The sequence below is a fragment of the Lygodium microphyllum genome, chromosome 25, assembly GCF_053477565.2.
Source record: "Lygodium microphyllum isolate KBCC chromosome 25, Lygodium_microphyllum_v1.1.10, whole genome shotgun sequence".
NCBI lineage: Eukaryota > Viridiplantae > Streptophyta > Polypodiopsida > Schizaeales > Lygodiaceae > Lygodium > Lygodium microphyllum.
In genome coordinates this window covers 39,635,437-39,707,525 of record NC_141159.1, presented here as the reverse complement: position 1 = coordinate 39,707,525, position 72,089 = coordinate 39,635,437, and the positions used below count along the sequence as shown (strand labels likewise).

Genomic DNA, 72,089 nt, shown 5'->3' with positions numbered 1-72,089 from the left:
CAGTACCCTACGAAACCAAGTTCTTAAGAATAGCATGAAACTAGCTTAGATGAGCTGATATGGTCACAATCTCTTTCATGCGGAGATCCATAAGCTATTTCAGTTAATACATTTGACTTGCAGGACTTTGCTTGTCATAGAGGTTCTTGATCTTATCCCAAAGCTGCCAAGCACTCTGTGCCTCCTCAACAACATTGTAATGCACATGTTCAGTGACAGACAAGATGAGATTGGACTTGCATAACTCATCAAGCTCCATCCATTCATCATTAGTCATAGTTTCAGACTACTCTCAACTCAACCTTAGTGGCTTTATCTGCGATTTCTGCACCAATACCTGTCAAACATGGCTCTTCCAATAGGCATAATTCATACCATCAGGCTTAGTGATGTTGAAGATAGCATTGTTAGTGGAAGAAGATGCCATACTGCAAGACAGTTCAAAAGTGCTTGTTGTAAACTGCAGAATATAAAACCCACCAAAACCAAGGCAAAATGGCGAGAAACGAGTATTTAATGATGTTGTCCACCAAGTACCATCAAAAGTACATCAAAAACATGAAAAATACATGACAGTCTAGAGATATATGCTTGCTATAATTTATGGCAACAATGTGCAATGAGAGCTAACACTAGGCAAAACACAATTTTCAAAGTCGATCATTGATTATCAATGCAAAACCAGGATCAGGCGGGCATAAACAAGCATGTAATAGTCAAATTGACATGATCCAACACCCAAGCATGTCAGACAAAGTCCATTAGTAAAGTCAGTACACCCCCCAATCAACAAGGCAAAATGTACATACCACTACCAAGACCAAATACAAGTTAGTGTCTACTCACTGAATACAAAGCTAAATCACCCCAAGTACATCTACAAAGACCAAGGCATATAAACCATACATCATCCACAAGGAGATCCCAGTCTCAAGTATCCAAAAGCTCAAGTATATAACCCACGTGCTCAATATCTATCAAATGACAATGTACATAAACCCTCCCACTGGCACAAAAGCCATAACAGTCAAGCATCCAAGCTCAAACAAGGCATGTAAGAGCAACGGTGATGGAGTATCCAAGGTCATACATCAAGAAGACATCTGAAGCATATGAGCAGTCAAGGATCCAATGATAGCATCCAATGTCATGAAGACAATCCCAAATCAATCTCTGATGAGCTAAAGCAAGACCAAAAAATAAGCTCCAGAGTATCCAAAGTCAAGCCCAAACAAAAATCCATTAGCATTCAAGTCCAAACAGTGTAGCTAGCATGTGTAGGTGACATAAGCATCAATCATGTCAAAGGCAGTCAAGCATAGACCAATACATGCCAAAGTACATCCAAACCTAGATCCAAAATGCTAACCAAGATGGAGCTCAAGCTCAACAATACATCTAGGAGCAATGTCAAGCTAGCATCAATACATCATGTAAAGCTTCCAAGACATAATCCGATTGCAATAGGTATAAGAAACCTCTAACAAAACCACTTCAACTTTGAAGTTTTCAGCATACATTCATTGCATAAAATTGAGTATTTTTTAGCTCAAGATCAGCCCAAAATGATGGCAAATTAGTAGGCATACATTCCCCAAACATGCGGCATCAACCATAGGCATTCGGGCATAAAAAAGCTAATGCTATCCAAGCATAAACATAAAGTGTTGATGTAACACTATTTGTGGCTTCTTTTGGACTATGGAAAACAGTCCTGGATTGAGGTCAGTCAGTCTACAAATCAATGCCAATGATAAACCACCAATATCGAGCATCAAGGGGGTGTTCCCAAGTGCTAAATGAAGTGTTTTCAAGCTTCCAATAAGTGCCAAGGGAGGGCTAAAGTAAAAAACTAATTTTTTTGCAGGTCTTCAAGCTGGTACAAACAGGGCTAATGTTGCTGGTATGATGCTGGTCCACGTTGTATTAATGGGGTGGAAGGGGGGGACTCAAGTAGGGCCTAAAGAAGGCCTACACAAAGCCTTGTCAAGCCTAATCAGGGCAAGAGCCAAAATATGAAATGGAAAAGCTCCAATGGTTGGAGCTATGGCTGCCCCTTCTTATTCTAAACACTCAAAAGAATGCTTCAATGCCTCTAAAGGAATGCCTTGAGGGTGCTCAAATGGGCCAGAAGCTGGGGAGTGACGAAGCTCGAAGGAGTTGGATATGGCTGCCGAGAGAATGCACCAATGGTGTAGGGATTCAATGAATACTAAAGGAGTCATGGACCAAGCTCGAATAATGAAGAAACCATGTTCTGATACCAGTTGAAAGGTGAGAAGGATCGAAGCTTGCACGGGAGAGCTATGGCGGGAGAGCAAGAGCAAGAGAAAGAGAGACTCACAATGTGGGAACTCCAACAGTCACAATGTTTGTCTAGCCTTCCCTTTATTCATCTGTCACTAAAAGAATAAATAAAAAAGTGACAGTGACGAGTGTGTGCCGCCTGCAGTTTGCAGATGCGGGTACTATCAATGTAGTAATACACAGGTGGCTAGGCGAAGGTGCCTTTACCCCCAATACGAGCATCAATACCAAGCCCCAAAAGCGTCAAATAACAAAAGGCATATGCTTTTTCTAGATAAATGCCATTCAGTTCTATTATTACAAAAATGAAAACTTTGAGAAAAATGAGCCCGATGTGTAGGGCCCAAAAGCATAACCATACCATCGAACACCAAAATAGCATCCTCGAATTATCAAACATACATGATAAAATTTATGTTTTTTGTCTAAGCCAAAATTGTTTTATTCTATGTAATAGAGAACATAAAAGTACATAGAATCAACCCTATGAGTGCCTAGATCTGTAGATTTTATTGCACTCTGCATTTCTAACTATAGAATACCTAAATCTGATACCATATACAAAAGTTATGGCCAAAATATGATAGTGTTGTCAAGTTGCCATAGCTATCCACGACTTCTATAGCATGCTCTATATCCACTCAAAAATGGATAAAATGGCTACTCATAAGCTCAATAATCACTCAACAAGGCTACCTAACCCTTGGAAAGCTCCTCCATAAGTGTAGAGCAAGCTAGAAGAAGGAAAGAATCAATGCATACCTTGAGAGAAAGAAACAGTGGTTGCCAAGAAACCTTGAAGCAAAGGATGAAGAAGATCCTTGAATGGTTGGCTCTAATACTAGTTGAAGGGAGTGAGCTCAAAGTGGAAGCAAGAGCTATGGTGGAGAGAGAGAGAGAGAGAGATGTAGGAACTCCAACAATCACAATGTGTGACCAGCCTTTACTTTATTCAAACGTCACAGAAAGAATAAAGAATGAAGTGACAATGATAGGCACTCACCACTTGCAGTATACAAGTGTGTGGGCATTGTCAGTGTGTAGTAATATACAAGCGGCTAGGCATAGGCTTCTTTACCCCCAATAATAAGAAAAACCAACAAGAAAATGTTTTGACCTCCATCTCTCTTATTGTGTTCTTGATTGAGTTGTCTTGTATACATTGTGTGTGTTTGGTGTAATAGCTCAAGCAAGTCTCCCCACCACACGATTTTGATATGTATCAAAGTGGTGTATTGAGAGAGGTTGGTTTTGAAGGCTAAAGTAAGGGATTCAAGTAATCGATAAGAAGCTCTTCGATTCTCTCTCTTTTTCTTATTTAGTGCATGTGGAGGCACCGAAAGCATAGTAGAGATAAAATCCCATATTGCTGTGGGATTTTATGTGCAAACCATTTGAGGCCATTTTAGGCAACTTCATAGGGTTGTAAACAACAATCTCAAGGCATATTGTAATTTTTACTATGTCAACTATACTATGATGCACATGTTACATATTGTGGGAGCTTTCGCTCAACTGCCAAGACCCACGGACTGCTTATTGTTTCAAGCATTCCAAGCGAGCTCTAATGGCTATCTCTCACCTAGCCGACGCGCCGTCGACCCTACGAGTGTTGTGAGCTTACCTTGATGCCCGATCGAGTATCCTTCTCTCTCTTGCCCTCCGGTAGCTCCACGATTCTTGATGCTAGCTCAAGCATCCTCAAGCCTCCTCCATCTCCAAGATCCATCCTCCATAGCCGCGCGCACAAGAGAAGAGAAGATAAGAGAAGGGAAGAAGAGAAGAGGAGATGGTGAAGAGCTTCACCCTCTTGATCCCTCACTCTCACACACTCACTCCCTCACACTCTCACACTCCCTCTCTCAAGAGCACACACAAGCAAGAAGGAGAGAAGAAGAGAGGAAGAAGAAGACTCTTTTTGCCACACACCAAAGAATGAGCTTCTCATTCTCTTTTCAACTTTATATACAAAGCCCTAAATCCTTTTTGGGCAGTCATTCCTCTTTTACATGGCCGGCTGTAGCCTAGGCCCTTTTTCCCATTTCCCACCATTCTAATTTATCCTATTCCCAACTAATGCCTACACTTTGCATAGGAGCGAGCCTGGCACTCTTTTACACAAATTCGGGGGTGCTTCTGCATTTTAATGGTGCGCATTTTTCCTCTTTTGTTGCCTTGGCCCGACACCGAAGCTTCTTGCGGGTCGTGTCTGAACATTTGAATTTTTCAGGGATTGGTTGCCGGTCAAGGCGCCTTTTTCTGCTTTTATCCTGCGCCTCTTTTGCTATTTTCCCTTCTTTCCATTTTCCGCTCCTTTGTGCTGCGGAAACACGGTCGGAAACACGGTAACATTATCCCCCTCCTAGCCAAGTGCCAGTCCCATGGCACTGCGGCGGGACATAGTGGCAAGTTAGGTCGGCTGTTAGGCGGAACAGGTTGGTGGGTGGTTAGGGATGATGACCAGGAGAGATTCCGGCGTGCTTTAGGCTCGATGAAGATACTTGACGTCTGTCACATGGTTGTGGCACTGGTTATGTAGTCGGTTGTCTTTTGAGTATAAGAAACGCTTGAAGCAATAAGCAATCCCTTAGGATGATGGTATTGGAGGGATTTATTCTAGAGAAACCCCTCGAACGTTGTTTGGCTTGAAAACCCGTGGCTTCAATTAAAGATCCTTGTCTTTGATTTGAAGGTCTTCAGTTTTGAGTTGAAGGTCTTCAGGCCGGTGGAATCAATAAGCGATCCGTAGATCTTGGGGCATTGGGCATGGATCATTGGACGATGAGGGTCCAAGATCTATGCCAATGGCAGCTCTACCTTGACTTGATTCAATCAGGGTGGCCATCAGCAGGCAGATGGCCAGATGCCGGTATAGGAAAAGAAGTGTTGATCATTAAGGGAAGCCATGGGCGATCCTCTTCCTCGGGTAGACATGTCTTGAAGTGCGAACATAACCTGCAAGAAAAGTTGTGCACTCCCTAAGGGGTGTGTTTGTCTCACTGTGTAGTGTGTGTGGTGCTTGTGGCAGTGGAACTGGGAGATGGGTCTGACCTTGGGAAAGCCCTTGGTAACGTCCTACACTTGAGGACCCAGTTCGTGCTTCATTGGAGGTGCAGTGCAAGTCTTAGGGTGACAGGTCTGAAAGTCCTGCCCTTGATGTGCCCTAAGTGTGAAGTGGGGGCGGAGGGGGGGGCTAGGGAGAATCCTAGGTGCGGTGATTGTGGTGCGTCTTTCTTCTTCTTCTTCTTCTTCTCCTTCTTCTTCTTTTCTTTTCTTTTCTTCTTTTTTTTTAAAAAAATATAATAGCATAAGGAGGCATATACATGGAGACAAGTGATACAAGGGCATGACAGGAGTTTACTCCTCATCATCGGAATGGCGGGTAGGGGATGGCGGAGGGCGGGGTCCTTGTTAAGGAATCTTCGACTCAACAAGTAGCTTTTGAGGTTGAGGCGGGTTTTGAGGGTGGTGGTAGAAAGGAAGGGGTGGTTGCACTGGGTGAATTTGCTGTCGCTCATATCTTCGAGTAGTGCAACACAGAAAGATGGCAAAAGAGAAGCACGTATCATGAGGTGATTCATGGTGCTGCTGTCTATGGCGTTGGGGTCAAAATAGAGGGGTGGGAGGTGGCGTTCTTGGGGTGCGGGCTCTTGGTGGACTAGGATCCTAATTAGCCTAAGATAATTACAAGTGGTGATGAATGCGGGGTCGGGACAGGAGGTGAACTCGCTAAGAAATCTATCTATAGAGCTATACAAATTGGGAAGGGTGAAGAGAAGGGCGTCCCTATGGGAGGTGCTATTGGTATTATAGATAATGGGGAAGTCGAACTTGCCGTGGATGGACGGATTGAAGTCTACCCCTACCCTTTGAGGATACGGCATAAAAGTAGGGTCGTTTCTCTCTGAAGGGAGGGTGTTGCAAAATGCCATCCACGTGTCAAGGTTGACGTCAAAAATGTGTCTCCTCCAGGTGGGTTGGCAATTATAGCCTTCCTCTGATCTAGGCACCTGGAGGACTTTATCTTGCCAAAATTCGCGGTCCTCGGCTCCCCAAGCAGTTGGGTGAGCCTCACGCTCCGCTAACCACTTGGCTTTGAGCCTTGCACCCATAGCGATGACGTCCTCTACAAGTTGAATGGGTAGTGCCCTATTCAAGGTAGTGGGGAACTCAAAGCGCAAGTCGAAGGGGTCGTGGTTATACTCCTGCTGTTCCCAAATAATCAATTCGGCACGGAATTCAGCAGGGATCTTGAGTGCGCGGTAAGAGAGGGGCAGGCTGTCTTGGAACGGGTCTGGTATTCAACTTTCTCCTTGCCTTCTCCACTATCTCTTTCCTGCGGTTGGTTTGGGCCGCTCTTCTCTCGGTAGATGTATCAGAGGGCTGCACTTCCGTTTGTTGTGGCTGAGGGGGTGGTGGGACGTATTCCTCCTCCTGAGGTCCCAGATCGAACCCCGGTTCACCCCCTTCTACTTGCTCGTCTTCTTGTGCTTTTGCCTCTGTGAAACCGAAGTCATCTATTTCCTGTGCCGTCAGGCCTACCTGTGCAAGATATCTTCTCTGCTCCTCTAGGCTCTACGGCGGGCCTCCTAGCTGCCGTGTAAGTCTGCTGTGAGCGCTCTGCGTGTAATGATTAGTTTCCTTTGCAGCTGATCATTGGCTTCATCTCCTTCCAGTCTGGTGGAGTGGAGCAGTGTATTGAGGAAGGTGTGCTGCTGGGCTATCATGGAGAGTTGGGCCGCCTCTGCCTGATTCTCAGCCAACACCCTGTCTCCTTCAGCCTTGACTAGCCGGCGTGCTAAGTCCCATATTCTCTGCTCATTGTGATCGGCCCATTCTTTTGCTCTTTTTTCCATATCTTCCAGGCTCTCCCCCTGATGGAGGGTCATTTCCGTGAGCTGTTGCTGCTGGGCCTCGAGCTCGCGGTGCAGGTGGACTACTCCTGGCGTTCATCTGCGATCTATGCATTGAGATGGTCTAGCTTTACCTACATCCTTCGCACCTGTTCTACCCTTAACTGGCCTAGCTCTGCAGCCTCCTGTCTGATCTTGTCAAGATGGCTTTGTGCTTCCAGGTTGACTGCAGATAGCTGATCATTCTTGCGTCGAAGGTGGGCATTTATTTCCCTCTCCCTGTTGAGACGCTCCATCAAGATTTTTCTCCTTCCTTCCCAGGCAGCGTCATGTTCCTTTAGGGCTTCTAATTCCTCTGCCTCCTTAGTGCTGGCTTCCTCCCTGAGCACAACGATTTCCCTTTGATATTCTGTTATCTGCTTTGTTCTCTCCAGCTGGAGAGCGGCTTGTGATTCTCGTTCTGCTGCCAACTCCTCCACGGCCGTCCTCCTTTCTTCCCTGGCCCTTTTCAAGTGCGAGAGTAGCTCCTTAACATATTCGTCATATTGGCCTGCTGGAGGTGGGGGTGGGGCATGGTCGTAGTGGTGACAACATCTTCTATTTTCTACCTTTTCAGCTCCGGTCTTGGCTCCAGTTCAGCCGTGGCTGCCCTTTTGGCTCTTGATGCTGGGGTGGTCACGGCCGCTTCCCTTGCCAGCTCCCGTTCCACCAAAAATTGTAGCCAAGTGACCATGTTGCTCTCGTCGACTTTTGGGGTGGAACCTTGGGTGGCGGTGGTAAGGGGTGTCGTCATGATAGGAGTGGCTGGCATGGACGGTATGCAGAGAGGAAGAGTTGGCATCATCGGATCATTTCCTCTTCCTTCTGCAGGGGGCAGGGGTGCGATTTCCGGCATGCTGGTACTGGGACTGGGTGCCTCCATTTGGTGCGGGCCCTCTGCGCCTTCCTCGTCTCTTCTGTGCTGCTCCTCGATGGAGCGATGGATTGCCAGCTCTATTTCTTCCTCTTTCTTCCTTCTCAGCTCCTCCTCGGTCTTCTTTTTTCTTTCCTCCTCATCCTTGACCGACTCCCTTCAAGCCCTTTTCAGATCTTCCTTCTCTTTCTTCTTTCGCTCCTCTTCTCTTTTTCCATGCAAGGCTTTGGTTTGTTGTTCTGCATGCCTTTGTGGTGTAGCCTGGGATTCTCCCTCTTCGTCTGCGTCCGTCTCTGTTTCATTAGACGACCTCTGCTGCTCTTCTATGTGAGGCGCGGTCTGTGACGGTGACTCGCCACTTTCTTCGTCGCCTCCCTCTTTGTCTTCTTCTGCTTGTCCCTGCCCTAGCGCTTCTTGGATGATTGCCGTAAGGACACTTCCAAACCCTATGGTGGAGGCCTTGGAGGATGATGCCTTGCGGGTCGATCGGGACGACGGGGACTCCCCTCCCACGACTCTTCCTCCTGTTGCCAGGGCCTTCGCCAAGGCCGCAATTGTCTTTCTCACAAACCCATTAAGGTTCACCTCATCCAGCGATTGCGCCGCAACGCTGTCGAGCAGAGGTACATTGATTCGGGTCATTATGCTGTTGTACCTCTGGCTTGAGAACAAGGCGTTCACCATCTTTGCCTGCAGTTGAATTTCTTGGTTGGGGATGTCCGCCAGGCTAATTCTGTCATTGGTGTGAACCTTCACTTTATCCATCCCCAACATGGCGTAGATGTCTCTTTTCGGCTTCCTTTCCACCTTATTCAGCAGCCCTAGTGCCCTTTCCACCAACTCGGGGGTCAGCTCGATCTGCACCTGTCTGGTAGCTTCATTGTCATGCACCATGACGGTGCCCCTGTTCTTGTTGAAGGTGCGCAAGAAATCAATGCACTGGGTGTAATCTACCCTCCGGCCCACTGCGTCCAGGTACTTCTGCAAGTGGCACTGCTCTATGATTTGGCGTACCGCCGGCTCTTCGATGGCTACGTCTTCAAGGTTGAAGATGTGGTGGAACTTTAACTTGTTTGCCATGGTTGCCACCTGCACGTTTAGCCATTTTCATTTTTAGTACTTTTGGCAACTAATTTGCTGGAAGAATAAAAGCATAGCAGATTTTATTGAACATAGCCTTAACTTTGCCTTTCAGACTTTTACCACCACTACCTTTTACCTTTGCATTTCAAATTTAAGCGTTTCACACTTGATTTACTTTTTAGATTCTATTTCGTTTATTTTTTACATTCCTCCACATTCCACCTTACTACCCCTTCCCCCTTTGGAAAAGAAGAATCCGTCCCAGGATTGGAGGTTGCGAGGCCAAGGCTTTCATCTCTATTTATGTAGGAGCCAAGCGTAGAAGTTGGGGTTATATTCCAGTTGAGCAACGCGATCTAGATCAAAGGGTCGAATCCCTACATGTGTGATGTACGTGACATCTGTGAGGAAGTCACCGGAGTCGACCCGACTTGCAATGTGAAGCTCTTCCTCTGTTAAGAGGCGGTCAAGATAGGGATGCCCTATGATATGCTCGTCCATGGGTCGACCCCGAAGAGTGGTTAACACTCTATACAAGGTAGGCGCGACGTAGATGGGATCATACTCTGCCGTTTTGATGGCCATTTGATCCTTACGAATCGGGACTTTTGTCCATTGGCACTCGTCACAATGCTTGACGAATTGCTTAGCGTCGTGAAAAAGTATGGGCCACCATAGCTGGGACTGCAGCACCTTCCGTGCTATCGTGTCTCCGCTAAAGTGTCCTCCTGCAATGCCGTTGTGTGCCTCTGAGAGCACATCATGCATCTCATGCTCACATACACACCTACACAGCAATCCATCTTGCCCCAGCCTATAGAGTTGGCCTGCAATCAGCTGGTAGGGCTGGATCTTTAGGATCAAGCACCTAAGTCGTGCCTTTTCTATTGGTCGCTTTGGTAGTCCGTGCTCGAGCACTTGGACCATGTCGTTGTTGAGATATCGAGCTCCACTCGTGATATGCCAGGGTGACCCTTGTGCATTTATGTCACCGACATGTCAGTTGCAGATGCGGTTGGTACACCACCCATGAATAATAGCTACATGACAGCTATCCTTATCTACTCTAGTTCGTGGCTCAGTTAGTATGCCACCTTAGTTAGTTGAGTTTGGTTTGAGACCCATATATAGGGTTCTTCTACTTCTTTGTACTAGAGTTCTTTTGGCTTACACAACTAAGAAGAGGAAAACTGTTTTCAGCCTCCACCTCTGTGTGTATTCCCCCATTGTGCAAGCAAGAAAGCTACAAGTGAGACTCCTTCCTTCTCTCCCACAATCTTGACATGGTATCAGAGCCTTGTTCGTGGTAAGAGGAGTAGTGTTGCTTTCATTTTCTGTTTTAGGAGCAGATCTCTGCAGGTAGCACAGCCGGAAATTGCAAGAGTGCATTGTCTCAGGTTGAGACGCCCTTCGCGGTGAAGCAAGAGGGCAATATATGCTGCGGGTAAGGGCTTTCGCCCTTGGCGACCTTGTTTTTTTGATTTAAGGCCATTTCGGGCCCTATTTTGGAGGCGGAAGTTTTCTACACGCACTCAGGAAAACGCCCAGTTTTATGCTGTGCGACCACTGTTCTACAGGTCGGTGAAAAGTTACCATAGAAATTGCATCGTATGCTTGTGTGCAGAGACATTGGGAGTTACAGAATCATCCTTGGTTCCTGTTTATGCAAAATCGTCACTAGAAAGTGACTGTGTGGTCAAATACCACTTTCGCCAGTTTTGCAGATTTGCCCTTGTGAGGGTGAAGCTGTGTTTTTTGCAGTGACAGAATTTTTTGCAATGTTCTGTAGTGGCGTCTGATTCTCTTTCACAGATTGTAACTGAAAAGCTTGACAAGAACAACTTCCAAGCATGGAAGTTTAGAACGATGAATTTCCTTATGGGAAAAGGATATTGAAAATTTGTTGCAGGAAATGAAGAAGAACCAGTTCTTCCTGATGTTCCCAATCAACAGCAAATGCAGGCATTTAAAGCATGGCATGAGAGAGCCACGAAAGTTATGTACTGGCTGTCTATCAGCATTTCAGACTCTATGATTGTGCATATTCAAGATGCAAGTACGCCAAAGGAGGCATGGGATACTTTGTCAAAAATGTATAGCACAAATACGCAAGCCAGGAAAATGCAACTCAAGCAAGAGTTGCATAATGTGCAAAGAGAAAATATGAGCATCAATGACTATCACATGAAGGTGAAGAAGATCGCAGATGCACTTGCTTCCATTGGGTCGCTAGTGGAAGATGATGATTTAGTTTCTGTGACCTTGAATGGTCTAGAAAAGGATTATGCACAGTTTTGGACATCCATTTCAGTTCGTGAAAGATTTTCTGATTTTGAGGAGTTAATTGCTCTTCTAATTTCTGAGGAGCAGAGAAATGGTGGTGCATCTTCTTCAGGAGGAACTTCAAAAGAAACTGTCTTCTACTCAAATGCTGGAAGAGGTAGAGGCAGAGGTAGAGGAGGCCGATTTGGAGGCCGTGGTAGAAATCAGAATATGCAGCAAACTTAAGAAAACCAGTCCTATGGAGGAGGACGTGGTAACTCTAGAGGCAGGGGGAGCCAAAGAGATCGTGGTGGATAGCAAAGAGGCCAAAATGCAAACAACAATGTTGAATGCTACTACTGTGGTAAAATGGGTCATATGGCTAAAGATTGCTATAAAAAGCAAAATGACATCATGAATGGAAAACTGCAACAAGGGAATTATACATCTTCTAGTAGACAGGGTGATGACAGAAATGAGCATTTGTTTATGGTGCAGCACATGAACAATTCTGTGACAAGTGCAGAAGAAAGCAACGATGTATGGTATGTTGACTCAGGCGCATCAAACCACATGACAGGTCATGCAGAATGGATGGAGGATGCAAGGAAAATGGAAAAACCAGGATTTGTGGAGACTGGTGATGATACTGCACATCCTATTGTGCAAATTGGAAAAATTCCTTTGTCTATGCAGGATGGGAAAAAGAAATACCTGTCAGATGTATTTCATGTCCCGAATATCACCAAGAATCTCGTTTCTGTTGGTCAAATGGTTGAGCAAGGCTTGCAGGTCAGATTTAATCCTCATGGATGCTTTGTTGAGGATATGAAAAATAAAGGTCGCTTGATAGCAAAAGGAAATAAGAAGGGCAGAATGTTTACATTGGATGCAGACATGCCTGAATTGAGTGCAGCAATGTTTGCACATGGGACCGGTGTAGTTGCAGATATGGATATCTGGCATAAACGCATTGGTCATGTTAATGTACAACGACTTAAATCAATGCAGGCCCAAAATATTGTTGCAGGATTGCCTAAATTCAAGGTTGCAAAAATGCATAAGATATGTGAAGCCTGTCAGTTTAGAAAACAGGCAAGGAAACCATTTCCTAGACATGTTCAAGAGAGTAAGAAGCCATTGGAATTAATCCACTCTGATGTGTGGACTACTAAAGCTGCATCTCTTGGAGGCTGTCATTATTTTGTCACTTTTATTGATGACTATAGCAGAAAAGTTTGGGTGTATTTTATGAAAAAGAAAAGTGAAGTGTTTGGGCATTTCAAAACTCTTAAAGCTATGGTTGAAAAATAAACAGGCCTACAAATAAAATGCCTAAGGTCAGATGGAGGGGGAGAGTACCTCTCAAATGAGTTTGCAAGGCTCCTGCAAGAGCATGGCATAAAGCAGCAATATTCATGTAGTCATACCCCACAACAAAATGGAATTGCAGAAAGAAAAAACAGGCATATTGGAGAGGTATCTCGTGCCATGCTCAATGAAAAAGACCCGCCAGATTTTTATTGGGCTGAGGCAGTTGCTACAGCAGTCTACATAATGAACAGGACTCCCACTGCAGCAATACATGGGATGACTCCAGAGGAGAGGTATACTGGTAGGAAACCAGATATTTCTCATTTAAAAATTTTTGGTTGCATTGCCTATGTACATGTGCCAGATGAGTTGAGATCCAAGTTGGATCCAAAAGCTGAGAAGTGCATCTTTATTAGTTACTCTCTGCAGCAAAAAGGGTATAGATGCTATAACCCTTCTACTCGTAAGTTTACAGTGAGCAGAGATGTTGTTTTTGATGAGATGAGTAGCTGGTATAAACCAGTAAATGTGATTGATGATGTAGATGCACAAAATGGTAATGCTGCACAGAATTCACAACAGCAGTCACAAAATATTAGTGGACCTGGAGCGTCCTCTAGCAGTGGTTCACATTCTTCGCCATGGACAGGCAGATTGAGATCAGGAGAATCTTCTCAAAGCAATGCAGATAGTGGTATGCAGGTATCACGAAAAGGAAAAGAGAAGGTAGATCAACCCATGTTTGATGTGAATGCAGGTCACTCTTATGTGGATGGTGAATCCAGTGGCTCAGAACAGAGCATTGATGATGAGTTGGGTATTCCTTCTATTGTTACACCTGGAGTAAGGAAGACCAGGGATGTTTTGAGAGCACCTGGGAGTGAACCTACTTTGCGCAGGTCTACGAGAGCTAGGTATCCTGTGGATAGGCTGAAATATGATGGATTTACAGCCTTCACTATGCATATATGGTCAAAGTAATACAGGAACCAGAACTCACTTCTTTTGAGCAAGCCATGGGAAAAGAAAAATGGAGAAAGCCATGGATGAAGAAATGGATGCCTTGGAAGCAAATGCTACATGGGAATTGGTACCTTTGCCTAAAGGTAAGAATGCAATTGGCTGTAAGTGGGTTTATAAGGTGAAGCACAATGCAGATGGTTCTGTGAACAGATACAAGGCAAGATTAGTAGTCAAGGGGTATGCACAAACATATGGCATTGACTATGAAGAAACATTCAGTCCAGTTGCAAGGATGGCAATCGTAAGAGCAGTCATTGCTATGGCTGCATCAAAGGGATGGTCTTTACATCAGATGGATGTAAAGAATGCCTTCTTGCATGGTGATTTGCAAGAAGAGGTCTATATGGAGCAGCCACCAGGTTATGTGCATGCTGTTCATCCTGAGTTTGTTTGCAGGTTGAAGAAAGCTTTGTATGGCTTGAAGCAAGCACCTAGAGCATGGTCTGACAAGATAGGATAGTATCTTGTCACTATTGGCTTTCAGATTTCCAATATAGATTTCTCACTTTATGTGAGAAAAACAGAGAAAGGTATTATGCTACTTGTCATTTATGTTGATGATTTGATTATGACAGGGGATAGTGATGAAGATATCCTTCATGTGAAAATGCTATTGAAGCAGAAGTTTGAGATGAAGGATTTGGGGGAGCTGTGTTATTTCTTGGGCATTGAGGTGATTAGATCACCAAGTGGGATACAGCTCTTGCAGAGGCAGTATGGATTGGACATGCTGTCCAAATATGGGATGACAGGCTATAAGCCTATTTCAGTTCCTTTGGAGCAGAATATGAAGCTGAGCGCAGATGTAGGTGAGCTTCTGGAAGACCCTACTATGTACAGATGCATAGTAGGAAGCTTGATTTATATGACTATTACCAGGCCAGATTTGAGCTATGCTGTTGGATTCGTAAGTCAGTTTATGCAGGCTCCAAGGAAACCGCATTTGGATGCGGCTAGATGCATACTCAGGTATGTGAAGTCCACATTGCAGTATGGACTACTTTATGAGACTGGGGTTCAGATACAGTTGCATGGATACACTGATGCTGATTGGGCTGGTAGTATTTCTGATAGACGATCTACCAATGGATATGTATTCTCTTTTGGGAGTGCTGCAGTCACTTGGAGCAGCAAGAAACAGCCTACAGTTGCCTTGTCAAGCACAGAGGCTGAGTACAGGGGCGTAGCAATGGCTGCATGTGAGGTAGCTTGGTTGCATAAGCTACTTTATGATATGCATCAGCCTACAGATGGGCCAGTTGTCATTTATTGTGACAACATGAGTAGTATACACTTGGCAAATAACCCAGTCTATCATGCTAGAACAAAGCACATTGAGGTGCATTATCACTATGTGCAGGAGAGGGTCTTACTAGGTCTTATTGATCTAGTTTATGTCAGCACAGAGGATCATGTAGCTAACATATTTACGAAGGCATTGGGCGCAGAGAAGCTGCGCAAGTTCAGAGACCTGTTTGGTGTGCAGGAATTGGGATTGAGCTCGAGGGGGAGTGTTGAGATATCGAGCTCCACTCGTGATATGCCAGGGTGACCCTTGTGCATTTATGTCACCGACGTGTCAGTTCCAGATGCGGTTGGTACACCGCCCATGAATAATAGCTAATAGCTACATGACAGCTATCCTTATCTACTCTAGTTCGTGGCTTAGTTAGTATGCCACCTTAGTTAGTTGAGTTTGGTTTGATACCCATATATAGGGTTCTTCTATTTCTTTGTACTAGAGTTCTTTTGGCTTACACAACTAAGAAGAGGAAAACTGTTTTCAGCCTCCACCTCTATGTGTATTCCCCCATTGTGCAAGCAAGAAAGCTACAAGTGAGACTCCTTCCTTCTCTCCCACAATCTTGACAGTCGTCTACCCAGTATGGTGTCAAATCAGCCCCTAAATAGGTCTCTTTCGCTGGACAGGTGGAATAAGTGGGCGTCAGGTAACTCGTCAATGATGCCCTGTCCCGCGGCTTCTCCTGTGGATATACAGGACATGTGATCAGCCATGTAATGATGTTTTCCCTTTCGTACCACCACGGAGAAATCAAACTCTAGGAGCAGGAGGAGCCATCGAGCTATACGTCCTGTAGCACAAGGTTTGTTCACTAAATAGAGCAGGTCTTGATGGTCCATGAAGAAGATGAAAGGGGTGGCCAATAGATAATGCCGGAACTTCTTCACGGCACTCACTGGGTAATCTAGGTTATGCTCACTAGGTTGGCACAACACTGCCCCCACGGCAAACTTAGAAGCATCAATGTGTATGTGGAAGGTAATGGTCCAGTCTGGGGCTCGTAGAATCGGTGCCATTGTTAGAGCCTTTTTCAATTCTTCGTATGCCCATTGGCATGCCTCGGTCCACTCGAAGACAATTAGCAGCTTGTACAATGGCCTGGCGATCAGTGCGTAATTCAATACAAATCGCCGATAGTATCCTATGTGACCTGAGAAGCATTGAACTCCCTTGTAATTAATTAGGGGTGGAAGGTCAACGATAACCCTAACCTTTGAGAAGTCAGTGGCAATGCCGTTCTTCGACACCACGTGTCCTAAGATGCATCCGTGCTTCACCCAAAACTGACATTTCATGGGGTTCAGGGAGAGACGATATAAGCGACACCGTTCAAAGACTGCGCGGAGTTTGTCTAGGTGTTCGATCCAGGTCGAATGGACACACAGATCGTCAACAAAGACCTCTAACTCCTTGAGAAGCATGTCTTTGAAGATGGTGCACATGAGGCGTTGGAAGGTGGCAGGGGCATTGGTCAACCCGAAGGGCATGACTATGTATGCAAAGACGCCCCACTCAGTGGCAAAGGCGGTCTTGTGCCTGTCTGCAGGATGCACTTGCACCTGGTTGTACCCTGAGAAGCCATCCAGAAAACTGTAGGATTCCTTGCCTGCCACCCTCTCAAGCATGTGCTCGGTGTACGGCAAGGGATAGTTGTCTCTCTTTGTAGCAACGTTCACCTTCTTGTAATTGACGTACACTCGAATTTTGTCGTTCTTCTTCATCACAATGACTATGGGTGATACCCAGTATGTGTGCTCAATTTTGTAAATGAATCCAGCTCTCATTAGCTTGTCAATTTCCTCTTTGACAACATGAGCGTGTTTTGGATTCATGGGGTACGGTCGCTGCTTGACCGGCGTTGCGTCCGACGTCATGGGTATGTTGTGAGTCACAACACTCAGATCTACCCCCCGTAGCTCTTCTAAGGACCAGGCAAATACGTCTATGTACTCCCGCAAGAGGGCGACAAGACTCAACTCTTCTTTACCAGTCAAGTCATCGGCAATGAACACTAGTGGGGGTATCTCCCCTTGCAGGGCTAGATTTACCTCCTTGACCTTGGCTGGTCCTTCGACTGGTTCGCTCGTCTGCCCTTGATGCTTGGCACCTAGTAGGACCACTACCCTATCCCCTTTTTTGAATTTAGTGAAGCGTTTAGGGAGGTCCTGTGGCTTTTGCTGCTCTTCTGATCGTGCATCTTTGGGGTGCTTTGCCCTATCCTGCTTTGACCATCTGCGTCTCATGTGGACGGGTAAGTCCCCCTTGGTGCGTCTGGTCATGGGTGGCCTCGGGATCTCTGGGTCACTATCCGAAGTAACTTCCGATTTAGAGTCAAACCCTCCATCTTCGCTAGAAGAGGTGGTCTCCCCTGGTGGCCGCAATTCGGATGGCGATTCGGTTCTAAGTATTGATGTCATTCCTGATTGGGCTAGGCCAGCTTGCTCAGGGTCTATGGCCCCCATACATTCCAACCACGCACGATCATATTTCATGCGCATGACTCCTTGCTCCAGTCTAAGGGCATGCCTTTTCTGCGCCTTAGCATCTACTCGTATCTGCTCAATTTCTCATCCATCAGTGTCGTACTCTATGGTATCCACTTCACCCTCGCTCTCATCACTGAAGGATTGGCAGTCTTCATATTCATCGCAGGAATCCTTGTCATTCGACTGCCCATCGTCTCCTAGGGCTTGGTATGCCCCGTGTCATTGGTCTGGAATCAGGGCCCAGTTATACATGAGGTTCAGCCCATGCACCCTGGTCCATTGCCACTTAGGATCCTCTAAGAGATCCTGGAGTGGTTTGAAGTTGGCACCCGGGTTGCCCACTAGCTGGTCTGCTAGGTATTCCAGTACCCCCTAGAGTTCCCTTTTGTTGGATGGCACTTGGAAGGTAACAGGCTTAGGCCTTCCATGGACGCTTGCTACCATCATGTAGACTGGTGTAGAGAATGCTTCGTTTGTCTTGCCGATTGTTTTGATAGCCTACTCATACGCCTCATGGTCTGAGAATGGCAGGTCAATTGTAGCGAGAACGTGCATCTAATCCCGCTCAACCTCTGGGCATGGGATATACTTAGTCAAGGGCCCATAGGGTTCCCTGACCTGAGTGTTCCCTTTGAGCATAGCAGAGATGGCGTCTAGATCGACTGGTGAGATCTTCCAAGTGTCTATCTCTATTCTTACGGTGTCAGTTCTATTGCCAAGGAAGATCAAGCCGTTACCCCAATCTTCGATGACTCTAGCGTTGTGCATCCAAGGTCGGCCTAATAGGATATCATAGTCCACTCCCTTCATGACTATAAAGTTGACAGAGAACTGTACACCTGCGATCTTCACTGGCCAATTCTTCAAGACCCCGAATGGCTTCACTCTCATACCGTTTGCTAGCGTGACATTAAACCGAGCAGCTTCGATAGGCGGGTTTCCCCAAGTCTGCAGCACTGCGTGGCTAAGCACACTAACCCCGGCTCCCGTGTCTACAATTCCCTTCCTTGTTGTGTCACCTAGGGCTAGGACTGGCAAGACTGCGTGCATCTCAGAGCCCTCCCAAAAGGAGTTGATGTCCAAGGATTTAGACACGGAGTGCAACGTCAGACTTGGCAATTGTGTTTCTGCATCCTGGTCTTGAGGGTCTGCCGTGGCCTGCTCTTGCGATCCCTCGACCCACTGCTTAAGGTCTTGCCATAGGGCAGGGTGCTGCTTAAGCAGATCCCCCAAGCTAAGTGTTACAGGCGTGGTCACTAGCATAGTTAAGAGATCATCAGATACTCGTCCTTCTCTTAGCCTAGACTGTCCAGGCCAATGGCCGCGGCTGATCTGTGGCTCTGTTGCATCTAGCCTTGGTCTCAGCGGCACTGCTTGTGGCGCAGTGGCTTCGGTCGACTTAGGTTGGGGTGGTGACATTGGCGTGCTCATGCTGGAGAGATCATCGATCTCGCCCTCTATGATGGGTTCAGCATCTTTGAGATGCTGTTGAGCCTCCCTCACCCATTCCTTCACCTTTTCTATGGCCTCTAATTGTCGATTTGGATGCGAGTATTCCCCTATCTTAGCGCTTCCCTTTTCGGCTCTCTTAGGGGCTGAAGTCTTTGCCTCTGCGTCTGAGACTTTCTTCCCATTAGGTAAGGTCGTAGCACTCTCGGTCTTTAATGCGACCTTATCTTCCGATCTCTTCTTTTTCCGCCTGCGGCTTTTCTTTCCTACTGAGTTTGCGTCAAGATTGCTAGGTCCTGGCAGAGAGATGCCGGCCTACTTCGTTTGGGCTCGGGTCATAACTCGCAAAGGAATAGGTGTGGCCTCCCCATTGGGGTTTTCAACACCAAACAGCCCCAATGGGATGGATGGCAAATTAGCTGAGCCGGAGGATGACTTCCGCTTTGGGCAGCCTATGAAAAGATGGGTGATTCCGCACTCTGCGCACCTTTGGTCAGCTTTGTTCCTGTTTTGCTGCTCTCTTTCAGGGCAGCGTGATGAGACATGACCGGGGTGTCCGCAAGTCCAACAAGTGACCGGATCCTGTGGCTGCCCTCCTAGGCCTCTACCCCATCCTCGTCCTAATGCCATCACCGGCATGGGTCGATAATCCATGAGGACCATATTGCCCTCGTCATCATGCGAGACGTAAGGGTATATGTAGGTCTCTTTGTCATTAGGCTCCTCTACGTAGTGTACTGGAGCGTCGCTCGGTGGGTGGGTCACATAAGGACCAGGTGGTCTAGGAATGCCGGTAGGATTTATGTCCATTCTAGGGACAACTGGTTTCATATCGTTAGGCGCGGGTAGAGCCAATGGGGCTCCCCTTCTGAAGAATGGCTGTGGCCTATTAGCTAGATAAGGCTGGCCGTAGGGTTGTGAGTATGGAAGTCTTCGTGGTAGTCTGCAATGTGTGACATCGTGGCCGAACCTACCGCAGTTAGCACAAGGTCTTGACCTAGGGTCTTGACACTCGGCCGGCAAGTGGTTTCCGCCACAGTACACGCACTGGATGTGCGGGCACATTGGTCGTCTCAACATGTCTTGTATCTTGGCTAATTCCATCCTGACCTCAGCCAAGCCTTGGTCTATCTCAGTGGCCTTCCCCTTATCTTGGGATGATGGGCTTGACCGCTCACTAGAGGCTGACGTTCTCTCTAAGCTTCGTGGGTTAGTCTCTTTCAGAGTTGAGCTCCTAGAGCTTTGCTCTTTCAGCTGGTCATCGACTCTGATGGCTTCCTCAAAAACTCTAGCCACCATGTCCCGTTGCAAGCTTGAATTGCCTGCCAATGCCTTATATAACTCCTCATCTCTAATTCCACTGATGAATACAGTTGAAACTGCTCTGTCAGTCAGTCGCTCGCCTAGAGGGATTCTCTTAAAGAGACTTCTCACATGGGTCACGTAGTCGCGGATGTCCTCCTTCTCTTTCTGCTTGACATTCATCAAGCATACTAGCAGGTTATTGGAGTATCCGGGCTCGGCGAACCTCTTGACGAAGAGATCCTTGAGATTATTGAAGTTGGCTCGTTCCACGGCATCCAGGCTTGTATACCACGTCCTACCCTTATCGCCTAAGCAAAGCCCGAATGCTTGCGAACGTTGAGTTTGGTCGTTGAGGCCGTTGGCTTCGCAGACTTGCTCAAACTGCTCAACGAAGCTATATGGATCGTCATGCGGTTAGTACTTGTCGAGTTGCTTGGCAACAATCGGTATTTTGGCCTAGCTCTTTGAGCCCTGGTTTGCCCCTAATCCTGCAAGCAAAGACGTCGCTAGTGCAGTGGCACTCTGCTCTACTGTGATGTTATGGAGCAGTCGTTTCATGAGGAGCTCGCTCAGCGTCAGGTCTCCCTCTAGTGCTCTCTCATGGTCTGTTCAGTTCCGGCCAGCCAAGTTCAGCACTCGCTGCACCTCATGCAGATCCATGCTTTGCCTTTGGCTCCTAGCCTGTTGATCCCTATTATAATCAGCTATGCCTTGTGGGCTAGCCTTCTCTCCTCCTCTAGGTCTGCAATGATTGCATCTAGTCTGGGAATACACTCACATCGAGCTCCTCGATAGACCAATGGTCTGAGCTTTCTTCTGTCATGGTCAAATTCTTGTGCCTCGTTGCGCTGTCGATCAGGTTGACTAGTCATGACAGATCCTTGTCGTTGGCGCTCCTTGCTTGGTTCTACCCTGCGCTTCGCGTGTTTGTCTATTTCTTGGGTCCTCTCCTATTAATGGATTCCTTGAGCAATTTATCTGAGTGAGTTCCTTTGATTATTGACTCGGACCGGACCGGTGGTCCGATTGCTGACGTGTCCTAATTCGTCCGATTGGACAGGGTTGGTCCGAGTCCGAGCGTCCGAATCGGGGCGTCTGAGTGTCCGAGTATCCGAGTGTCTAAATCGGACGGGGTGGTCCGATCGGACGGTTGTCCGAGTGTCCGAATCGGATGGGGTGGTCCAATCGGACGGTTGTCCGAGTGTCCGATTCTGGGAATCGGACACTGAGTCGGGTGTCCGATTCCACCGGCCCGATGAACTTTCGAGCACGGATTCGTCCAAAATCTCCAGATATCTATTACTGTAGACCACAAAATTCACCAGTAATGATGTTGGAGTGGTGAGGGAGAGATCTATGTATCTGGGGATCGCCGAATGCAATGTCACTCCGTGCCCTGATCGATCGAACGGTCGCCCAAGCTCTCTCTCTCTCTCTCTCTCTCTCTCTCTCTCTCTCTCTCTCTCTCTCTCTCTCTCTCTCTCTCTCTCTCTCTCTCTCTCTCTCTCTCAGCTGGTTGCAATTGAGGATTCCCTTGCCCTTCCAGAACTTATACCCTGTTGGTCATTCCCTGGATGCTACAAATCACTCTCCTAGTGATTCCTACACATTCAAATGCACATTTCCTCCATTTTTCCCCTGTTTTCACCGATTTTCTCCATGTTTTACAGCAACAAACCCTCTACCTCTCGAGTGTGATTTCCTACTGTTAACCTACTCTAAACACAACATAAATCGAAAGCAAAACACTGAACTAATTTCTCCATGTTTTCCAATCATCAAACAACCAGAATATCCCAAAATACTTACATGTTTTGAAGATCGAAAACACCCAACCTCCTACCTATCCCAAGCTCCGTTTCGGGGATGAATACCCTACTTCGATGCTCGATATGAGGCGTGCAAGTGCTCAAGCTTGAATCCATTGGTCCCGGCAACGGAACCAAAATGTGGGAGCTTTCGCTCAACCACCAAGACCCACGGACCGCTTATTGTTTCAAGTGTTCCAAGCGAGCTCTAATGGCTATCTCTCACCTAGCCGACGCGCCATCGATCCTACGAGTGTTGTGAGCTTACCTTGATGCCTGATCAAGCACCCTTCTCTCTCTTGCCCTCCGGTAGCTCCACGATTCTTGATGCTAGCTCAAGCATCCTCAAGCCTCCTCCATCTCCAAAATCCATCCTCCATAGCCGCGCGCGCAAGAGAAGAGAAGAGAAGAGAAGGGAAGAAGAGAAGAGGAGATTGTGAAGAGCTTCACCCTCTTGATCCCTCACTCTCACACACTCACTCCCTCACACTCTCACACTCCCTCTCTCAAGAGCACACACAAGCAAGAAGGAGAGAAGAAGAGAGAAAGAAGAAGACTCTTTTTGCCACACACCAAAGAATGAGCTTCTCATTCTCTTTTCAACTTCATATACAAAGCCCTAAATCCTTTTTGGGCGGTCATTCCTCTTTTACATGGCCGGCCATAGCCTAGGCCCTTTTTCCCATTTCCCACCATTCTAATTTATCCTATTCCCAACTAATGCCTACACTTTGCATAGGAGCGAGCCTGGCACTCTTTTACACAAATTCGGGGGCACTTCCGCATTTTAATGGTGCGTCTTTTTCCTCTTTCGTTGCCTTGGCCCGACACCGAAGCTTCTTGCGGGTCGTGTCCGAACATTTGAATTTTTCAAGGATTGGTTTCCGGTCAAGGGGCCTTTTTCTGCTTTTATCTTTTTCTGCTTTTATCTTGCGCCTTTTTTGCTATTTTCCCTTCTTTCCATTTTCCGCTCCTTTGTGCTACGGAAACACGGTAACACATATTTTAAGTTTGTAAGTTTTGAGGTGTTTGTTAAGAAGTAAGCACAAGGTTTATCTACAAACAGATTGCATATTGTATATATGATTGAGTAGTCAGTGAAGGAAAAGCCATACTCTTTGCTCGTTGAACTGAAGGGGGAAGTAGCTAGAAGAGAACATGCAAAAACTTTATTTATGCATGCAAGGATTGATCCATGATCTCTTAGATAGTAGTAGACTATTCTAAATAGGCAAACAAGGTGTCTATACTATTGTTCATGTATACTAATCTACTTGGAATCTATGAGATATTATAGCACTTTGTTGTCCCGAATAGAGGGATTGTGTGGAATATTTTAGGGGTTTCCATATTCTACTATTGTAGTCAATTTAAATATATTCTACACTGGGTCCTATATATCTCTTGGATTTATGTTGCTTCTTGCCTTCTTATTTCACATATTTTCTTTTCTCCATGTTGTGATCTCTTCTTACCTGAGTCCTCGTGGATTTTGGCCATACATTACAAATATCACATCAAATTTGGAGAACTTGACATGAAAGGCAAAAGGAATATATTTTTAGTGCTATAGGTTTAGGTTCATTTACAGTTTCATTTGATGAAGTTAGGCAATTATTGCAAACCTTTACCATGTATTTGTAGCATCAATAGCAACAACAATTGCAATAGTATTATACAAAGCATGAGTCCGTTGTGATTAAAGAATTGTAAGCTGTTGATTGATAGCTAGGTTAAATTGTTTGATGGTTAGAATGTTTCCAATTACCCAAAAATGTATATAGAAAAGTTAGATTTCTTTGGGATACCTGATCATAGAATGAGTTAGTATTTTGTGTGACTTGCAATCCATGATCCATGAGTTGAAGCCATATGCATAAATGAGATCTATGCAAGAGGGGCTACATGGGATGAGTTTTAAAAATCTCTAAAGGAAGAGTACTTCATAGAAGATGCAGGATTGGTGACTCAAAAAACATGTATGGAGTGTGTTATAAAACCCAATAGAGGACTGCTACTATAGAGTTTTTGCAGGAGTTTGTAATCAAGAGCATTGAAGAGAGAAATTTGCAAAAATGAGAGAGTAAGAGAGAACATGAGAGAGAGACTAGAGAAAGAGAGAGAGGAAGCCATGAAAGCTAGAAAAGAAGGTGAAGAGACTTGATTATTCATAAACTGATGCCCTAACTGAGTCTCTCAACACCTTATATACCCATTAATGCGACTAGGTATTTTCCCTAAGCTAACTAACCCATCTATCCCACTCTACATTCCATCTCGACCCCTAAGGTTTTTTGCCCTCAAAAATAAAAAGAGAACTTATCAGTGTGGCTTAATAGTGGGCCTACAGAGTGGGTAGTATGTATGTGGGGAAGCTCAATTTCATGTTAAATTAGGGGTGTGTATATGATATTTACATTATGTAAGAGTTGGCAATGTATGAGTTTGGCTACCAATTCTTGAGATTTAGGGTCTTACAAATAGTGAACAACATGCTATCTTGAATAGGCCTATTGTAGAAAATGAGTCATAACTTTCTATGGGAAGCTTTGAATGAGATATGTGACATGTCAAAATGAAGTTCTTGAAGTGTACTTTCAAGACATATAAGTTACACTCAAGTGTTATCAATACAAGTTAAAAATTGTTCCAAAAGAGTGTGCTATTTGCAAGATTTCTGCATTCCAAACTGGGCCAAAATTAGCTAGTCTTTAGCCAAGATTGCATCTTTGAGGTAGGAAAACTCATCCAAAATAGTCATTTGTCTCCAAGAGGTTTTTTCCAAGGATAAAATCTACTATTTAATCATATATTCTTGGATTGTATGATTCTAAGCTTATTTTCCCTTTATCCAATGACTACCTCAAGAGTATACCAAATGATGCCCTCTTCGTCTATGGGTGGCAGCCCCTCCACATAGTCCTTGGGGATTCCAATAAAAGGTTTCACCTGATTCACATGAAAAACATCATGAATCTTAGTGGATGGAGAGATTTGAGCGATAAGGCAAGTCATCACTCTTTTGACTATCTTGTATGGCCCAAAACAGTAGTGTGTCAACTTGTTGCTAGAGCCATCCTTGTGTGGAGAGTATCAAGACTTGGGCACTTTCAAGCCAAAAATAGTGGTATGCCAACTTATTGCTAGAGCCATCCTTAAGTGTAGGGTATCCGGATTTAGGCACTTTTAGGAGGACCAACTCACCTTCTTAAAACTCAAGGGAGCACCTTTTCTCATCAAGATAGAGCTTAGGCCTTCTTGAGATTCAGGTTACATTGTTGAAGTAGGGCTTGTATACGATTCAATTCTTCTCTTCCATGAGGGTTCGACTTGTCACTGAACATGACTATAGAAAGGTGCACTCTGTAACCATACATGGCCTCAAATGGGAACACTCTAATGCTAACATGAGTGGAGTTATTGTAGACAAACTTAGCCAAATAGAGCCATGAATTCCACACATGTTGTACATAATGAGAAAAATGTCTCAAAAGTAGGTCTCATGCCACTTGTTGACCTTTTTATTATTTTAAACATCACTCTAGGGTGGTATGCTATAGATAGAATTAATTTAGTCCCCATGGAGCTAAAAACTATCTTCCAAATGTGGCTCATAAATTTAGTATCCTGATCAAACACAACATTGGTGAATTTGGAAATTTTTCAAAATTTTGGGATTCATGGTCATTTTTAAAAAAATCATAATTGAAATATATTAATCAAAATTTTGTTCTCAATAGCTTAATAGATACCATTTGCAAAGTGCTTTCTAGTGTTAGGTCATATAGAAGATATTTACGAACATGTTATCTGAACTCCACTTTCTTAACTATTTAGAAGTGCAAAATGAGATGTTTCCATGAATATCAAGTTATCATGCACAATGACATGTGGAAGCCCATGCAACTTAAAGATAGGCTCCATAAGATAACTGGCTACTTGAGATGTTGTATATTGCGCCTTCGTAGGGATAAAGTGGGCTACTTTGGTAAGCCAATCAACTACCACATAGATGCTATTCTAACTATTCTTGATCGTGGGAAAGCCAATGATGAATCCATCATAATGTGCCCATTTTCCCTCAAGGATAGGCAATAACTGCAACAAATGCCTTGGATTAAGAGTATTATCCTTGTTTTGTTGGCACGGCACACATCTAGATATCAATTTCTTGACATCCTTCCATAGGCCCTTCCAATGAAAACTCTTTGAAATTATATTATAGGTCTTGTAGACACCCAAATGACTAATAATAGGTGAAGAATGCATCTCTTCCATTATTTTCTGTGTAAAAGGAGAGGTATGAGGGATTATAATCTTGCCATGTGACCATATGAGGCCATTTTTGAGTTGATTGGGGATTCTCTTCCACAATACCTTGCTATAATTTTTGGAAGATGTTGTTGAAGTTATCATTGAGAAAATAAGCCTCTTGGAGCTCCTTTATCTAATTACTACCAAGTTCGGTGTAATAGATTAGATTCTACATGTCCACATATCAAAGAGTGAATCGGCCACAACATTATCCTTTCCTGTAGTATGAGTGAGTTAACCACAACATTATCCTCTCCCCTAGTATGAATGATCTCAAAATCATAATTTTGTAAGGTTGTCATCCACCTTTGTTTCTTAAGAGTCTAATTTGACTCCCTTAGAAAGTACTTGAGTACTCAATGGTTATCTTTTACTTTAAACCAATTGCCATAGAGATAATGGTGCCACTTCTTGATAGTATGAAGCATGGCCAACATTTCTTAGTCATAAACATGCATTTGCCTCTCTTGTCCATCAAGTTTGAGACTTCAAATGCAATGAAACCATGCTCTTGCAAGAAGGAATCACCTATGCCCCTTCCCTTGGCATCACAATAGTGGTGAGTTCGTTTTAGAAGTCTGGGAAGACAATTATGGGGGCTGAAGTAAGTAATTCCTTCAATTGGTTAAAGTTGCAATTAGCCATAACATCTCAAAAGAAAGCCTCCTTCTTTAGCTTGTTAGTCAAGGGTGCTGCAATTGTTGCATAATGGCGAATAAATCTTCAATGGAATGTAGAGAGACAAAGAAACCCATGTAGAGAAGTGGTATTGGATGGTGTTGGCCATTCCTTGACACATTGCACCTTTTTGGGATTAGCCTATATCCCATTTTCATTCATAGTGTGGCCCAAGTACTCTATCTTAGTACACATTAATATACATTTGCTCTCCTTTACAAACATTCTATACTCCCGTAATATGTCCATCTCCTCCTTATGTGTAGTAAGTGCTCTTTCATTGATTTTCTATAAATGAGAGTGTCATCAAAGAATACAAGCACAAACTCAAAAAGAAAGGGGTGTAAGATCTTATTCATGAGTCTTTGAAAAGTAGCAACAGTATGTGTCAACCCAAATGGCATTCCTAGGAAGTAATAAAGCCCTTGATCAATGTGAAATGTTGTTTGTATCTCATGACCCTCTGTCATGCATATCTAGTGGTAGCTAGATCTTAGATCAATCTTGGTGAAGCCCTTTGTCCCATTTAGCTCATCAGGCAATTCATCAATCTTAGGTATGGGATATTGGTTCTTACAAGTCTATATAGTCAATGCACATCTTGAAATATCCATCTTTCTTCTTGACTAATAGGACTAGGGATGCATAAAAAGAAGAACCCAGCTCAATAAACCCTTCGTGCTCACACTTTGAGAGAATGTAAGGTGGCTTTTTCATGGGCTTTGAATGGGGCTCCAAATCAATAAAGTGATCAATCTATCTTTTCGGTGGGAGGGTTGTAGACATTTGGGAAAAATCATTGTACTCTTCCAAAAGTGTTTTCGATGTTGAATTCTTAACTAAACATGTGGATTGATTGGTGACCTCTTTGTTTAAATGCAACATAAATATCCAAGAGTGTTTCTTGAATTTCCTTTTCAGTTGCTTGGATGTAACAAGCCGAAAATATGCATTATCTTAAACTCTCTCTAAGCATATGAGTTGTTTATGCATAACAAAATCCATGTAAAGTTGAGAGAAGTCCATGGCAATCTTATGTAAGCACTCTAGCCAATTACAACCCAGAACAGTATCAATGGGTCCCATATCAAGTGTAATCAAGTCCACAATTGACATATAATTTTCAACCAAGCATAAGGATACTTTAGAGTATATTTGAGTGATGATTTCTTCATCGCCATTTGCCACTTGCACTTTCAAGGGCTACTATATTTTAGTGGGAAAGCATATCAACCAATCTATGGCCGATTTTTTACAAAATTTTGAGTGCCACCACTATCCACTAGAATAAGAACATGTTTCCCATTTATGCTCCCTTGTATTCATAGGGTGCTTGGACTCCTAGAGCACATCCATGCATTTAGAGAAATAGAGCAAAGGAAAGTGGCAATGTGTGGGGGTATGGTAGAATCAGTTCCACCTAGATCATCAAGCAAACATTTGTTCAAGTCAAAGGGAAAGTCATTCGGGGGATCATAAAACTATTCTTGGCCCGTATCTTCATCATCATACTCATGACCAACATGTATCATAGCATCAAGATCTTCATCTTCATATTCCATATTTTCCAAGTCATACATATTGTTGAGATTAGCTCTCTTGTAAGCACATTTAGATGCATAATCTATAGTATATTTTTTCCCAGATAAAAACACAAGCCTTTCTCTTTACACTCTTTAAAGAGGTCCACTAGGATGAATTTTTGGCCCCCTTGGTTGCCTTGGGCTGAAGCATTCTTTGGTCTATTTTTAGCCTATTTTGTGCTACTTGTTGCCCTAAAGTATGGTTGCTATTTTGAAGCATTAAATGGTGGGTAAGTGGATAATTTCAAGCTCTTCTAAGATATGTTGCTTCCCTCATAAGCACATCCTTGAGGGCTTTAATCTAGCCATATCCCTTTGCTATCTAAAATGGTGTTGTAATCAAATATTCTTCTTATATTTACTGGCATACCTTTCGGCTAGCTCTATTGCTTGGAAAAGTGTAGTGAGTTTTTGTGATATTATATCAACCCACATACATATATACATACATGCATGCATGCATGCATGTGTGTGTGCGTGCGCTTGCGCGCGCAATTTAGTACCATCACTAATACTTTCCACACACATTGTCAAATTGAGAAATTGGTCATATATTCTCTCACAAACAAGCTACATTGATTGAGTTGACACCACCTCTTGGCCAAACCTCTTTGTCTCAATTGGAGAGACAAACAATTGCACCATGTGTGATTTGAAGTCCTACCACCCATGGATAGGCTGATTTTCACGTTTAATATAGTGCCACACCAAGTGTGGGCAAAACCCTCAACATGGAGAGTTGCAAAATGGATCTTTTGCTCATTTGTCTTGGGGTAGAGGTTAAAATAAAATTCCAACTTGTTTGTCCAATCTTCTAGATCAGATGGGGATGATGATTGCCCAGAGTATTTGGTGAGGATTATCTTGTTCTAGATCTCTTGATCATAAACACCTTGCTATCCATTTAAACAATGCTGGCCATTGTAAGTATATTGTCCATTATATCCATGATGCCCATTTTGGCCATGCTGCCCATTCTATACAAGTTGCCCATTGTATGCATGTTGCCCATTGTGGCCATACTACCCATTATATGCATACTATCCCATTGTGACCATGATGCTCATTTTGTCCATTATGAGGTTCAAACCTACACTCATAAGTGGGGGTTGACCTTTAATGCATGGGTACATAGGGCTTATAATCAACTCTTCATTTCCTATTTGCTGTTCACCCACTTCAAAGCTATTGATGGAAGACCTCTACTCCCAATGATATGGGGCTACAAGTTTGCATTGGGAGTGGAGTGGGGTGCCTTGGGTTAATGTGAGAGTTTGCATTAGGGGGGTGGAGTGGGGTGCCTCAATTTAGTTCTATCTCTACTCTCTTTGTCTTGCAAATGATTTGTGGACATATGAGAAACAAGAGTTGTGAACCTACCCAATATCTTTTGATTTTGAGCTTGTGCAAGTGTATCTTATTTGTTGGAAAGGCTGATTTTTTCAATCAAAAAGTCCATCATGGAGTGGCTATTTGTATGGGTCATATGATCAATCAATTGGTACAATTTTGACACCACTTCATTATGCTTGGAGACCATATCATTATGCCTCAGTGCATGGAGCATCTCATGTTGGCAAAGGGTTTGGTTGAGTGCACTAAAGGTTCCCCAATTGGGTGACTCCTCATAGTCATCCCCACGAGGCTCTTCCACTGTAGGCTCTCTAGCATCGATGATTTCCCTCTATAGGTTACCTTGGGCCTTGCATTTTCCTTTGTTTACTATTATTTTGGGGTGTAGTCCACTAGCCCTACTAATAGTAAACTAACTGCAACTTTTGATAGCCAACTTTAAATGGCTTGATTTTTGTTTCAAATAGAAGAGGACATTACCTTCATTAATATGAGCTATTAAACTTTATGATAGAATATCTTCAGAATTTTTTGTAGCTCAATATCTATGAGTCCACATGTAGTGTACACCATGTCCACATGACCCGTGTGTACAAAAATTGCAATAACTCCTAAATCGTGGCTCCGACTAGGGAGATTTTTAGCTTAAATTGAAGGATCAATGCCCTTTTCAAGTACAGCTATAGGATTCTTCCACACTAGCAATAAAAAACTTTTGACTTTTTGTGGTAGCCCAAAAATTCTTACACCTGGTGCACTACCTTTTCGGACCCAAAATTTCATTGTTTAACTTATGGGCTAAAAAGCCTATGTAACTTAATGTCTAGCATATATAACACTCTTAGAATGATTTCACATCTATCCAAGCATCAATCAACATTGCATGCAATTTTATGAAGGACCCCGTACCATACATCCCATATGGAGTGCATACACTTCAATTTCAATACATAGTTGCCTTTGTCAATGCATATGCCTCGTGTTTTAGCCTTTTCCATCAAGATTGGGGTATCCATTGGATTTACCTACACCTGCACAGGAGTACTAGGCTTTGGATCATTGGAAGGTGGGAAAATTCCCCTCGAGTCAGGTTGTGCACCCCTTCAAGATCTTAAGTTGTAAGGGAGGGTCACCTCTCTTTTAGCTTACCAACTCCCCTAACATCACTCTTTTCCTCACTTGGAATACACATGGTAGGACATTCTTAATTTAAGCATTGGCTCTAATACCAAGTATAATGAAGAGGATTGAAAAGGAAGAAGAGAAGAGATAAAAGATTGCAAAGAGAGAGAGAGAGAGAGAGAGAGAGAGAGAGAGAGAGAGAGAGAGAGAGAAAGAGAGAGAGAGAGAAGAAAGAAAACATGAGAGAGAAGACTACAAAAAGAAGAGAACATGAGAGAGAGACTAGAGAAAGACAGGAAGAGAGAGGAAACCATGAGAGCTAGAAAGGAAGGTAAAGACACTTGATTATTCATAATGATGCCCTAACTGAGTCTCTCAATAGCTTATACACCCCCTCATTATGACTCAATATTTTTCCTTGCTAACCCCATATCTAATCCATTATCCCACTCTCTATAGAGTTTGAGTGCATATGTGATCAATTGGATAATATGGAGTAGTAGACTCTAGAATCCAAAATTATAAGACTATCTTTGTAGTCAATTGATATTGCTTTGCCATTGAGCCTAGAAGAGCTCTTAGAAGGTGAAAGTACTAAATAGGGATTGAAAACCGAATGGCAAGATGTTAAAGATATTGTCTCTATGCTTGTCAAGATATAATAAAGAAGAAGAGCCAAGATACATGTTGTGCCTATGCCTTTAGCTACAAGCAAGGTTATTAAGCATGTAGGTGAGTAATGAGTCTCTACAGTTGCTCCTATAAAGTATAATGTAATTGATTATTTGGTTAAGGGTATGCATAAATTGCAACTAAAGCTTACAAAGTTGAACAAAAAGAGAGAGTCTATAGAACCAAGGGCTCTGATATGAGAAGGATTTGTATGGCAATGTATTTGGTATGATAGCACCAAGCATGAATGCAAGGATTGTGAGATGTATAAAGATACATTGAACAATAATTTAATTTTCTTTAGGGATGAGAAGACCCATCTAGTGAGACATGACTACCACTCAATTCTATCTTTGGAAAGTGTGGAATACAAAAACTAGTTGATGATATGGTTGTAATGAATGAATATGCTATAGTGGAAGCAACTACCTTTGGCATGTAGAGTGAGAAAGATCCTAGATGTGTATCTATGCTTGGCAAGAAGATAAAAGGCAAGTTGGGATGCTCCAATGGATTATTTTTCTATTTATACTTACCTTTCCACACACACACACACACACGCTCTCTCTCTCTCTCTCTCTCTCTCTCTCTCTCTCTCTCTCTCTCTCTCTCTCTCTCTCTCTCTCTCTCTCTCTCTCTCTCTCTCTCTCTCTCTCTCTCTCTCTCTCTCTCTCTCTCTCTCTCATTTGCTACATTCTCTTTTTGACACCTTGGTTACACCCACTCTCCTAAATGATGCAACTATTTGGGGTCCAAGTCTCTTCCACACAAGGAGACAAACTTTGGGAGACCATGAAGAATACTATGATGGATGGGAGCATATGGAAACACCATTGGCCATGATGATCTCATGTATGATACGAGCGAAGAGCTCAATCCCACATGAGATTATCAGAGATGAGTTGGGAGTATCACCCATGGTAGTTGAGGCCTTGGTCCATGTAGTGACTTTCATACATAGACTATGGGAGCTCCCCCAAGATAGATACCCACAAATAGCCATGGTCTCTTCTAAATGGCTAGCAGCAAATAGTGATAGACATTGTTGGTATGCTCAAATGAGTACATGGATGAGTTTACATGGGCTGCAAATTGACAAATTGCCCCCCTTTGACTATAGCCTACATTGCCCTACACTTAACCTAAGCTTACCACAGCTAAACCATGTGATCAAAGCAAACCTACTGAGGTTAGATACGAAGAGGATTTGGATCGAACCCCCCTCCCCCCATGGCACAAGGATGGCACACTACCAGACCCACTTCCTTCAGGTATCTAAGGATACACAGCTGCATGCACACAGTTCTTTGTCAGGTCCACACCTCATCCCACCACCTAAGGATTGAGATAGGCAAATGAGAGGGCATATAGACAAAGGAACGCATATGCCCACTATGCGATAGAGAGCCAGAGACAAAGGAACACTACATTTGCCGATGCATGGTATATTATGGTATACGAGACAAATACCACTGTCTCTTTCGAGAGGGTTTTGGACGCTTGAGATGAATCATGCAATTTGAGGACCAAATATGCTTGGATTTCTTCATCTTGGGGCTCTAGAGGCGGAGAGCAGCTATTCTATGGAGTAGGAGGCCCCCATAGCTTAGCTCACATAGATAGAGAGTGACCACTGACTTTTTCACTGCTACACAACAAAGTATGACACATACCACTACTACTGACACACTATAGGTGTATTATCATTGGACCTCATCTTCTGTAGGGATCCTTTTGGAGAGTAGAGGCACTCAATTGGTTGGTCTAAGAACCCACGTCCACCTGAACGAAGGCCCACACATCCACACCATAAACAAATTAGAGCCATCATTGAGCACCCTAGGAGATAGATACCGAGATGCCTCAACCATGCAAAGATACATCTCCTTAGAGGACAAACATCTCATTGATGGAGAATGCCCTTTTTCTACTTTTACTTTTAGATCATCGACATGTTTTCTTTTTATAGGACACTATTTCACTTTTCAGTCTTATAGCCATTTTTTCATCTTTTCTCGTTCTTCCAGATGAAAAACACACCATCATTGTATGTATTGCTTTGTTCTCATAGGCCAACTTGGCCTTTTAGAGGCGTTAATACACACACACACACACACTCTCTCTCTCTCTCTCTCTCTCTCTCTCTCTCTCTCTCTCTCTCTCTCTCTCTCTCTCTCTCTCTCTCTCTCTCTCTCTCTCTCTCTCTCTCTCTCTCATACATGCCACACATGTGTACGCACATGTGTGCACACACTCTCTTTAAGAGTGCGATCTATTGATCCCTAGCAACTATAGGACTATCATGATCAACCTTATTTTGGCCAAAAAATATGGATCTATATTGGCGCATAAACTTGGTGAGTAGGCTAAGGTGCAAGGCAAGGGAGCATAAGGACAAGCCGACTTTAGATGTAAATATACCACACTGGACCATATCCTCATACTTATAGCCATTATGAGGAGGGCTACGCTCAAGACAAAAAGATTTATTGCTATTTTGTATATTTTCGCAAAGCTTTTGATTCAGTGCCTCATACATGCATTATGCACAAAATGTAGGACATTGGAGTATTAAGAGGGCATGCTTATATTAAATGAGACAGTGACATGTCATGTACAAGTAGCTAGGGGACTATTAGAGAGGATCGACAATACCATAAGAGTGAAACAAGGATGCCCGCTTACACCAACATTGTTTGGTTTATATGTAGATGAAGTATCTTATTGCATTAACCGAGGAGTCGAAGCCACCTTAGCAAGGGTGCTGATACTGATATTTTTATATGCAAATGATATTGTTCTCATTTAAGATTCACCGAAGGGATTGCATCACCACCTAAATGCTTTGTGTGTCTTTTGTAGAGACAGAGACCTCATAGTAAACCTTGGATAGACCAAAACCATACCCTTCAATATTTTAGCAACATAGCTAACTAGATCTATGTACTGATTCACATTTAGGGAAGACATTGTGGAGCATGTGAGGGAATATGCCTATTTGGCAATCACCTTCTCTTACCCATGATTTTCATTGAGGGGCATCAAAGGCATGTCTAGCACGAGGTTATGCAGCACTAGGGACACTTGAGAGTCAATATGCTCATGTACAGTTCCAAGAGCCTCACACCAAACTATGGTTGTTTGACACTCTAGTCACACCTACACTATTGTATGGAGCAAAGGTATGGAGCTGTAGCTTATATCATAGGTGTCTTAGCCCACTCATTAATAAGAGCGGATAGAGAGATTATTATGATAGCTAGGATAGCATGGAAAGGCCATTGATCATGATTATAGCACGAATGATTAGGAGTAAGTCCTCCACTCCACATCCCATTGTCAAAGCAGAGTTGGGGACAACACCTAGAGTCATGGAGGCACTCTTAAGGGCAATGACCTTTTGGCACAAATTATGGGAGCTTCCATGTCATAGATACTCTACATTGATACTACATCTAGACAACTAGTAGCGGAGGACGAGAATAATTGTTGGTTTTCACATACGACTATTTGGATGAGTCTACACTGTTTGGATATTGACCACCTTCCACCTTTTGACTACAACCTTCACTACCCTACACTTTCTCTCGACTGATCAAAGCTGAACCGGGTAATAAGGAAAAATATATGGAGGATTGAGGATAATATGGGCATGGGCCCATCCACCACTCCCTCTCAGGCCGGGATGGAGTTCTATTGGAGTCACTTCTTGTGTGTCACTCATGATGGATTCACTATTCAGTCAGCATACATGAAAACCCATCTCTCCTATAGCATATGGTTGCTATTGGACAAATTCACACCTCATAGGCTATAGATGGAGACGGATAGATGGATAGATACTCTAACAAAGAATAGAACTTGCCAGCTTTGTGGCCAGGAGCCTGAAATAGAGTAGCACTAATATGCAAATATTAAATGTATTATGACATACAAGGATGGCACCACTCCCTCTTTTGTGATGGTTTTGGATCTCTTCATCATGTCATGGAGTACAAGGACCACAAATACCTAAGTCTTTTCCTCCAAGAGATCTAACAGTGCTCGACAACACTACTACAAGATGAGGCCAACTCACCCAAAGGGCCCCACATAGAGACCAGTGACACATTTTTCCTGGACTACTAGTGTTGCAAAGATAGCCACCATGTCAAAAACCTCCCATTCCACGCCATGGAGCCACATTGGATAGAGCCATTTCACTTCATTGAGCACGATTCCATCGACTAGGACCGCATCCCAAGAGACCACACCATAGCCGAATTAGAGCCATTATTAAAAGACACCAAAGACTCACCACCATACATACTAGTAGAGCAATCGAGGACCACATCATGGGTAAGATCATGTGCAACTCTTGAGATCAACTACAACCTATAGTCTCCACCACAATTTCTGTGAATAGTTCCATCGAATTAGGTTCTTTTTTTCTTTTCATTCTATCAATGGGACAACACTAGACATGGTTCTACTCTAGCATAGTCCCATCGGATAAGTATTCTTAACATTGTTTCATCGGCTACTTACGTATTTCAATGTTATCTTTAACTTACTAATGAGATGACATTGGGCAAGGATGTACTCTAGATTTTGTCTCATGGGCCACATTGGCATTATACATACATACATACATATACATACATACATATATACATATATACATATATATGTATACATATATATGTATATATATATATATATATATATCACGTGTGAGGAAACCAAACTATAATGCATTGTGACGAAGTGAAGGAAGCGAAGTTGCTACGCACATGAAGGAACTTCACAACAACTTCCTATTTTAGGGTGAAATTGTCACGAAGCATCCTAATATTTTTTGCATGCAAAGCATGCAAGAAACACTAGCTACATTAATGTTATGTTAGGATATAACTCACATTTGCTTGCTCCATATTTTAGTTAAATATCCTATTGATATCTATGTGAAATGAACAAATATTAACACCCGTGTATTCTTTATGTCAAAGTAGGATACCCTTGTAGAGGCAAGCATAGGAACGAGATTGCTTACAGCAAGCATAGCTATTGTGTAGATGTGATAGAAATATTTGAACCAATGAACCCATTTAACATGCCATGCTTAATTCGGGTGATAAGTTGCCACTTGAAAAAGCTACAACGAATTGTTCTCATTGTTTTGCATTTGGGTTCTATTTTCTTGCAAATTGGGCACATGGAACCTTTCTCCGATTTGGTTTTTGAAGTCCTTATTCAAATATTACAATTTATAAATGAACAATCATCTTGAGGCTACTGAGCTATGGTGATGGTTCCACAATGATCCTACAATCTCTAGCATTCCCATTACAAATACAAAGAAGAATTCTGCCAAAGACAAGTTACACACAGCATACTTGCAATTCTGATCTTGTGGCCCTCAAAATCCTTTATTATAAAGGAATCCAGCAAGGGATTTTCCAAATTTACATCAATAAAATCTTATGAATGGCATGATAGTTACAGAATGTTGCACAAATGGACAAAATGAGAAAGAACTGAAATCTTACTGGAAATATTCAACAGTAACTATGAGAATGAGAGTCAGTTAACTAGATCCAGTAGTTTAAGAATGCACCGAGTGAGGTGAACTAAGCCTACTTAGACACTCTCAGATCAATATGTAATAATCGACGCCGGTCACGACCCATCAACCTTGCGTCAGAAGCCTTTTCTTCTGTTTCTACTGTAAATCCACTTTTCTTATACAGGTTTTCTGCTATCGTATTGTTTGCTGCAACATGTGTGTACAAGTGTTTGATACCTGTGAAATACAATCAGGGATTGAATGAAAAATGTGATGTTTCTCCTTATCAGATTCCATAAAAACGGTCCCAAAACATCTTGCAATTTTAAATACATTAAAGCAAAACTATATGCATGGATAATTTGATCACTACAAGGAATCATAGTGAACACATAATGTGTATGTGAATGATTTGATAATACTTGGACTCAATGAGCACATAGCTTACACCAGGGAGTTATTAACAAGGAGTTTTGAGATGATACATCTGGGGCTTCTGCGATTCTTCCTTAGGCTTCAAATTCTTCAGGCTATCAAATGTATTTTCATTTCTCAGGAAAGGGTACATTATTGAGTTGCTCACAAACTTTGGCATACTTGCATGGCTACTTTCCATATGTATCTAACTTCCAAATTGACCCAACATGTACCTATTTTGTTGATGGATGGCGCAGAAGCTCATCGAGTCATTGATGTGGCTCATGCATCGGTTCATGCATACTTAGCCAAAGTTACCCATTTTAATCTTCATTATCAATTCTTTATCTAGAGTTTGTTGCTTCCTCATTGGTAGACTACATCACTAGTATTGTGGTATTATGGAGCAACAAGACACATGGCAGTATATATAGAGATGATTTCAGATTAGGTGACATGCACTCGAAGGTCCATTATAAGTTTCTAGCTTACCTTCAAATTACATAGTATTTCTTAGAGCAGTAACAAGTGTTACCTATCATCGCTCTTAAGGCAGAGTATATACATGCACATGCAAACATGCACCCACTATATGGACATGGTACAAGAGAAGGACCCAAGAATAAACTCCAAAACTTGAAACGAATGAATGTCTCATTAATTAAACTTTGGACAAAGTTTAGGCAGTGGGATACATAATTGAAAGTTTGTCAGTATAAAGGACAACCCAAGGCATTGGAGACACCTCATGGAGTTATTCAATTGGTTATCAGTTGAGAAAGGTTGACCTTACCCTTTACAACTCTCCTTTTACCTTTTACAGCTCTTGTTTCTCTCTTGGAGCAGCCACGCCTTGTTTGGCCATTGTTGATTCAATTTTGTAGCAGATTTGGTGAGCTCCACCCACAGACATTAACAATACATCATGCTTTTGAGTTGGGCAGCAAGTGGATCGATCACCTGTGCATGAGAAATCAGCTTGACAGCACAGGAGCTCTATTTCCAACATGTTCTATGGTGCTTTTTTCCTTTCTCTGTTGAACTGATTTATCTCAATTCTAGGGCTGAGATCTCCTTTGTTGCTCAAGATCTCAACATTGGAGCACATTTTGACACTTCCGTCGCATAGAAAGTGATTCTTGATAGTTCATAATGAATCATCTTAGAATTCCCTTTCCAGTTCTGCATATAAATTCCATTTGTACTGAAAATTCTAATTCGTGATGCAGCTCCAACCCTTGTTTACTGTTACATAATATAATCACATTTTTCTGTAGTACTACAAATTAGGATGATACCCTAATATTGTAACACTCTCCTTTATTATTGTACCCGAGTTTTGGCACTACCAGCAATATTATAGCAGAGCCACACTCTGTTTACTCTTTCTTTTCTTCAATTGCAACTCATTGTTGATACAACAAGCATATGCCTTGTCCTGGATCATAATAGTATCACTGATTACCCCGGTATCAGAACTGGTACTTGTCTGTTTCCCCTCATAATTCCCTACTCCTAATACACGAGTCCTTGAATGTCATAACATTAAAAAAATTTAATTGATGATGAGCTACGGAGACAATAACAGGTAGCATTATTAGGCCCTTAAGCATTTGGAGTACCATATATCCCAGAGACTCAAAACATCATTATTATTTTGGATGGAGTTAATGTACTGCCAACCCAATATTTAATATTTTATGTTAGATTCTTTCAGTCTCCACTTCCCTGATCCTAATACAAACCTCTGTACCTAAAAGTCATGGCATAGGAATACATCTATTTGCCTCATACTAAAGGGACAACAATGCAAAATGCTTATAGCACCTTAGGCCAATCATTTGGAGTCTGGATGAAACACCACACATCTCAGAGACTCACAACGTTGCTACATTTTATATGGAGTTAAAACTTCTTGATCCAATCATTTGGAGTTATAACACCTTAGGCCAATCATTTGGAGTCTGGATGAAACACCACACATCTCAGAGACTCACAACATTGCTACATTTTATATGGAGTTAAAACTTCTTGATCCAATCATTTGGAGTTATAACACCTTAGGCCAATCATTTGGAGTCTGGATGAAACACCACACATCTCAGAGACTCACAACGTTGCTACATTTTATATGGAGTTAAAACTTCTTGATCCAATCATTTGGAGTTATAACACCTTAGGCCAATCATTTGGAGTCTGGATGAAACACCACACATCTCAGAGACTCACAACATTACTACATTTTATATGGAGTTAAAACTTCTTGATCCAATGGCCTGCTGGGCAAGTAAAGTCGCATTCCATACTCTTCCACACCCATTCCCTACTACTAACACAAAAATAATTATCTACAAGTTGTGACATACGGGTTCTTATAAATTAAGGAGAACATGCAGTATATTTCTCATAGGCAATCATTATTTGGTCCTTCTGAAATCCCAATTCAAAAAACTCATTCCTAACTTAGCACTCAAAGAAGAAAACTTTTATACAGTACTATTCAAGATGTCATTATATTTTTGGGTATGTATCACTTTATTTTTGCCTGAAATAATTATTACAGATCACAAGAACCTTATAATTATTCACATGCCTCCTTATACAAGGTAATTTTTTTCAAAAAACAAAAATTATTTATGCTATATCAATACATAGAGATTAGCAAAGCACTGCAATCCTAGTATTGATTTATTTGAAAAGAAGATAACAATGTGCATAACAAAAGCTAAAATTTAACGAATTCGAAAATCTAATTGAAGGCCTGCTCCACCACTGTCATGCTTGAGCTAGTGATAATGAAGCAGACAACTAAAATGAGTGAGAATAGAAATTCAAGACAAAACACAAATGCCATGGATACACTTCATAGACAAACACCAAATTAAACAGTGTATTGTCACTGCCCTTAGCATGAACGCTCTAGATTTCCTTCCATTATTTCAGTCCTCAGAATCCTCCACCACTTTGTTATCCCAATGTCATGCAATGAATCGAAAACAGCTCGTCGTTTCCCAAAACAAAAATGGCTCAATTGTGGTTTCCTCTTTTGACAAGAGTAGCTTTATAAGGGCGAATAAGAATATGCTCATGTGCAAAAGCAGTTAGCGCATCTTATGAGTGCATGTGAGAGAAAGACCTTAAGAATGAAGTCTATATATGGGTGGGTGGGGATGTGTGCACGCATGTCTGTGATATTGTGGGTGAGGCAATAGATGGAGTCCACCAGAGCAAGGAAAAGAGCAAGGCTACATGACATGATTTGGAGCAATATTAAGATTATATCAACCGGACTGCAAGAGGTACACATACAGACAATACATGGAGCATGGAAGGCTAAATTCACATACAGATACAAGAGGAAACTGTCAAGAGAAATGTCAAGTTTAAGGACAGGTAGCAGAGAACATTTGCATGATAGGGCATCAACCTTTTAGTCAACATGTATAAGGCTTGCCACATAGCCCATATAGCAAAGTATGATTGCGCCAGCAACAGGTTACAGGGAGTCGAGTAGAGGCTTAAAAATCATTACCTGATGGATAATGCTCTCTGTGCTACACTTGCATCTGCCTTTCACTAATGCAGATCCTAGAAGAGAGTGATCTAGAACTACTATCTACAACATTTGATTTATCTACAGAGTATTTTATGCTGGTACATTACTGAGGATAACCCAGGGCTACTATCTGGAGGATTGTTTCACCTAAAAAACACTCTGTTGTTACACAGATGAGTCTCAAACAGCAAGACATAAAGGTAAACAATCTGTATACATGTAGGATGAGTGATCAGTTTACTTACCTCGTAGCCATGCAAGCTCTTTGGTGTGCATGATCAGAGTTGAGCCTATCCCCCTCCTTTGCAGCTCTTTTGCAACACAAACATTGCTCAAATATCCTCTCTGATGATGTGCTTCCTCACCCTATTATGTTGGCATACAGCATCCAGTATTAGAAAATATAGAAATAATTGTGGATGATAAAAAGGCATTACTCAATAACGAACTTCAACCAATAACCGATTCCAGTCAAACCATGGTTGCATATTTTAAGCCTCTGAGCATGCACATGTAGAATTTGGCAATGAAGGAGATCAGAGTACAACAGGAACCTTAATAATGACTTTATAAGTGGGTAATAAGTAAGGTAAAACGACAATACTTGGGCTTGCCACAGCGGAAGCTGTTCCAATTTGCTCTCTTCTCATAATACTTGAGTTAAAAAAGCAGACTAGAAGTGAGAAAACTTGTGCTAGTTGCATTTTTAGGACTCTATAGAAAGTTAGATCAACCACATGACTGGAAAGAAACAGGATCAACATGGACCACCTCCCCTACTTTAAGTATCACCCTAACTCCCCCTTCATACGCCTTTTTCACACTGCAAGGAACTTGGTCATGCGACATACATGGATCTCAACCCAGCAGCCCCTTCCCCCGAAGATATCATACTACAAGGACCACTTTATGAGGACTACAACAAACGGCTTCATTGAGAGACTTGGATACCTAGATGTATACATACCACATAAGATGCAGGTAGCCATTGACCAGCTCAAGGTCTCCTCTCATCAGTTCAAGACAAAGACTAGGAGAGCAGCCCACATCCCCAACGCTGACTGATCTTCAAGCATGCCAGAAGTAGGTGGAGAGAGAGGAGCACTACATTTGCAAATGCAGAGCCTACAGTACAATAATGAGCTAGGCACCCCACAGTATTTAGGGGGAACACCTCTCTCAAACTAGTCATGGAGTCCCTAGACCAATGTAGCTTGGGGCAATTCTTGGTTGAGATTCAAAGGCTCCACATGCACTTTGCAGAGAGGGAAATGAAAATCACAGCTCGCTGATTTCTTCCAGACAGACCACACACATAGCACTTGCATAAAGAGGAGTGACAGTCCAAAGAGTTGAGGAGATCAAAGTGGCACACCAACTGCAGGTGCAAGGATACGAGACGCTAAGGCCACATCAAATAGATGAGGGAGGTCACCAAAAACACGAGCAGCACCCGACAGAACTAAGGGATCACACAACTCCACATGTACTGCTTCATATATCCGCTCCATCATCCTTCTGTCATATCCCTAAATGGGCATTGCCTTGTCTTGTACATCGCATTAGCTTCTTTGCACAATATATCACTCATTATCTTTTAGCACATCACACTTTGATGTCTAGTGTGGTTTCGTCCCATAGGATGATTTTGGCATCAAAAGACTTCTTTCTTTTTCTCTCTATATTTCTCTCTTTCACTCTCTCTATCTTTTAAATTTCATGGTGATAATTGATCGACTTGGATAGTTCAAAGTATTGTCATCATTATGTTTCTTCCTAACATTTACATTGCTATCAAAGCAAGGACTTCTTCCTTGTAAGAACTTTTTTGGGGTGACAAGATCTTTGGGCTCAACATTTTGATCAAGATTCACCATGTCAAGAGGCAAAGAGGAGAATTGTGGCCAGCAATAGGAATACTCCTGAGATTCTATATATGTATGCTTTTCTAATTATGAAAAGAACAAAGATACGAGTTGAAAGCCAATCCAAAACTTTCAAGCTAGGCAAGCACAAGAAAAGGCTGAAGTGCAGGCCTTTGAAGATTTCCTTACGTAGAAGGCTCTTTACACAAATGGTATTATGACTGCAAAGGCCTACCTCAGTATGAAGGTATCAATGTTATTAAAAAATGCCACCATGCTGCCCATGCTGCATGACCATGCCAAGATCGGGCACTGCATTTCTACCAATGCTCTGTGATCCTTAAGATTGTGATGTATCACCATTGCTTGAACCCATTTCACTAAAGTATGATGACATGCTTGCTGATTTTCACTCAGCTGATCACAAACTCAACAAAATGCAAATTCACCAGCTTGCACACAAGTGCCTTAAGCCCAGCTACTCAAAGGAGTTTATGTATCCCGGAAATGAAACCATGAAACTAGCGTTCCTTCTCAGATAAGGTGGTAAATGACCTGATTAATCACAATTTACAGCAAGCATAAAATTCACAAATCTGAAAATAATTACTACCCAATAAATCTTGGACAACCAACACCTGATCGGCCCCAACAATTAGCACCCCTTGTAGTATTTCTTTAGCTTGTATTCCTTGTGGTACAAAGAGATATTGGCTAATCCTCTCTCTACAAGTTTTCAGCACGGTGGGCTTTCACAAATGACCAGCAGCATTAGAAATCAATTTTCCCCTTGATTTGGCTACAATTTGGGCACAAATTCCATGAATACTTGTAAATTAGGGTTTCATAGAAAAATGCTATGCTGCCCACCTTCTAATGCTAAGAAATTCTGAGAATGGCTGAGAGATTCTCAGGGAAGATGAGAGATGACTGAGGAGAGAGAAAAGTCTGAATCTTGTCATCCGAAAGTGTCCAAATCTACTGTGGCTTGCTATCCATGGCCTATACCAACATTCATCTGATTTGCAGCCCTGAATCAGGTTGCCTGCTAGACATTATTGATGCTGCTGTCAATAGTCTGGGCACATCCAGGAGCTATCGCCTGCTGCAAATCTGGTCTGCACTGGTTGGAAAACCTCTATACAGCAGTCGCTTAATCCCTAGCTACTCCTTGATGGCTGATTTCCTCTCTCCAGCTGCTATCCACCTTCAGAATGGCCAACCACAGCCTCCACCAGCCCCCAATCAGCCTTCCCTCAGTTTACATGGAAAGTTCTCTCCTTGGCTGCCAAGTGGCACAACTTCTAAAGTGAAACTCAGCCTCTAGACTAGACTTTCAGCTATTAATAATTGGTAGAAAATTAAGGATTCTCTCACCCTTGCCCATTAATTGGCCTGCGCCCATCCACATTTAATGTGCTAGGCTCTTTGAAATTTAAACTTCTTTATACTTTCACTTTGCCTTAGTCTAACATTAGATGTTTAATTTTTAACTAGCCTAAATGAAGTCATTTCTAGGGGTCATTTCATGCCCTAAGCCAAAACTGACACCAAGACCCACAAGAACCTATTTAGAATAACTTATCACAACATTTGCCAATGTCCCCCAATGCATAACTTTGATTTTGGACATGTCACCATGCCTTAAGTGACTTGCACTTCACATGTGCACCTCACATCTGCACAATTTAATAATTTCAAAGCTAAGCATTGAAAAATGTCCCTGTGACACATCTCCAATGCATGGTGGGTATTTTGGCACAAACCCTTAAGTGCACCAATCTTCGACCTATTCACCCTACACACCATTGAGCAATAACTTGCAATGGCCAGCATTATTGTCAACAAACAGGACAAGTTGTTTTAATTGGCCAAATTTCATAACTTACTCAAACCTCATGCAACAAGTGCTCAAGTCTCAAGATCTTTGAGACCTAGTAGTTAATCCTAGCTATGTCAAACCCTCAATTGGCCCAACTTGATTATATCTGATGCAACAAGTGCTTGAGTCTCAAGGTTTTTGAGACCTAGTAGTTAATCCTAGCTACGTCAAACCCTTGATTGGCCCAACCTGATCATATCTGGCTTGCAATGCTACAACAAACATCAAGTTGATACACGGGTTTTGGCAAAAAAACTCTCAAGAAAAGGCAAATCCTAAGGAGGATAACACCCCTTCTTTAGACGGAAACAATGAATTAAGACCTATTTGGCCACAACTCCTTGAACAGAATAGGTTCTACACTCACTATCAACACTCCGGTCATAGATAAGGATCATTGTAACAACCCTCATTATCTTCTATAGCACACAGTGACTCTACCCACAAACAATACTCTGCCTAGACAACTAAGAGGGGGTACTCCAGCACCTGCACCTACAGCTCCTATTCCTCCTAGTATCCACCCACCTCAATGGCACACCATTGGATATGTGCCATATGGATAGCCCTCTCAAGCCACACCTTTTAGGACACCTAAAGGGGATGATTGATCTTGTGTCCATGATACATTAAATTTCACACCACATGCTCATTTAGCCACTCTTACAAGGGCTCTTGATGTGGCCACGGTCCAATCCATTTCTTCACTTCACCACAATTTTCCTTGGCAACAACCTATTGATGGGATGTGCAAGTTCCTTAGAAAACACCCCAAGCTAGTACATCCTTAGGCTAGTTTCATATTACTTCTACCCTTAGCTCCTTAGGCTATTGAGTTGGACCAATAGGCTACTTGTCATTTAGGCTACTTACCTTTAAGATTCTCATTTATCTTCCATTGCGCACGCATTCATTTACTCTATTACTCGTTCATTTTTTATATTCAGTTGCATGTTACCTGTGTTCACCAAAGCATCTCAATGTGAAGCACTAGTACGCAAGTTCTCGTTTATATGTTAAGTTTTGTACTTCAGTTAAGGACTCACACAACAAGTTTGCACCAGTCCTTATCAGACTGAAGACAAGGGTTGTTAGTCATTCCATTTGTGCTTTCATCTACCTTATAGCCTTGTTCCTCTGTTGGCATGGAGACTTCATCTCTCCAGGCAAATCTTCAAGCATCTCTAGCTGCTATCACGAGGGCTACTTCTCCCTAGCTCTTCCAACTAGGGTGCTTCTTCTTCTTCTTTCTCCACATGGTTCTTACCATTACGCAAAGACCAAAATCATGATTCTTCTCCTTCAATATTGACATTCATAGTTGAGAGGGGGTTTTTACCGTTCACTTCATACTTTAAGGTCTCATCATTGTCTTCTTGTCTTCGACACGACATCCCTTCCCTTTGCATCTCCCCTTTGCATGGCATGATCTTCACATCATCTTTATAAAAGGGTGCTTGGGCTAGTGAGCAATTTCTCCATGAAGGATACTGTCCAAGGGATACTTGCTACATGGGCATTCCTCATTTGCATTGCATAGCATTTTTCAATGCGTCTCAATTCGCAAAGCACCATGAGCACCTTGGTCCCTTTGGATCCAGAGTAGTCTCCATCTACGGTTCAATCACCTACATACCTATTCACCCTTACTCATCATCGATACTCTTGTAGGTGGTTGTATACACAATCTCTGTCTTGTGATTTATGAGCCAATCATCTCTTCCCAAATGGGCACAAAAACCTTTTCCTTTTAAAATGAAGAAAGAAATGTTCAAGGAAAATCCTTCGAGCTCCCAAGGGAAGATAACCATCACCTCTATAGCCTTGAATAGGTTATTGGGCAGCTGATGAGCACCCATTGACCAATGGCCTACCTGCTTCAAGGTGGGACCTCTTGGGGTATCTATGACACTGCTCAAACTACCCTATGACAATAATCTGCTGACTGATGAGAGATTTACCAGCTTCAATCTCCAATACTTTGGGTGTTTTCTAAATGTTTGCCACTACTACTTGTACCTTTAGCACTCTTGCTCTGGTCACTACATCTATAAATGAAACACGGAGCACTGTGCCAAAGAGTCAACTGAAGTCCACCAGCTAAGAGTACTTGACTACAAATGTGGGAAAAGGGAATCACATGGGTGTCAAGGGAACATTTAATAAGACCCATAGGAGAAGAAACCGCTATACTAAAGAACCGTATACATAACCCCCCCTATGCAGCTACAACCGAGGACTTGTTGACAAGCACTGTGTCGCATCTACTGAGGTAAGATGAACCATGAATATGCCTTGTAACATCAGCACCATCTTTGCTATATGCAAGATGCTGATACACAAGGTAGAGAGTAAAGCCATTTGCAAAGATAGTCTGGCACAAGGAGTGTGTCTCTTGTAGGTTGTGTTGGTGTCAAACCAAAGGTTCCATTGCGTGTGTGTCTCTTTGGATCTCATGCTCGAGTTGCATGCTAACCAAAAGTCTAGGGAATGGTACCAAGAAGGAAGGGAAGAGGTGTGAACAAGTCAACTATGGCACAGTAGGTGGACAATGATGATGGAAGCAAGTAGGGAATACATGGTCTAAGAAGATGTAGTGGAGGGCATACAATAATGCAAGCAAGCAAGGACAAACAAAGAAGAAAGGAATATTGATGAAATTCTAATGCAACAATCAAACATGTTATGTAGCAATAAACCAAACAAAGAAAAGAAAAGGCTTGGATACCATAACCAATAGTTCCTCACAAGCCATTTATCTCACTTCCTCATAAGCCTATTGTCTCAGTTTCTTACAAGCCCATAAACAAGGAAACACTTGACAATTTTTGTAGAGATCTTGACACAATGAAACACATCAATTTTTGGAAATATCATGTTGCACAAGCAAGGGTAGTGTGATGTAATGATAGGGCAGCATATGGAGGCTAAAGTGGCGCCTACAAGCAAGCAGCAATGAGATGGGAGCAGCCAAGCATGGGAGATGTAGACTTGACCAAAAACAGTATGCCAAGATGCACAAATAGTAGCTTGGGGAGACAATGGTGGTAGCTAAAACCATCCTTCCTTCTCAAAGAGGGTGGTAAAACCTAATCAAGCACTTAATTACAACAATTAACAAATAAACATACACTGACAGCGCACACTTCACCATAACATTCTTGGACATTGGACACCTTGTTGGCCCCAAAACTAGTGCCCCTTGCGGCATTTCTTTAACTTGTATTGCTATTGGATAGAGTATGACTAAGGCTTCTTGATCTCCTCCATTGATCCAAAGGCCTCTTGCTATCACAACCGATCAGCAAGTCATTTTCCCCTTGATCTTTACCTAGGACTTGTACAAATTGGACCCCTAATTGACCAAATGCTGCCCCAAATCAAATGGGATGGGCAGGCATCTGAAATCCCTAGCGATTCCTTGAATTCCAACCACTGATTTCAGTGTACTATGTCTCTAACTACTGGCATGGGTCCCAAGGTGACTGCTAAACCCTAATTTTCATTGAGAATTAGGGTTTACAATAGAAATCTCACTGTTGCCCACCAAATCTGGCCGAGAGCACCTTCAAATGGCTGGAGAAGGTGAGAGAATGCTGAGGAGAGAGAAAAATCAGAGTTTCCACACAAGAAAACCTTCAAAACTGCTTGCTGACCGCCCTAATCTGCATTTAATGCAGACACTTGCTGGTTGGAGCCCAAATGATGCAGTCCCCAATGGCTATTCTTTGCTCCAAATTCTAACGAGTAGCACCTACCTCTCTCACACAGCTTAGATCAACTAAATGAGGCTCTGCAATCCCCCAACCAGCCTTCTCCCCCATAGCATGGGTATTTTGGCCAAGTGGCAGCCTTCTAATCCCATTTTCCAACAATTTTCAGAATTAATTTATTTTGAAAATTAATTTCAACCCTTCTTACCCTGCCCAAAATTAGGTGTGCCCATCCACAATTTAATTAGCTAGGCCATTTGCAACCCCAAGTGGTCCCCAACCTTAATTGACCCTTGGGCACGCACTAAATAATTAATTAATGCCTAGTACCTAGTGTCACCACCACTGACTATGCCTATTTATAAGCCACTCTCTCATTCATTCACCATGGTTGATTCATTCAGTGCATCGCCTCTTCTCTTCAGCCTCTCCACTATCCTCACACCCCTTCAGGAGGACATTGCGGTTCGTGGTTCGTGGCTGTCTTCATCATCTTCCTTGTGCTACGGGACCCTTGTTCCCTTGTATCACATTCACTCCATGATTCAGAACTTCATCATTCCATTCATCAGAGTTTCTTCTCTCTTCTCTTCTCTTCTCCATGTTTGCCGAGTTCACTCCGTGCTCCTCCCCGCAAACCCTACTGTCTCGCTGGTACGTCATCTTTTGACATGGTATTAAAGCTGGATCTGCTCAAACAGCGGCAAAGATCCTCCACTCCAATGAAGGCAAAGACCGGTGGCGGGTTTGGCATCCACTTCTCTTCTTCTTCGGCTGCATCAAAATCTCGTTTTTGTAGATTTCAGGTATTTCAGCTTGCTGTCCATACCCTGGATGCGGAGAACATCGCGGTCCAAGCTGGCCATTGCTGTCTAGAACACTCTGGCGCCTGTTTCCAGCCTATCACACACTGTTCCGAGCTGATTTCAGCAAATTGACTGCTGCTGTTGTTTTTTTCCTGCGTTTTTAGTCTTTCTCTCTCCTGCAGGCTGTCCTACCTGCGTTTTTTAGTCTTTCTCTCACCTGCTGCCTACGTTTTTAGTATTTCTCTCCTACGGGCTATCCTGCCTACGTTTTTAGTCTTTCTCTCTCCTCACCTGTGTTTTTCTACTGATTCAGTCTCTTACTGCCAGTCACATCCTCCTCCCACTGGCAACTCACTTCTAGCCCTTCCACTATCCTCCCACCCCTTGAGACGGACATTGCAATTCGTGCTTCACACTATCCTCACATCCCTTGAGGCGAACATTGCGGTTCGTGGTTCGTGGTGGCTGACCTCTTCCTTCTTCAACAAGGCACACTAGTATCCATGGCTTCTTTACCAATAGATGACCAAGCTACTGGGTGCTCCTACTATGGCATCACCGGACACACCACCGATGCTTGCCGACTTCAACCTTTGCTCCCCACCCCCCCAGAGTATATGCATCTTCCACCAAGCACTCCTTGTGCCACCTCTCCTTTCTGGGCCACACAGATTATTCTACATCGGCTATCAGAGTACTATACTCAAGGCAATAAGACGCATCCGATGCGCACTAAGTCCTTTCGAGCACATGGAGGATCGATTGGCGCTACAACCTCTTGGAGATCGTCACAATTCCAGCGACAATCTTCTCCCACTTATTTTCAGGTACAGTGGCTTCCACGACCTGCGGTTCTGCACTCCACTCCACTGAGAGACAGTGATTATTTGATACCGTCTCCTCGTCAATCCGCTCCTTCGAGAGACAGTGGCTGCTTGACTTCTTCCTCTTCTTTGGCTACACAATCCGCTCCACTTAGAGACAGCAAATGTTACCCACCTCTTGCTCATTCTGAGCCCTACCCTTCCCCACCATCGACTACTCAGGTTCGAGAGGCTACCTCTGGGAGCTCTTCAGCACCCCATATACCTTCTTCGGCACGACCGACGGTACTTACTTCATCATTAGTCATTTCGGAGTCCGTGATCCATAAGTTTTTGGATTCCCTATCTACTTTAGAGGGGGATTCAGAGGGGGATGTTATTTCTTGGCTCTCAAAGGGGGCATCTACTTCTTATTCGACTTCAGCGGGGGCCCCTCCACCTCCCACCTCCGAGGGGGAACCTACTCCACATGAAGTTCTTCACCCATCTTCTACTTTCTTGGGGTGGCTGTCTTCGACCAGTCATCTTTTCTACCGATACCTAGAATCTAGAGGGTCTACCTAGATCGGGGCCCTTGGATCTTCACCACAACTTGGTGACTAGGCCTTCGTATTCCTTCTAGCATGGATGCACGGAGCTAGTGGCTTCTCTCCCGAGGTTGAGTTTCGGGTCTCCTTTCAGGTGGTATTCTCAGATTACAAGGTGGATCTTCTTCTTGCCTTGGTCACTTGGTCAGCATGGAGCCACCTCCCCAGATTGAGTACGGGCATATCCTTATGATTCTCAACACCACACAAAGTCCAACATTCCTCCTATGCATTGCATGTTTTCATCATCTTTGTACTCGGGCGCTTGGACAAGTGAACAATTTTCCCACGAGGGACACTATCCAAGTGGCACCTGTTGCATGAGCATTCTTCAGCATGTAGCATTGCATCTCAACCTCACTCTTCTCTCGTTCCCCTTTTTGGGCCTGAGAGGGGGTGTTGAGAAACCCTTCACCCTTCACCTGCAATTTGCGTTTTTTGCGTTTCTGTATTTTGCGTTTAGAGTTTGCGTTTAGGGTTTGCAGCCCCAAAAAGGGGCGCCATCCTAGACTGACTATGTCTATTTATAGGCCACTCTCTCATTCATTCACCACGGTTGATTCATTCAGTCCGTCGCCTCTTCTCTCCGATCTCTCCACTATCCTCACACCCCTTTAGAAGGACATTGTGGTTCGTGGTTCGTGGCTGTCTTCATTATCTTCCTTGTGCTACGGGACCCTCGTTCCCTTGTATCACATTCACTCCATGATTCAAAACTTCATCATTCCATTCATCAAAGTTTCTTCTCTTCTCCATGTTTGCCGAGTTCACTCCGTGTTCCTCCCCACCAACCCTACTGTCTCGCTCGTACGTCATCACAAGAAAGACACATCAACGGTCACAATAGCTTATTACACAAGGAGCTCTCCAAACAAACTAGATCCTTTTTAGCTTATAGAGTTTGATGTCCATTTCATTTCCATCATGGTATCAAAGCAAGGGGAGCATCATTGATAAGCTTAGCATCTCCATTGGGCTTAATCCATGCATGATTAGTAGATTTATCCATTTCAAATTTGATCCTCTTGTTTATCTCACCTAGCTATTCACCTATCTAGAGAAGATGGAGAACCAATATCTTCAGATCTGCTTTATCATTTCAAAACCCTCTTGTAGGTATCTGCCCTGCATCAAGGTGCTCAATTTTGTTAATTTGAACCTTGATATTCATCATCTACACATCCAACATGATGGAGATTTTATTGAGCTGAAAGTGAATGTGCAGATAACACACACACATAGAGTGGAGAGCAGTAGAGAGAAAAGTGAGCATGACACACTTGATGTTTGGTACAAAGACTAGTGTATCACTTTTTAGGTTTTAATAATATATATAAAGTACAAGAAGTGTAAGGGTGTGTTCACACCTGAGCATGGTAAAAGGCAAGATCAAGTATGTACCTTGACAAGCTCAATGCCCTTGCTATCAAGTACATCCCTGATAAAGTGATATTTCACCTATATGTGCTTTGTCTTTGAGTGAAAGGCAAGATTCCATGAAAAGCAGGGCTCCTCTTCCTCTTCCTCTTCTTCTTCTTCTTCTTCTTCTTCTTCTTCTTCTTCTTTTGCTGCTGTTGCTGCTACTGCTGCTGCTGCTGCTGCTACTGCTACTGCTACTCCTACTCCTCCTTCTCCTCCTTCTTCTTCTTTAATCCATTATCTAGGTCCTAAAGGCTAATCATCATATCATGGCACCGGACCCATATTGAAGGCACGTCACTCCAATCAAAAGATATGAGGGCTCCGGTGGATCAAAGAAGTGGCAGTGCAACTATTGTGGATTGGAGAAATCGGGGAGCATAACGCGCGTGAAAGACCACTTGGCATGCGTTCCCAACAAAGACATCGGGCCTTGCGCAAATGTGCAAGCAGAAGTAACAGTAAGTCTCCATCTTTCGTGCCGAAAGCGTATGGGTATTGAGCTAGAAGAGGATAAATCCTCTCATCCAATACCACATTGGGCTAATGAAGCACAAGAGGGGCAAAGAGAGGCTAGTGGGCCTAGTTGCGCTAGCCAAATTGGAGGTGCCAGTGGCCCATCAAAAAAAAGTACATCCATATCCGTATCAGGTCCAAGTGCAAAAAGGACTCCGTTGCCATCTTCTAGTAGTGGTGGGCAAAAGGGCTCCTTGCATGGTGCAAGTGTCCATGCAGGACTTCAGAGGCAAGCAATTATGGAGACAACTAGAGAACTCACACGCTTATTTATTCGGTGTGCTACCCCTTTCAATGTGGCCACTACACATCAATGGAAGAAGACAATCATGGCAATAAGCCGTATAAGGTGTGAGTGGAAAGGCTCCTCCACAAATGCATTACGCACATAGGAGCTTCGAAAGGAGAAAGCATCCATAGAGGCTCAATTGGAGCCCTTGAAGGAGACATGGGTGAAATATGGATACACAATATTATGCGATGGATGGTCAAATATGCGCCAAAGGAATGTTTACAATGTTTTGGTATCTTCATGTAAAGGCACCATGTTCATTAAGGCCATTGATGTCTCTGCCTCAGGTCTTACCATCACATGAGCTTTCATTTGGGAGCACATACAACAGGTCATCATGGACAGAAATCCAAAATGTGGTGCATGTGGTGATAGATAATGGAAGCAATTGTGTGTCTATGGGACGTATGCTTGAGAAGGAGTTTTCTAGCATAGTATGAACTCCATGTGCATCCCATTGCCTTGACTTGCTTATTGAAGATATTGGGTAAATATCTTGGGTGGATGACATTTTCAAGACGGCAACAAGCATGGTAAGATTTGTAAAGAAGAGACCATCCGTCACAAGTATGTTTCGAGCCATTAGCATACTTGAGCTATTGAAGCCCTCCACCACTATATTTACTTATATATTTATTATATTGGAGAGGTTAATATGAGTCCGTCCAAATTTGATACGGACCATTGCATACCAAGAATGGCTCACATGGAGTGAGAGAGAGTCTCCAAAGGCTTGTGCTTTTAAGCGCAATATTTTGAATGAGAGTTAGTGGATTGAGACAGAGCATTGGTGAAAAGTCTCACTTCTATTTACACTGTATTACGCATCACTAATATGAAGGGGAGTACTTTGGAGCTTCTATATGAGTATATGGATGAAATTGGTAAGGCCTTGCTTCGCAACAGCTTTTTTTCCCAAGATAAGTAAGTTTTGTTTAACTTTTATACGTGTAATTATTTGGTATTAACGACTCCTTGATGATTGATCATTATTCTAACTTCTAAGTTTTTAACTTATTTTATGTATAGGGTCAATGAGATTCATGCAGTGTGAAATGCACGATGGGATTGGTTTCATAAACCAATCCATGTTGTCACATATATCTTACATTCCCTTTGGCGTAGCGAGAAGTAGTACACTAGTGAGGAGTTAGAGGAGGGCTTCATGGAGTATATGAGGCACCTCACAAGGGATGATATAGATATGATGAGAAAAGTAGAGGATGATTTGATGGCATTCCGCAATCATCTTCTTCATTTTGGCTAGGCTTCGAAAGACACAGCTTCAGCCTGTCTCTTGGTGGGAGAAATACGGCAATTGTGCTCCTACTTTGGTATGTGATTGGTGACTTTTATATTTTGAATCTTGATTATCTAGTACATTATTCAACTTAGGTAACAAGTTCTATAATCTATTGCCCACTCAAATGTTGATTTTGCAACTTGCATATTAGCAATTGCCAATTACTTAACCTTAATCTCTTAAATTTGAATAGAAACGCATTGTCATTCGGATCCTCTCGCAAGATTGTAGTCCAAGGCCTGGTGAGAGAAATTAGAGCACATGGATCCTCTTCCACACCAAAAAGAGAAACAAACTCACAACTACCCAGCTGGAGCGTTTAGTGTTTTGCCATTGCAATCTCTAGCTTCTTGAGAGAACCGCTTTGTCCCCTGAGTCTTCACAGGTAAATTAGTAATGATTAGTATTATGTATAATTAACTTTTTAACCTTGAGTCCTTGACACTTAACATTGCTAATTTGCTTGGAAGTTGGATTGTAAATTGTGATATGTATGAACATTGAACATATTAAATCTCCTCTCATATGATATATTTTTGTCTCGTTCACCTTTACAGGTGAATGTTGACAATCTACTCCATGCTCTATGAGGAGCTATCGTCATCAATGCATGAGACTCGTGCACAGAGGAGGTTAGAGTGAGGGTCACACATGGTCGTGCATCACAGGTAGAGTCAAAGCCGCAGTCTGAGGATGAGACTAAGACTGCTTCATTAACTTCTTGATCAGGGTCCTCAAAGTCACAGACGAGGAGATGGTGCACAGATTCTCAGAGTCGTAATGAGTCATGACTCCTGATATACAGGAGTCAATTTGGCAATGTAGAGTCCATGCTAGAGTTGCCAGTTGTTCATTGATATTGATACTTATAGCCTCATTGGACTTTGGAGTTTTGACAGATTATTCACATGACATAGTTACATGTATCATTGTATCTTGATCCCGCTTATTATGCATCTTGATTTTTGTTCCATTGTTCTTAATGTCAATCTTCACTGCTCTTTATATCATAGATTATTCATGAGTCATAAATTCTAATTCATTTTGTTGCCTCAAGTTTTGAATATTGAGTCTTAATTGTGTTAAGTTGTCTTAAGTTTCAACCATTGAGTCCTTAGTCTTGACTCCTCAATCTTCACTCGTGAGTCGTGACTCATGAGTTGTAAAATGTGTAATGAATCATCATTTCAATCATTTGACATAAAGACTCAAAGTTTTGTATGAAATTTGGCTACATGTTGTTATAGGCATTGATATATTCACATACCCACATAATACTGCGCTTTTTTTAGTGTACAATCCGAAACATTGTTTCCCCATCTCCAAAATTTGGCCGAAACTCCGAAACTCTAGTTTTTCCTGTTTCCGTTTTCCCCGTTTCCAAAACTCCCTCGTACTATGTGTAATACCAAGCTCTCTCACCAGACATGAAAGCCATAAAGCCTCTTTGAATACCTTCGTAGCAGCGACATATTCTGCCTCTGTAGTAGACAATGCAACACACTCTTGCAACCTAGATATCCAAGAGACTGCTCCTCTTGTGAACATGAACGCATATCCTTAAGTAGACTTACTGCAATCAGGATGGCCAACATAGTCTGCATCCGTGAAACCGACAATAGATGGCTTCTGCTTACCAAAACAAATACACAAATCCTTTGTGTCCTTAAGATATCTCATGATACCCTTCACTGCTTCCCAATGCTTTTTGCCAGGATATGCTATGTATCTGCTAACCACTCCCACCGCAAATGCAATGTCAAGACGTGTAGCAACCATAGCATACATAAGCTACCAATAGCTAAAGCATAGGGTATCTTGGTCATTTCATCCTTTCCATCATCTGATGTAGGGCTGTCATCTGCACTAATTTTCACATATGGAGGCAATGGTACACTAATGGCTTTCCCCCCCTCCATATTGAAATGCTGTAGAACTTTCATGACATACTCCTATTGTGATAGATAAAGAAGACCCTTTAATCTATCTCTGAGTATACGCATATCAAAAATGTGATTTGTCTCACCAAGATCTTTCATATCAAAGCTATTGTGTAAACTCTACTTTAAGAAGTCCAAGGCATGAATATCCTTGCCTGCAATTAGTATGTCATCCGCATACAAAACCAAGAGAATAAGGCTGTCATCCGCTACCTTCTTGGTGTATAAGCAGTGATTGACTTGAGAACGATGAAATCCCTGAGATTGCATGAATGTATCAAATTTGTGATACCATTCTCGTGGTGGCTGCTTCAACCCATACAAACTCTTGTGGAGTTTACATACCATGTGCTCTTTTTCCTTTGCAACAAAACCGTCAGGCTGCATATAGATCTCCTCATGGAGATCACCATGTAAGAAGGAGGTTTTTATATCCATCTATATGAGTTTCATATCGATGCAACCCGACCTAAGACGGTTCGCAAAGTAGTCATTTTGACTACATGAGAAAAGACTTCATTAAAATCAATTCCATGTTATTGCTTGTATCCTTTAGCAACCAAGCGTGCTTTATACTTTGGCAAAGAACTAGAAGTGACTTTCATTTTGTAAACCCATTTGCAGGATAGCACTTTTTGTCCTTTTGGAAAATACACCAAATCCCAAGTGTCATTCTTCTTGAGGGATTCCATCTTTGATAGCATTGCTTTGTGCCATTTCTTGCTATCTTGTCTGTCCATTGCTTCCTGGAAGCATGACAGTTCACCACAATCTATTAACATGACATAATCAACCACATAGTTTAGACCAGGAACAAATCTATTTGGTTGTTTTTGCACTCTGGTCGACCTACGGACCCAGTGATCAAGATTTGTTGGCTTGCTGTTCAGCCTGCAAATCTACATTAACAGCTTGTTCTGCAAATTCAGCATGCTATACACCTGGTTTAGGTTGATCCAAAGGCACATGTTCTTGCTGAATTTGTGGGACATTATGGGTAAGATCCTGCTGATCATTTTCAAAATCATTATGTACATTTTCAAGGACATTATAGCAAATATTTACTACTGTCTCACAAGCATTCTTTGCTGTCCTATGGGTACATCTTCCCGGAATACAACCCTTCTGACCTCCTCTGTTCTTTCGGGCTATTTGTGCATGTAATCTTCCCAGAAGATGACATCATTGCTGCATACTACTTTTCTTTTCTTGGGATCCCATAATCGATATCCCATCTCACCTTCATCACCCTATCCTAGGAAAATACATTTACTAGTTTTTGGCTCAAGTTTATTGCATTCTTCCTTGCAAATGTGCACAAATTCCTCACATCCAAACAGTCTCAAGTGAGCATACGAAGGTACTTCCCCAACCACTCTTCTTGAGGGACTTCCTTCCCCCAAAGACCTGTTTGGTGACCGATTAATCAAGTGTATAGCTGTCATAACAGTCTCTGCCCAAAATCCATAGGATAAAGCAGCATGTGACAGCATTTTACGAACCTTGTCTTGAATGGTCCTGTTCATACGCTCTGCAACACCATTTTGGGGCGGATTATGAGGGGCAATAAACTCCCTTTTAATCCCTTTGTTGTCACAAAAGTCTTGAAAGGCTTTGGATACATATTCCCCATCATTGTCAGAGCGAAGGCATTTTAATGTCTTGTTGGTTTGATTTTCAGAAAGTGCCAAGAATTTTTTTAATTTATCCAAGGCCTCGTCTTTCCTCCGGATTGTATAAACCCAGACTTTGCGTGTCGCATCATCAACAAAGGTAATGAAATACTTCTTCCCCCCTAAAGATAATCCTAGCATTTGACATACTTCTGAATGTACCAACTCTAAGGGTGAAGACTTTAAAGAAATAGATTTTTTGTGTGACGTTTGAGCATGTTTACCATAAATACAATGATCACATTGTTCAAAATCAGCATACCTCAAAGACGGTAAATAACCCAAATAAGAGAGCACTTTCATTCTAGATTGACTCATGTGTCCCAACTGGCTATGTCACAAAGAAACACTTGGCTACTTAGTTATGGCGACTAGATGGTCACACACACTAGATACATGCAAAGGATACAATGTATCACTTTTGGACCCCTTGGCAACAATGCAAGAACCCTTATAGATTTTCCAATTGCTATCCTCAAATGTAGTGCAATAGCCTTCATCATCTAGTTGCCCTATGCTTATCAAGCTCTTCTTGAGCTGAGGTACATGTCTCACATTATGCAAAACAAACACAGAGCCATGCTGAAATTCCAGTTTCACACTGTCAATGCCTGTAATTTTACATGCATAGTTATCCCCCAAGTGGACAACATCACGTACACCACAATTGTAGTTAGAGAACCACTCATGATGTGATGCGACATGAAAGGATGCACCTAAATCACGTATCCAAGTGTGCATATCATCCTCAAAATTTGCAATCAATGCATGTGCACTCAAAGAAGAAGCAAGAAGTACATCACCATCACTGTCATTGTCATGAGTGACTCCATTAACCTCTTCTATTTTCACATTGCTCTTTTTGGTGGGCTGGCTGTCCTTGTTTTCAGCCTTGTTGGCTTCAATGTTTTTGTTCTTGCCCTTCTCTTTCTTCAATTGAAAGAAATCACGTTTGTAGTACTCTTTTTTGCCACAATGATGGCACTCCACATTTTTTCCACGAGATTTGTTGCGTGCTTTGTTTTCAATTCTGCTCGTGCTGAAATCAACCTCTAGTGTGTAATGCATTAGAAGATTTGTTTGTTGAGTTATTCTGCCTATTGAGTTCTTCCATCAGTAAAGAACTCTCTACATCGGAGTATAACAACTGAGCATTCGAATTACTCAAAGCTGTCCTGAAAGAATCCCAACTTTCAGGCAAAGTGCATAGCAAGAAAGTAGCTTTGAACTTTTCATCAATATAGAAATCCAATGCAACCAGCTGATTGAAAACTGAGCTAAACTCATTTAAATGTATAAACATGGCTGTACCTTCTTTCATGCGAAAGTCCATCAGTTTTTTCAGCCAATAAACCTTGCTGGCTGCACTTTTCTGAGCATACAATTCTTCAAGCCTTTGCCACATTGCATATGCTGAATTCAGCTTCTCAATGTTAAAGAACAAGTTGGTTGACAGTGAGAGCTCAATGGTAGAGTGGCACGTTTGGTCACGGGTGAACTATCGAACAGGTCACAGTCTGTCCCATCGGAGCGCCCGCTAGACCCGTCTTGTCCACCACCTGGTCCTGGTCGCGTGCAGGTCCTGCGTGACCTGCGCCGACCTGTCGCTTGCAGCCTGCAGCAGGCATTGACAAAGCTGCCGCCCGTTGGTCCCCTACTTGCTACGCCTATTGGTCCGACTACCTCTGTCAGGTAGTCGAATGTTGACTCTCACATGCACCTGCTGAGTGCTGACTACTGATGCCGACACCTCTCACTTGAGGTCGCCTGACTAGCATGTCCAGCTTTGAGAAGAGTGCACTCCTTGAGCTCTGATACCAGTTTGATGGAGATTTTACTGAGCTGAGAGTGAATGCGACAGATAACACACACAGAGAGTGGAGAGCAGTAGAGAGGAGATGAGCACGACACACTTGATGTTCGGTACAAAGACTAGTATACCACTTTTTAGGTTTTGATAATATATATACAGTACAAGTATAAGGGTGTGTTCACACCCGAACGCAAAATTGTGTCTCCTTAAAATAGACACAATTCTGCCCATCTGTTGTTCATACTGCTCATTTTCTCTCCTTGGCTTGAATCCGTCTGAGCTACCCTTGGGGCCTTTGTAGGCTTATTAGTTGCTTGTCTTCACCTAAAAGCATTTCTGCAAATTCTCTCCGCTGCCCTCTAGAACAGATTTACAAAGAGTGTGTCAGGCAGCCATAGCGGGTTTTATGCAAGCTTTACTTCTTGAACTTGCTCTCTTCTACCCCAAATCTCTTAGCCTTGATCATTATGACCAGCTCCACAAGCACAAAAATCAAAATATCAAGTGAAGCTTTACGAGAAGGCTACACCAAAGTATATCAAGATAGAGAAGACATCAAACTTGAAGAAGAAGTGGTTCATCCACAAGGACACAACCATTTGCAACATGCTTCATCTTTTTGAAGATGGAAATAGTTTGCTGCACCAAGAGTGATTTGCTAAAGAGAAGTTGGAGGCCATTGTGATCATCAACTTAGATGATAAAAGGCATCTACTTACGAAGCATCTCTCTTCTATTTATAGTGGATTTTTCCATTACAACTCTCACTAGGAAACCTTTTCCTACAAGAGTGGGTTTTCCCACTAAGCTTTTGCTCTTCATTCAACTTTCTTTTTGTTGAGAATAGCAAATGATGCTTGACATGTATGCCCTGAAGAGGCTAGAAGATAGACAAATAATGTATGCTCTAGGAAGAGATGTTCAGAATCCCATAAGCACAGTGAGGGAGAGTGGTACTATCCAGAAGCTATAAAGGCATGTACTTGACACTCATTTCAATGTAATGGAACTATCACTTTGAGTCATTGTCAATGTCATCGTCCATCTTACACAAGAATGTGTTTATGAGTCCAAGCTTCCATCTTGGAACCTAATTCACTTGTGTAACAGTTGGTCTATCTAAGTCTATGTCATCATGATTTGTGCATTCATCTTCCATCCTCCATAGCTCCTACCATGCTCTAGATCCATGCTTTTCACATGGTACCAGAGCTCAGTTGAGCATGGCATAGCTCCATACACTGCTTCTCTAGTCTTTCTCCTCCCCTGGTCATCTTTGTCTAGCTCACATCCAGCTCATGACTCCATTTTCAACTTCACCTTCATCTTGACCTTGTGTCTGCCTTAGCCAACCTGCACCCACCATATCTCTTCATGCTCTCTTCAAGAGAGTTGTTTCCCAACTTGAGGCACTCCTTCTCGTTACGTAAAACATCAACATTGTGCGCTACAGGACCTAGCATTGCAGAAATACGTGAATCTAGCATAGATTTCATACGCAGGGATTCGATTTGATCCAGCATCCAGCACAAGGCATGATTCTCTAGATCTTTGTGGGGCGTTTGAAGACCCCCATTTGGGCAATCTCACGCTGAAAGGGCTCCCCAAAATTCTCTCTCTATCTGTCACATCTGTGAAACCCTAATTGTCATCTCTGTAGGCAGCCATAGCCAATGCTTCAAAGCTTGACATTTTCATTGTTTCTTCTCACTGAAGCTATCAACAATGAGTTTAATCACTAAGCCACACTCTTTGAAGTTCGCTGCAAATCTGGAAGTGCCCGAGGAAGCTCAAAAGTCATCCACAAAGTTCGTGAGAAATCAACAAACAAGAAGCAGATCAAGCACCGACATCCAACACTAAGCTCAAAGAATAGTATCCATTGATATTCAACTAGTGTCAATTTGACACTGATCTTCTTGTGTCTCTTGACACATTGAATTACAACTCCTTTGCTGGTTATTTGACACTGAAGCTATCAACAATGAGTTTAATCACTAAGCCACACTCTTTGAAGTTCGCTGCAAATCTGGAAGTGCCCGAGGAAGCTCAAAAGTCATCCACAAAGTTCGTGAGAAATCAACAAACAAGAAGCAGATCAAGCACCGACATCCAACACTAAGCTCAAAGAATAGTATCCATTGATATTCAACTAGTGTCAATTTGACACTGATCTTCTTGTGTCTCTTGACACATTGAATTACAACTCCTTTGCTGGTTATTTGAAGCTAATCAACATGGTAGAGCTTTCATGTCTAGAAGAAGAAGACCATGTACCACCTTATGCGAAAGAACTTGTGGAACCTATATGAGGAAGAGAAGAAAGAAGAAAAAAGTGAAGATGGAAAAATCCTTGGGAGGGTCCAACCAAAGCCTGAAGAACCAATGTCCAAAGAGTGAAAAAAGATGAATAATAAAGCACTAGGAATTATTGCCTAGGGATTGTCTGACGATGTATTGCACCATATCTCTAGCATTAGAGATGCTAAAAAGGCTTGGGATGAGCTTGATAGGATCCTTGGAAGTCAAGCCAAAAACTCTAAGGTCAAGTTGTTAATGCAATTCTATAAGCTTGACATAAAAGACAGCACTTCAATGACTATGCATATTAACAAATTCAAAAGTCTAAAAACTCAACTTGCCACTTTGAAGAAAACAATAGATGAAGATGAAGCCATTGTTGTACTCCTTGCTAGTGTAAACTAGAATCCTTATGAAAATCTTGTCTCTACTCTCAGCAATGTACCTAATTTGTCACAAAAAGATATTGAGCACTCTCTTCTTAATGAAGAGAATAAACAAAAGAACAAGAATACAAAAGATGGTGTCCAATCATCTAGGGAAAATCTCTTATACACTAAAGGAGTTGTTGGAGCTAAAGGAAGAGATCGAGGATTCATTAACAATAACAACAACAACAAAGATTGAATGACATGTCATTATTGTGGTAAAACTTGTCATATAGCCAGTGAATGTTTTCACAAAAAAAGAGCCCAACAGGTACAAGATGATCACCACCAGAATCAATTCATGAATGAAAGAGAAGAAAAAGAAGATGCTTTTGCTATCTACAACAACTCTAACAGATCGTTTTGATAAAAAAGTTCTTTGTATTTTCCCATAGTGGATGTTATCTTGTAAAAACCTACCAAAAATGTAAAGTTTCAAGCTTTAACTTGGCTAGGCTGACTATGAGCTAGTCTCTCGGGCCATGTCATCATGTAGGAGAGGGCAAAAGCCAACAAGTGTAGGAACTCATCATTTGAGGGGGGGTGTTGAGAATAGCAAATGATACTTGACACGTATGCCTTGAAGAGGCTGGAAGATAGACAAATAATGTATGCTCTAGGAAGAGATCTTTAGAATCCCATAAGCAAAAGTGAGGAAGAGTGGTACTATCCAAAAGCTATAAAGGCATGTACTTGACACTCATTTCAATGTAATGGAACTATCACTTTGAGTCATTGTCAATGTCATTGTCCATCTTACACAAGAATGTGTTTATGAGTCCAAGCTTCCATCTTGGAATCTAATTCACTTGTGTAACAATTAGTCTATCTAAGTCTATGTCATCATGAGTTGTGTATTCATCTTCCATCCTCTATAGCTCCTGCCATGCTCTAGATCCATGCTTTTCACACTTTTGAAGTGCTAACCAGCATGGAAGAGCAAAAGGGTATTCTCTTGTCAAGGTTAATGGAACAAACTATCACATTTGGTGAGTGGAGACCAAGTTCTTGTTCACTAAGAAGGGCTGGCAGAATGTGGCCAATGGAAAAGACAAATGCCCTAAAGCTATAGAAAACATTGAATTTCTAAAGATGAGAAGGCACCAGCTACTCTGGTATTAACCATGCAGGATGCATATTCCCATCACATTGGAGATTGTGAGTAAAAGAAGCTTGGGACACACTTGAGGGAACCTTCAGTGGAGCTAAAGGTAAAGGAAATATTTATGTGCCTTCTTTATTGAGTTTTTCAGCTTGAAGATGGAACCTGATATGCCTCTTCCTATCTTCTCAAACGCAATGAAGAGTTTCTCATCTCAAATTATGGGCTATAGAGTCTGGAGAGCATACAAGTAAAGAAGTTTCCATTGCAATCTTGTTGCAGAGCCTTCCCCCAAGTTATGGCAATCTCGTTTACCACTTTGAAGAATATTCCAAGCATTACATTGAAGAAAGTGGAGTTCTCTATCTAGGAGGAAGTATCCATGACCTTTACATGAAGTCATCCATGTATGCGTAGGGTGCATCCAACTCAAAGCTAAAGGAGAAACCTTCCCACACTCATGGGTAAATCGATCATTTGGAAAAGGTCTGTAGACTAAAAGTGAAGTAATCTGTGGAAAAACAGGACATGCAGCTCACTACTGTTCTAAGAAGAAGGAACAAACCAAAGTAGCAAAAGAATTTCAAGAAACTCATGAAGCAAACACTGTTGCTATTGCAGATCATGTAGAAACTGGTTGGGCTTTCAAAAGCTCTCTTAGTATCAGTAAGGTGAAAATAACAGTAAAATAAGTGGCTAGCTGATCTCAAGATCTACACATGATGTCACCTATGACACGGTCCCTAGCTGCTCAACTGAATGCCTGTTGATGAGTCTCCAATGTCTCGTGATGATGGCTCTGATCCAGTTGCAGTGCAGCTTCCTCAGATGTGGTCCTAGCAGACAGTGCCCTCATGCCCGGTGAAGTGAAATGGCTCTGTCCAGTGTGACTCCATGGCATGGAATGGAAGGTGTCTGGCAGGGTGGCTCTGTCTCTGCTAGGCTAGTTGTCAGTCGGCTCTGATATATGAAAAGTCTGTCCCTGCTCTCTATGTGGATCCCTCTGGGTGAACTGGTCTCCTGTCTCACAATAGTGCTGTGCAGTGCCTCTGGAGCTCTAGGAGGAAGAGGCCTAGGCATCTGTGGTCCTCAGACTAGCACAGGAGTCTAAGTTTGTAGTTCTGAAATAGTGAAAATAAACTAGCTTCTTGCCTCTCCCATTTCTGATTCTTTACAACATTTCTTTGCTGCCATCTTGTTCATGCACATGGGACAATGTCTGTTATGGCCACTGTAGCTACATAATTAGGCAGTGAACTAGCTACAAAATGCTCGCGACTCTCAACAAGTATGTGGCTGAGTAGCCCAAAAAAAGGGGAAAACAGTTGCTATACTCAACCAGGAAAAAAAAAATTATCTTCCATGGCACAGTAAACAAGGGCTAAAGCAAACCCATAAAATATTTCTCAGACTGTGGCATTGACACAAATTTAGACATAATGTTCTGGCATTCTGAGTATACAAAATGTATATTCAATACTTTCCTAAATCATTATAACTGGCAAGGTTTCTGCAATGTGGGAAATGTGACAGCTAGGAATCAAACTTTTTTATCATTTACCAGTCAAATGAAATGAGAAACACAAGGTTTTGGTTTGGGGTTTTCTTCCACTTCATAAAAGTTTTCAAGGTGTATGTTTGAAAGTATACAACCACAATAGTTTAAAAAAGCAGCAACAGTCTTCAGATTTGAACGTCTTGTTTAGTAGATCATATCATATTACGGAATAATAAGTTTTCGGTAGTTCAATTACTAAGCCAGCTTAATTACTTTACACATGTGGGAAATGAGTAGAGCTGGCAATCAGGAAAGATGCATCAAAGAAGAAGGGGTACGAGCATCAAGACAGGACTGGTCAAACCTGTGGAAAATTTCCAACGACTTCATCAGGCAACTTCGCAGTTTGATTCAGGTCAAGGGATCCCACCACTAACTGGTCCCCAAAAACTTCATCACACAACCCATCTATCTGAATTCACAAACAATATAGGAAGAGATTTTGATGACAGACCATAAAGCTTAATCTTAGTGGAAATTCCATTACACAAATACTTAGTGCACATCTCAATTACTATGTGAATACTGGAGTAATCCAGAGATCAGTATGCTCCTCATACTGGAAAATCCTTTCCATGTTGTAGCAGTGCTGAGACCATTTTATTTCTTAGATAGTGGTGGAAAGCCATTTGAACAAAAAACCATACAATGTGAGCACAGCTTCATTTGTCACTCAAATGCTTTTATGGACCTGGCCGTACAAAAGTCTACATAATAAACAAAGAATAGAAACGACAATTAACATTTTCAAAACATAGGGCAAAAGTGACACTAATTTCCATAACTGAAGGATGGGCTCTTTCAAGCTTTCCCCCTAAACAAATCATCATGTGCTGAAAGTTACTGTCAGCTTTATCCAGCAACTTGGAAAACAACAAACCAAGAGTAGAAATGTCTTCCAAAATATTAACCTTGAAAAGAGGGTTAAGGTAACCTTTAAGGTTCAGTTCTTATCTATTCTATGATGAAGCATATAGAGGCTCTTAATAGACAACCATGCAACCTCCTTTGAATGGTCACTTAGCATCCTTTAGATGGCCACTCAACTACAGAGCTGTAGTATGCAAGAATGTTCTACTAAGATGTTCATTTTGAAAAGGGGCCTATCCAATGCTATGGCAAAGCACACAAAAGACTTTCAGCAAATGAACCACTGAGCCTCATTCAAATGGCCACTCAGGTAGATAGTGGCACTATGCTTCCCACATTGTGGATTTGGAGGCAAAGGTAGAAGAGATTTTCTAAAAGGATCCCCAACTCTCCTTCCACATATGCTAGACCTAGAGATATCGAAAACCCACCCCCCTTCCCGGGGGTCTCTGATGCACACATTACACTTCTACTCCTCTCCATCTTGGTAGCCCCACCAGCACATGCGTGCATGCACACTCTCACATACCACCCAAAAAAAAAGCCTCACATGTAGGTGCACTTTCGCCATCAGTGACATGGCACATTACCCAATTATCTTTGAAGGAGTGTACAATAGTTCAACCCCATCTCAAGTCCGCTAGCCACAGCCATAGGATGGGGGAGCCATCAGTGAAAGCAATGTTGCAATAAACATTGGGTGCCATTACAATCTTTGACTGTACTGTTCTTGAGCTCGCTGATGGTGTTAGTGACAGTAGTTATGGTAAAACATATGCTTGGAAGGGGCTCATAAAGTGTGAATGTATCATATTGGGGCTGATTGGGAATGTAATGTACAAATAGTGCCTCTCCCCAACATGCTGCAAGAAGTAAGCAGTAAAATAGAGTTACCTTAGACCACAAGGAGGAGCTTGGGAGCAAAACAATGTTAACAAACACTAACTCTCAACAAATGCAACACACAAGCCAAGCGAGAGTTCCCACCAACCGACAACTCTCTCAAACAAGCAAAGAGCACGTCAGCATGAGGAAACACTCAATGTCGTACAGAATAAAGGACAGCTGCAAGTCATGAATCCATATGCATGATGCAAACTAAAAACAAGTCTATGATGAAGTACTACAACAAAAGATCAGCATAAGTGCCCCATTTATCACTCCAAAACTAACGATGTATGCTAGGAGACCAAGGCAACAGGTAAAGATGCAACAAGCATTGATCAAAGGGCACAAATCGCAGGTTTCAAAGACATTCATGGCCTCTTCTATTGTATGGTTTTGTGTATCATGTACCATGGCCTAATCTTGTTCCTTTGATGTGCTTTTGAGAGCTAAAATTTTGATTGAGACTGCAGTATCCTTATACCTTCTGCACTGAAAAGGCCTCAACTCGGTGGGTCTCTTGTCCATCTCTAGTGCTTTTGGAGGCTTTCATTGTCATCCTTGGCAATTTATTAAAAGGTTTTAGAGACTACAACCTCCCATTCTAATGCATTGGCAGTGGATGCCTCTACTATTTCAACTTCAAAGTTGTGGCATACATGGTTTGGCCACTTAAATTTTGGGAGCTTAGCAGGCCTACAAAGGCATGATATGAAGTGAGATCTTCCAAAGGTACATGTGCTACAAAACCACTTTCCAAGAGATGCTTTCTTGGCAAAATGCTTAGATTTAGTTTCTCAAAAGATGGGAGTGTGTTGGTGCTACTCAGAAATTGCAAATAGTGTGTATTGATATATATGGCCCTGTGTGCGCTCTATCACTTGGGTGATGCATGTACTTTGTTCCTTCATTAACAACTATACCTAACACACATGGCTTGTTGGTCACAACTCGCAAGGCTCATGCATCACCTATGACACGTGTAATAACAATCAATTTTGGTTCAATGCATTTTCTGTAGCAATGCCAAACAAAGTGACAAGGCATCAACCACTTGTCGATAAGCAACAGGCAACCAAATCCAAAGTGGAAATACAACTCTTCTAAAATGAATTTGTTGAAACGTATATTTTACTCAAATGAAACATGTGCTATGATTTTATAGTTGCATTACTAAAGCAAGGATACAACATGTTCACACAGGTAACTCAGTGAAAATCACTACAGCAGTAGGATAATCAAGCAAGCTAGTTCGTCAATAACAACTCAAAACACTTACATAGCATACCTTGTAAAATGACATTACTTCATCATAAAGAATGCCAATATTTGCAGAGAAAGTTGTTGCTATAACACATGAAACGTTTCCATATCCTGGTCGTTTCCCCTCTACTTTCTCCTTCAAAGCTTCAAACTCTAAATTGGCCAAATACCGATGATGCTCCTAACAGAACTTGAGATAAGCACAAACTCTCAGTTACAAAGCAAACTTTCTATCTATATGCAAAATTAGACAACAGTATTATCAATACGATCTATTATAAAAGCTGCTAGCAGATAGTTTAACTCTTAGAGCATTTGAAAACCGAATTGACAGTAATATTTGACATAATTGTGATGATGAAAGCTTTGATAAGAATATTTAACATAATTGTGATTGTGATGAAAGCAGAGGTGCAGTGGGGAGAGAAAAGACAGGGAAGGAGAAAGAGATGAAGACAGAAAGATGAAGCAGGCAACCCCCAGATGAAGACAAAAGAATACTAAATAGAGAGTCAGAGTGTAATGATGTATGTACAGAGGAAGCCTATAAATAGGCAAAAGTCTACAAACTTGGACAAGCTGTAGGACAATAATGGTCCACGGGCATGCCTAGACAAGGCAAAATATCTGGGGCAAAACTCCTAAATACTATGTGCCCACAACGGGCAAGGAAGAAGAACCTGAATAAGCTGATGTGTCAAACATGAGTATTGTGACTGTTACCACGTTTTGTGCCACGTCCCCATCAAACATCCACGGCCCCTAAAAACAAGGGTCTCCTCTAACTTGGAGGGAGTAGAAGTTTGACCTCCCTCTTGAAGTATATTATGGGAAGCCACGTACTTGGGCAACTTATTTTCAACATTGACAATAGTCTCAAAAGCATGAAAAGGCTCTGGTAACTTTTGAACAACGTGGATAACCTAATCGCGTTGTCATCAAGAAGAACAAATCATGTGAGCTGCACATGAAATGGGCCACCCAGGTTGCCGCCTCCCCTTTCTTTGCCACCATCCTGCTAGCACCTTTGAGCTTGGCACTTTTCGTTGCCGCCTCCTATCTCGCCACCATCCTGTCAGCGTCCCCCCCTTCCGCCAGTCTGCCCTCCCCCTTGCCTCGCCACGCTTCCATAAGTGCCTCCCCTTCTGCCAATCTGCCTCCCCCCATCCACACACTCCTCTGATCAGGCAGGCCGCCAAGCCAATTTGGCCGCCCCTACATACCCCCCCCCCCCCCCCCAAAAAAAACAAGGTGGGTGAACCACCAGTTGCTGCCCCCTCCCCTTGACGCAGCCTTTCCCCTTGAGTAAAGGGAAGATTTCTCGGATGATCCCCCGTGAAGACCCACAATGGAAACCCCCTAGTCAAACATCAAAGCACTCTGCAAATGCCCCCCAGTCACACACCTTGCACATCACCCTCATGGGTGAGCAGCTCTTGTCTGTTCGTGCTAGAAAGGGAACTTGAGGAGACTGTGATCTTCGATAAGGTTGTTGGGCACTCTCCATCTAGGGTGCAGCTCTCCAACTGGCTAATTTCTATCCTGCGCATTGGTACTGCACAGATCATGAAAGCGATATTGACAGGTCAAGGTATCCTTATGGTACATCTCACTTCGGCAGAAGCAGCTATGGAGAAGAACTTCAAGCTCCACAACCAACTTCCTCGCTATCTGGTCACCTTGCTTTTTTTCCAACTCGCTGTCGATATCAATAGTTGGTAGAGGAGTTTGGGCACCTCTTCAGCACGGTCCTCCCCCCTTCTTTTGCTGATGCACTGACGGCCACAAGGGTTCCAAAAGTACAGGTGGCAGTGGAAGATACAAAGACAATTCCGAAGTTTTTATAGATTGAGACTGATAGGCACATCTTTAGACAGCAAATCATTGTCACAAGGAAGCCCAGTCAGTGCTTGCGATGCCACATCTTTGGACACTAGACCATGGAGTGTATTTGTTTTGATGCGAGGGCGACTCAACAAGCGGTTGTGCAGGTGGATAAGGAGGGATTCATGAGGGTTCCACAGCATCAAAGGGGGAAGAAACAAGACTGGTCACAACTGACATCATACCCCCAAACCTCACCAGCAAAGGGCCACGAGCCGTGAGTCAGGTCCTGTCAAAGGGGCCCCCCACAGCAATCACCATGTCCCCCCCTCCCCCTTGTAGGAGAACAAGGCTCCCCCTATCCCCCCACTCAAGCAACATAGCCCATTGTTCCACCCGCGACACAGCACTCCATTTGCCCCCTCCCCAAGACCAGTCCCCCCCCAAACCCACCAGAGTCCACTCCCCATCCCTCCCTCCCCCCAATCCGTAACACAGCCACCCCTCCCCCCCCCCCGGGTCGCAACCTCCCCCCACAAGGGGCAATGACCTCCACACCCCTAATAGCTCACCTTGTCCACAACCGACCTCCCCCCTACACACCGCCACTAGTTCAGTGGCAGTGCCAATTCCTCAAACTTTCCTTGGCCAAGCACAGCTTATGACGGTTCTTTCATTGTGGCCCATGGTCATACATGAGAGTGGCGAGACACATAGAGTTTCTACTTTCCCTAAAGGTGGGAATCTTTGTGGTTTGTAAATCGAGGGGTGGCAAACCCCACGTACCACCAAATGGGCCAAACTACACCATCTTCCTCCAATCTTCTCACTCAAGAGCCTCATTGTTGACAACTCTAGTGGATAAGGTCATGAGGGACCAAGTAGCAAACCATGTCTTGCAGTGGCTAAGAGAGGCAAGATTAGCACTTCTAGCACAACAATGGCCAAGATGTCAGATGGACATCAACTAGTGGCGCAGGACTGAAGTTCCACACCTCAACATCATCTTTCCAGCCTCCCCTCTCCCCCCACTAGATCTTACCAATGGATGTGATTGAAAGGCCACTTGCCCAAGCCAAGCCCACAATTCCTCTTCCTCCTAAGCTTCGTGCATGCCGAACAAGAGCTTGCTCGGCAACTATAGGCAACTACTAGCCTTTCCATGAGTCTACAACTTGCATGCTAGAACATGAACAACTTCCACTAGTGCGGTGCATGGTCCCAGAAAGTTGATTGTTCAGCAAGAGCTATAGCCATCCCTTGCCAGACGGATTGATATTTTACTTCTTCAAGAGTATAAGCTTTCCCCCGTCCAGGCCAACAAGGAGAGGAAGGTATTCCTAGGGAGACCACGGGAGTCTGCACTTCCATTGGTTCGAGTCTAAATTTTGGAATGGCTCGACAAGTTTTATGTTGGGAGTGGGGGTGCTCTAAAGGAGAGCAAGTTAGGTAACTGGCTAGGACCACCCTCTCCCTTTTGGACACAGGCTTGATAGGACAAAAACACGCAATCAAACCCAACCAAAAGTGGTTCCATCCACCTTTGCGAGTGAAACATCCATTTGAAAGGGCACCGATTATCCCAACACATAAAAAGGGAAGGGTGGAAGTCACTCCAAGGTGCATGGTAGCAAACTATGAATTTGGGTTAGGGACATCATACAAACATAATAAGGGAGAGCTACAAAATGTAGCCTCCTGCCACCACAAATAATATCACAAATGAGGGGAAGTGTCAATCACTGCTACACCAAAAAAATGGTCACCTTCTTGCCGCAAGGAAATATGGGTCCAAATTATACCCCCACAAATAGATGGCTTCACCTTCCACAATGAGTCTCACTTTCCGCAATGAACTCTACACTCTAATGCCATGATT

At 42.7% G+C, this 72,089-nt stretch overlaps 1 protein-coding gene across 1 annotated transcript; it reads right to left on the bottom strand.

The window, feature by feature from the left end:
* Positions 1-37,209: 37,209 nt before the first annotated feature.
* On the bottom strand, positions 37,210-69,418 carry LOC148014113 (Acyl-CoA N-acyltransferases (NAT) superfamily protein). The gene is made up of 4 exons (XM_087666271.1): positions 68,412-69,418; positions 65,673-65,780; positions 41,592-41,712; positions 37,210-37,610 (listed from the first exon to the last, which is right to left on the bottom strand). Exons 1-4 carry the CDS (start codon positions 68,424-68,426, stop codon positions 37,444-37,446), a joined length of 411 nt encoding a protein of 136 aa, XP_087522397.1. The 5' UTR covers positions 68,427-69,418; the 3' UTR covers positions 37,210-37,443.
* Between the last annotated feature and the right edge of the window lie 2,671 nt (positions 69,419-72,089).

Bases quoted from the DNA above. Each gene is read 5' to 3' on its own strand.
- LOC148014113 (XM_087666271.1), bottom strand. The intron at 41,713-65,672 runs GTTTGACCAGTC...CCAACATAATAG, and splicing joins TCGTTGGAAATTTTCCACAG to GGTGAGGAAGCACATCATCA. The intron at 37,611-41,591 runs GTAAGTAAACTG...TGTATTTCACAG, and splicing joins AGAGCTTGCATGGCTACGAG to GTATCAAACACTTGTACACA.